This window comes from Diadema antillarum, unplaced genomic scaffold (genome assembly GCF_040938485.1).
Source record: "Diadema antillarum isolate AM-2024a unplaced genomic scaffold, OU_Dant_1.0 seq00000085_RagTag, whole genome shotgun sequence".
Lineage (NCBI taxonomy): Eukaryota > Metazoa > Echinodermata > Echinoidea > Diadematoida > Diadematidae > Diadema > Diadema antillarum.
Window position 1 is genome coordinate 512,939 of NW_027271177.1, and position 72,089 is coordinate 585,027.

General features: G+C 38.4%; 2 protein-coding genes across 2 annotated transcripts in view; one reads left to right on the plus strand and one right to left on the minus strand.

Moving 5' to 3' along the window:
- The window catches only part of LOC139726463 (putative ammonium transporter 3), a 10,039-nt gene extending 2,865 nt beyond the window's left edge, over nucleotides 1-7,174 (minus strand). Inside the window, exons 1-4 of the mRNA XM_071637418.1 lie at nucleotides 6,474-7,174; nucleotides 5,034-5,105; nucleotides 4,253-4,312; nucleotides 3,739-3,815 (exon numbers count right to left, since the gene is read on the minus strand). Coding sequence (XP_071493519.1) covers nucleotides 3,739-3,815; nucleotides 4,253-4,312; nucleotides 5,034-5,105; nucleotides 6,474-7,174 — 910 coding nt within the window. The remainder of the gene's footprint in view (nucleotides 1-3,738; nucleotides 3,816-4,252; nucleotides 4,313-5,033; nucleotides 5,106-6,473) is intronic.
- A 6,007-nt stretch (nucleotides 7,175-13,181) lies between these two features.
- On the plus strand, nucleotides 13,182-54,488 carry LOC139726464 (putative ammonium transporter 2). The gene is made up of 11 exons (XM_071637419.1): nucleotides 13,182-13,368; nucleotides 27,126-27,281; nucleotides 27,909-28,019; nucleotides 41,907-42,050; nucleotides 45,964-46,174; nucleotides 46,917-47,059; nucleotides 49,522-49,734; nucleotides 50,060-50,186; nucleotides 50,794-51,072; nucleotides 51,974-52,169; nucleotides 54,444-54,488. Exons 1-11 carry the CDS (start codon nucleotides 13,182-13,184, stop codon nucleotides 54,486-54,488), a joined length of 1,812 nt encoding a protein of 603 aa, XP_071493520.1.
- Nucleotides 54,489-72,089: the final 17,601 nt, after the last annotated feature.

Genomic DNA, 72,089 nt, shown 5'->3' on the forward strand with positions numbered 1-72,089 from the left:
CAACAAACTTGAACAGAATAAAGAAATACAAAATAGAAAAGGAACTTAACGTAAATTCATCAGAACAGCAATTTGACGTAAAAGAACATGCACGGAGGTGTTTGCAATAAAACAGCAATATATCATAATAATTTATATATATATATATATATATATATATATATATATATATCAATAGATAGATAAATATATATGTGTATACATATATATATATATATATATATATATACATAGAGAGAGAGAGAGAGAGAGGAAGAGAAACAGACATAATCAATATGTAGATCAGTGTTATTGTAACGCAGAAAGTGAGTCTGTATCGGTGTAGATGTAGATGATGCTTGTCATAAATGAGATACTTGGGAAGTGATGTTACCGTTTTAACCAAAACATTCTGCTCATCATCGGAACCTCACTCCGAAGACATTATTTTGAAAACTTCAAGTGAAAGTGAGAAAAATTGCGTCGTTGTTGCGATGGACTTGAAGCACCAAATATAGAATAACTCAAGATGGCAATGATCTCATTTTGGGCAATTTTAACAAAACTTCTTGTTAGTATGAATTTGATTATTGAACCGTTTGCAGGACAGTGTTAAAGGGATATAGTAAAATATCGGTTTAGGCGAGAATTCAACTTTTAACTTTTTTTTGCAAGATATTTAAAAATCACTTCATGACAATTCAAAATTCTCCAAATTTAGGAGGAATTCAAAGTTTTCTGCATGATGATCTTTTTTAAATGACTGAGATATCAACAAAGAAAAGTAAAACAAAGCGATCTTATTAAAAGGTGGGTCCCGCCTTTTATTAGCATCACTTTGCTTGGGATATTTCAGCCATTTCAAAAACCAACAAACTTTGAATTCATCTAGAATTATACATTCTCTCATTATTACATAAAAGGTTTCTTATCATTTCAAAAATCAGCATTAAAAAAGGTTAGGAAACCCGAATCCCCATCTCAACCGAAACTGCACCATCCCTTTTAAAACCATTCACCAACATAATATGCCAAAGTTTTGCATTAGCATTCAGGTAATTCCTCCGAACTTGACCTAGTTGTAAAGGTAGCAAGCCTAGTCACGTGCGGATACCATGGTTATGTACCTCGATCCTACCCATGGTACCGGAAGGCCGTGACAACATGTTGGGAATTAGTGGGATTAGGTAATCTGTATAAAAGGACAATACATTAGGTTTCTCGACATGCGCCAAATGCCGAAAAAAGGGCCATTATGCATATCAAGGGTTTAGGGCGCTTCAAAAATTGACGACACGAATTCACCAATGGAAAATTTCAGTGCAATTAAGTTTAATTACAATTTCATTGTTAATTTTCAACAAAACAAAATGACACTTCGCTCCTTGTAGACTATATGTGACCCTGCACCTCAAAACAAACAAAAAGTCGCCAGACATGAATTTTTAGTTAAGACAATATTCTGAAAGAGAAGACTTTAAGCTTTAAATTGATGTATAACTCAAATCAAATGGACTCTCCTAACCTATCTAAATATTGGAAAGAAAGCACAAACTCAGGAAAAGTGTGAACTGAGAAAAGAGGCTCTGATGTACAGTGTCTATTCAAGCGCTTAATCTTCACCAAACCGTGCTGGCTGTGCGATGAATGGGACAAAAAACAAAACAAAACAGGAAGTAAACCACCAGAGTAACAACAATGAAGGAATTATCGGATTAAACTGAAATTAAGCATGCCTCATTAGCACATTCTGTCCATAATGAATGTCAACTTTCAAAGCAGTAGCATTATCCTTTCAAAAGTTATTAGAGTTGAAAGTGAAGAGTGTGGACAAGCTTTTTCAGAAATGAAAAAGGGATTCCAAAGACACACCTAGTCACACTATTCTACCAAAAATGTTCGAGATAAACTGCTAAAAAAACACACTTTCCTGCCCGTTTTATGATACCAAATTGTAGCATAATGTAAAAGAAGACCCGCTCTTTCAGAAAATATGAAAAAGTCAAGTTCGGCTAGGTTGACCCATTTCACTTATTTTCAGTCCTCACGCAAAATCAGTGTGTGCGACTTTATGTTCGTTTTGAGGTGCACGGTCACATATGCACTGTATGATAAACGGAGTCTAGGTCTTATACATTAGCATATATATATATATATATATATATATATATATATATATATGACAATGAATCATTGCAAGAATTCATCAAAATGAGTCAAAATAAATTGAGACAATCTCTGAAGAGATAATTCTTGTTATGTGTTGGCCCCTCCGAAGAAGAAAATCAGTAAAGAAATAAGCTTGGATGCCCACTTAGGAGACACGTAGTACGACAGTGTAGAGACAAGCTGAAGAACAACAACATGAAACAAGACTGATACCACAACAAGACTTCTTGAAACAAAACTGACATGACAATGATGACAACGAGACAATAATCATGAGACAAGACTAACGTGACAACAAGACCAGAGAACTGCAGAAAAGACGAGTATACTATTCGAAGACAGCGACCTGCAGAAATATATCGAGAAGTGATTGTACAGCGTGAAAAGGAAAGGAAGTGGATGAACTGCGGATATGACTTGAAGAGAGACTATAAAGCTTGACAAAAACCGTAATATCTGCACTCGTGTATATACAATCGACGCAATAAAATATGCGGAAATTCATGTGGATTTTGCAAATAAGTAACAAAGTAGGCCTACAGGCCAATTTGATTCTGCATGTCATGTGGAATGACGAGATTAAAAAACAAACAAGCTTCTTATTCTTTTGGGAAAAAGATATAAGATAGTTGACAGGGACATACACGGATATCATGTACGATAAGGAAGAAAGGGCTTCAGAACGCGTGCCATTTCCAGTCAGCCCGACTTTTAATACCCATGCTACATGACTTTATGGCATTCAAAACAACAAAGCGGAGCAGGTAGATAATAAAAAAATCACCCTCCATCAAGAAATATGCAATACATTATCGACAAACTGAAAAACTGAACGGGAATAATAGAGGTCATGTTTAATGTATGGTGCTTGTCAAGGCTCAATTTTGTCCAGAAAGGCAAACGTTGACGGCCTAGTTTTGTTAATCCTGGCGTCAATGGTACACGTCGTAAATAATGTGTTTTTTTCACTCTCAAGAAATGGCATTTGGGGCGTTCTTATTTTCAGAACCTCTTAGATGTAGAAGCGGTAGCTCTTCTTTCTTTTAGATTCGTGTCCTTCTATCCAGCAACTGAAAAAAGGAAACTCGAATGAAGATAGCGCACTCCTACACAATGGAGGAAAAATTGCGAGGTCGAAAGTGACATGCCATCTCTTCCTGAGTATCCTACATTGTCATATCATTCTTTTTTTAATGCTAAAAGGTTTGGATAGTCTATATCATCTAACATTGAACTTTAGTGACTAATTTTAGACAATGAAAGAGAGAGAGAGAGAGAGAGAGAGAGAGGGAGAGAGAGAGAGAGAGAGAAAATTGCTTTTCAATAGGAGAAAACAAACAAACAAGTATACCGATGAGTTCACAATGGAGAAAATTTTCCAGCCTGTACATTCGTTATTGCTTATTCTGATAATAAAGTACATTTACTGTGGTAGGAACGTCCTTGCTTTGTATTGTAGAGAATTTAATCAGTTAATGCAACCTCCGAAATTTGAATTCATGCCATCAGCAAAGAATCGTACTGAAAAAAAAAAATGCGGCATGTCATGTTGGTTGCTAATCTGGTGTGACAACTCGATGCAATAATTACCCGTTATAGAAACCAGCGATGCAAGGACAGAGTTGATCAACCAGCCGATGTTGAATTTCCGACCAAGGGTAAGATAACTACACGGGTAAAGATGGAAGACAATACTCTATGCTAACAATGTACATTAAGATTAATTTCTAGCATTGAAATGACGAAACAAGATGCATGGTATAGTGCTGCTTTCAGAAGAAAACAAGCAAGCAGACAAACAAACAAACAACCTTGTTGCAATTATTTATCGAAAGAAAATGATTGTACACTGTACTTGTTTTTCTTTCCAGCATTTTCATTTCGACATGTTGTATCTAGCGGTCAATACAGTGAATTTACAGTTGTTATGTCTGTATATGTACATCCATTAAATGTGATGTTCGACGAAAAATGCGTAGGCCTACACATGAATCATACCGGAGAATATATCTTTTAATGTTTTTTTTTTCGAAGATTGCAGTCACGATTTACTGTTGACAGTTGAAAACCGTACATAAGGAGGGAAAAAAGGAAGCGTAATTACCTAAGAGCTATTCCTGTTATCCCTCCAGAAATGGATGCAAGGATAGTAGAAACTGCCGATCTGGGAATTCAAAATAGGATTTAAATATGATGAAACCGATATTATACAAAAGTGGTTATCACGTAACAGTGCACCATGCCCTGATTTTTGTCATTACATTTTGATCGTGGTAAAAGTAGGGAGAAAGCTCGGGTGTCTGGAATGAATTCCTCTGTCTTATGACCATGCTTCGTCAATATAAGTTTGCCCTTTGGTATTAAAGCACGCAGTCCAGTTTTGCTGTCTTATCAAGCTCAAATTTGTCTGAAGGTATAGCATTGGAATTAATCAAATAGGAATGCATTAAACTTTATAACGGAAAACTATATATATATATATATATATATATATATATATATATAGCTGTGTAATTATAAACATGTATAATATACGTGAAGTATGAATACATTATGTTATATCTATAACTATTTGTTTGAAAGCAAGTGTAAAACTAAAGGACACAACCTTACTGAAGTTAAATCCGTCTCCCGAAATTAGATAAAACTGATATGATAGGAGCACTTCAGGGCAGGACAAAATGAATAATTTTGAATGCACGAATGAACAACAAACACCTAGAAATGGTTGCATGTGGAATCGTCTACGGAAAGAGAAACCTCTCCCCTTATGCTGCGCACTATCTATCAATCTACATAATGAACAACTAAAGTAATGTGCTTCATGAACGCGTCTTTGTTCCATTTGCGGCGCAAGCAAAAAATAAGCACTAAAGCATACTTACTTTATTGTTAGGATCCATTTCTGACCGGCTACGCCGTACGTGCTGCCGCAGTTGAAACCAAGCCATCCCCACCTTAGCATAAAAGTGAAATGAATTGCTAATGAAATGACGGTTTGCAGAGAGGTATTAGCTCAATGACTGATTTGCATATCTTTCTTGTTGTTTCTGTGATTATTTGATCAAATCATTCTTGCTAAACAGCTCCTTTGTAGTTTATCAATTTAAATCGGTTTTTAGTATCAACGAATAATACAAGTCAACGCTGCATTTACCGAAATACTTGTATATGTAATTTACTAAAATCGCTATTCCCCAAAAGCCGCTTTTAAGTTGTTTATCTATTTTTTGTCATCTATATCAACACATAACAGAAATGGAGGCTGAAGTTACCAAATCTAAGCGCAATTATTTACAAACTAAGCCTATAAACAAATCTTAGGAAATACAATATAGTGTAAGGATTGTCATTTAATCACAGAACATAGGACAGCATACCTGAAGAGCGAAAAAAAGTATGTAAATGGATTTCATTAGTCTCTTTATTACTATACAGGCATGGAAAGTAATTTTTCCTCAGAATTTGTTTTCATGCACTGACATAAATATACATATATACGATCAATCAGAACCAACACAGTGCCTCAAGTGATCTCATATTGCTCTGAATTCTGATAACATCAGTATTCAGCACATTCCAAATATCTTGAAATCCAGCCATTTTCCGAAACCCCAGGAACTGAGAAGAATTTATGTGGGAAATAATAATAAGGTCAGGCAAACGTCGAAATGAAAATTTTCGATTTTATGGATTTTTTTAAACAATACCAAATCATCATTTACCTTGAGGAGAGAATATATGTTGTGGCATGAAAGTAATTAAACGTCATGGGTTTGACCTACTGCATTGCATTGCTAACAAAATTCCCTTATAACGTCTTACGGGAAAAAAAATCAAAATTCTTAGTGATGACATAAAGCGCGTTGAAGAAAGAACCTCTCTATCTAGTTGGTATTGTGCATTATCATAAGTTTCAAGTTTTCTTTAATATTCATATCCCCTCCCGGGAAGTAACAATTGTCATCATCGTCATTATCATCATCGGCATCATTATTGTTAGTATCGTTATTATTATCATCATTACTCCTACTATAATTGATGCTGTTGTCGTTATTGCTATCATCATTGACACCAACATCATGAGTAGCAGCAACATCATTCCAACGTCACTTCGGTTACCACAATTATAATAAAAATTGCTACCGCCATTGAATGTCACACTTATCATGTGGTACTCGCATCAACTTTAAAGAACGTATTGATTCTAAGAAGGGTTAAGATATGATAAGCGGGAATTAGAAGTTAGATACTAGTCTGTAAACATTATGTAATGAAAGGCCTAAATGAATAAATTGTTTCAAAATCGTATGTTCTAAACTCACCACAACATGAAGAGACCAAGGAGTGTGTTGATAGGACTGCCTTGAACTGGCTTATCCTCCTGGGGTCCAAACCGACCGTGTCGAGGCCCCAACATGATGATAGCCACCAGACCAGTTACCCCTCCTAACAGGTGTACCGGCCCCGCCCCTGAAATATCGACCACACCCATGGTGTGTAGCCATCCATTGGGAGCCCAGATCCAATGGGCTGGGACGGCGTACACGAAGGTGTTGAGAAAGGAGAAGATGATGTAGGCTTCGAGCTTTGTCCGCTCCGCCATCGCGCCACTCACAATTGTCGTGGCCGTGGTTGCGAAGGAAGCGTGGAAGAAAAAATGAGCGAAGAGGTGACCGAGCTCGGCGTCGACTCGCATACTGTCTACAAAAAAGTCACCGATGCCAATGTATGGGTTCGAGCCTTCATTGACGCCGAAGCTGAGGCCGTAGCCGAACATCCAAAACGATATGCCACCGAAGAGGACGTCGACGGCGTTCTTGACCATGATGTTGACCTCGTTTTTCAGCGTCACGCTCCCGGACTCGAGAAGGCCGAAACCGGACTGCATGGTGAAGATGAGAAAGGCGCTGGTCAAGATCCACGTAGCATCGTCCCACGTCGCCGCGCGATATGCAGTCGGACTTCTCTCCGTTGAATTCGTCACCAGTCCGGCACTAGTCGAAGGCGCTGCCATCGTAGTCATGATCGCTTATACACGAACTGTCCACTGCTCGACGTCGTTTTGACACGTTTTCCTTAAATAAAAATCCCAGCCGTCTCACTGGATATACAGTTCGAGCAGCAAATGTAGGTCGGCGAGTTACACATCCGTGATTTTCAGGGAGAAATTATTTCGCGGGTCCATATAGCGCCACAGATGCTGTGTTATTGCCATGCATCACGTATATCATAATTTAGACAGCTACACAATTGGTGTGTGAAAAGACACACCGTACCAGTGGGGAGCGGTGAGAGTATGAATTATGTTCCTTGCGTCAAACATCCTGAAAAGCAAACTACTTGATTTTTGTCTTTGATAGTCATTATCTATTACCTTAAGTCAAAGTTTTTGCGAGAACACAGTGTGTCAAACTAGCACTGTTTACGTTTTCACTTAATCACAAGAAACTGAATATACTTTCGTCCACGTGCCTTCACAGGTTTTACGTTGATTTTTTTTTTCTGTCCAGTAATGAAATGTTCACGGGTATGACGTCAACAAGATACGCGATTCCGTTCTGATATTTTTACAAGCATCCAGTTACAATTCATCGAGCCTGGGTTGATTCATACCTTTTAGTTATTGATCGTGACTGTTAAAATATACACAATGAATAATGACCTTTTCAATATGCTCCCCAAGAATGTAAGGTTAAGTGTGATGCTATTCCTCGTTTCATCTTTTTGAGTTTGTCGGTTTTGGATGGTCATATCACGATCTCGACACCCACGAGCAAGAAAGAAAAAAAAAAACCCAACTCTTTGACTGATACAACCCCAATTCACCTTTTTTTGCTGCGTGTCTAAGTCTTGGACCGTATAGCTCGTCGCTGCTCGTGAGCCTATGTCGAGCTCGTGAGCCTTGACTGTTCACTAGTGTCTATCTCCTTGGCTGTATGACTCGTGAGCGTCGAGCTCGTGATGTGTCGAGTTCGTGACGTGCTTTGGTGCTTTTTACTTTCATACTAGTCACCACTTCTCCATCCGGAGGTACGTGGTTTAGATGGCTTTGCTGAAAGCAACTGTGCTGGCCTATGGCGGCTCTCTCGACAATATGTACTCCATAAACTCATTGATTCTATCATGCTGTTCGAGCGCAGTTGGGCCAACAAAGTACCCAAAGGCTTTACACAGTCCAGTTGTTGTTGGGTTTTTTTGTGTGTGTTCGTTCGTTTGTTTGTTTGTTTGTTTGTTTGTTTGTTTGTTTGTTTGTTTGTTTTTTTTTTTGGGGGGGGGGGTAATTTGAAAGAATTACAGGACTACTTACTAACTGCTTGTAATATTATGCATTTTGCCAGATTGTAAGAATTTTCAAGTGATGGTCCATCGACTATGTAAACGTAGATTAATGTAGCATGGTAATGATGGAATCCTATTCTACATTCAAATTTATCTCTGAAACTATTTTAAACATAATACATGGTAAAACCATTACCAGAGACCCAACTTTCAAACATCATAAAGATTAATGTTCATCATATATTGCACAAGTGTTCGATTTTAGAATTCTCATCGAACGGAAACGTACAATTTCCAGGACTGTTTTCTTTTAATCTAGTTTCGGTCAATATAATTTTGTGTCTTTGTCCGACAAAGTAGGCCTAGTGGCCTGATTCAAGCCGCCTGTGAACGCATTTCCGTAATTGCGTAGATTGCATGCAAAAAGAATATAACTGCGGTTCTGGGATCGATGGGAGGAAGATTGCCACTGCAGGGAAATGAGCTTGAAATGAAATGGACAATTTCATTTTGAATTTTGTCTCGTCGTTGGGCAGGAATGCCGTTTCATACCATCATTCTTTGTTCTGTATATTCGCCTCGTTCAACGATAAGTAGACTTCAGACAATAAGAAGGCACCGAATGAATGGAATTACATATGTATTTCGGTCTCTCCTGTTGGGGAATGATGTGTGTTAGTGGCTACATGAGGGGAGGGGATGGCAATTGACACTAATGCATTCACTTTCTCGTGAAATTCTGAATTAGTGTAGGTTTTTCTTGATCGCGTTTTCCGAAACCAAAAATACTAGCGCTATACATTTCTAAGAAATTTGAGCTGGAAATGTCAATGAAAAGAATGGCGTAACTCTAATCTCTCATCTTCTTATACGAAGGGAGTGTGTCTTTTTTCATTGACAAAGATGCGAATGAATACCCTCCACATTAACTAAATGACTCTAGCGAACCGTTTTGTGATGACGAAGTGAAATGAGTCAAAGACAATGTGAATTTTCTTGCAGTAATCTGATGTTTGTTGCGCTAACTTAATGCAGCACTTACCATTTTTGGCAAATCAAGTTTGGAAACCATTAGCGTGGTTAAAAAATTAAGAAAACAGAACCCAAACTAATCTGCAAAGTACTGCTTTAGTTTAAGTAGTGACGCATTAGGAAAATTTCACCAGAAAGGAAAAACCTACAGGGAAAAAGTTTAGATAATTGTCTCTATGAAGCATCTAACAGTGAAACCCAGAACAAATTTCGGTTGTGCCCACTTTTCATGTTCCTGGGCTTAAATGCATAATATTTTGTCTCGTCTAATCAACTTGTAGCTTGGTGTTTCCTTTGATTTTTTTCCGTCATCGAAGGATGTTTAGAATACCTACGCCATGTCATCTCAAGAAATGGAACATTAATGATGCTACAATGACTAAAACTGGAAATATAACGTCTCCGAAAACTTCTGATACTGAAACATCTGATAGTGACATTTATGTGTATACAGATTTTCCGACCCTGGATCTTTTTTTTTATAGTTACAAACGTGATTATAATATTATATCTCATGTTCATAATGTTTATGATAAAATATATCATGAATCATTAAATTTGTAAGGATTATACGAATGAAAATCGAAATGAAAAGATAAGACATTAATGAAAGCAAGGAAATAGAGTGAGACAAATAAAAAAAAAAATCAAACCTCAAGATAAGGTATTGTTCATAAAATGGAGTATGAGAGGCGTGAAGGAGATTCAAAGAAAAGGAGAAAATAAAGGATGCATGCTGCGTACACTATCAACATACTCAGACCAAACCGTCGTAAGATGGCAGGAAAAAAAAGAATACTGTAATTTTGTTTGGTTGTTGGTCCTAGTGTTTGAGTTTCTTTGTATTAGTTCGTGTATGTGTGTGTGTGTGTGTTGTGTGTGTGTGTGTGTGTGTGTGTGTGTGTGCGTGTGGGCGTGTGTGTGTGTGTGTGTGTGCGCGCGCGTGTGTGTGTATGTATGTGTGTGTGTGTGTGTGTGTGTGTGTGTGTGTGCGTGTGCGTGTGTGTTCGTGAGCGCGTGGGTTCGTGTCGATGTGTTAGATACTACATTATGCAGAATTCGCAGGCAAATTACATCTTGCACCGCATGATGTAAGGATAAACAGGAGTGTCTGCATGCTGCCGCTTTCTTATCAAAACCTTTACGCAAGGGACGTATCAGGTTAGCTGCTCTTTCATTAAGTATACTGCACGTGCGGTGTGAATATGTACATTGAACTTATTACAAACCACTGATTACTCCAAGAAATTGTACGTGATCGCAACAATGAAAACTTGATTTTGTGTGTGTATGTGTGTGTGTGTTTCTGTAACTGGAGAAAAAAGGGAGGGAAAGAAAGAATAATAAAGCGAAGGTGAAACCGATGGACGTGGTTGGGGCAAGTCTTTCATTAGAGCTTACATTTTAATCCGTGATCTAAAGACTCACCTTAAGACGAAATGTTTGCCGTGTTTCCTAACAGTTCGCACGAGCAGAGGGTAAATTGATTAATACTGAAGCTATTTTGTCCTACAAAAGACGTTCCGGACTTTGGCGTGTTTTGTCGCCACTATACACCCATGAAACGCAAAGGCTACCTGCTCTGTCAAACTGCGGTACAAATTACACCCCGTAGTCTAACCGCCCTTAACAAATATATAAATTCACCACGAGCCCTTTCAGATTTTAATCAAATAATCGTCCTTAGAACAAGAATAAAGGCGTGTTTCCCCTTTTTCCTCCTGTTGTTATCAAACACATGTAAGGAAAATACTTTTGTATATCGACATTTATGTAAATCATTCTTTCTATTATGGATAGTTGGCATAAAATAAACGTGTATAACACTCAGCCATCAGCTGAGGTTGTTCCTAATAAGAGGCGGGGTCACCTGTTCTCACCATGAGAAAAAGCACTTTGAGAAGTTAAAGTGTTTTAGAGGGTTTTTTTTTTTCAATCTATTGTTGTGTGCTTCTTCCTAACTCTACAACAGGGCGACACAGCAAACTCTCAATTCATCACCAATCCACTTTATTTTCATGACGTGAAGAAAGCTGCGGGTGTTGCCTACAGCTTGGAGATTAAACACTCTGTTCGTTCTCTTATTTCTCCACTGAAAATACTAGCATCTGGGTAACATGAGGCTAATGAGTGATAAAGTGTATATCATCATGATCATGTGTCTTGCACTTTATTTATTAGTCACCGTGAAGTTGTTTTTGTCTCTCTTTCAAGATATAATAAAAGAGTAACAAAAGCTTAAACTTTGCTTTTCTTCTTTTTTAGAAACTGAATAAAGTAAAAAAAAAAAATCAATTTGTACTAGAATTGAAAATGTCAGTCACAAAACAAACCTTGGTACTAATCAAAACAGTAAACCAATCAATTCAATTCAATTCAAACTGGGAGTGTGTACCAAACGCGAGCTACAACGATAATCGCGATGTAACACGATTATTACTGAGGATTATGCGAACGGAAACAACAGCTGGCGCCCTAACTATCAATCCATTGCTTATAATAGCTCTCGCGAGAAATGATCGCATTCAGAACTTATCGAAAAACACTCGGAGAGCTTAGTCGAGTCATCGGCCAAGCAGCTAATTTCCACCCATATTGCCATTTCTTGCAATTAGATTATAGTTCAAGATTCATGTCATCAACATTATCATATTCCTTGACAATCAAAACATTTCGGTAACATTTGGAACATGTTGATATCAATTTTAGTCAAATAGCTACTAAAAAATGATCCTATTTCCCAATAGATACAGATTCCGTCAAAAGAAAGAAAGAAAAAAAAAAACAAGAGGAAAAAAAATCCTGGACCCAGACGGATCACTCAACCAAAATGCAATTATTTCTTGTTGATGTCATTACCAACATTCTCTCAAAATTTCATGCAAATCCGTTAATAATTATTGAGTTATTTTGCAATTAAACAAACAAAAAGCAAATAACAGACAAACAAACAGACAAACAAACAAAATAAATAAATGCCGTCAAAAAATAACATCTTTGTTGGACGTAACTGTGGAGAGGCTGACAAGTTATTTGCAAGGTACAAAATTACACCTAAACGAACCAGCACACAACACACACACACACACACACACACGAACACACACACACAAACACACAGATAAACATGCATAATGTATGTACACGCCTGGGAAAATGTGTGTATTCGTACTCTTACTCTCGATTGGTTCAGCAAGTTCAGCGACGAATTACAATATCCCTCAACTACCGAATTTCCCTCATATCTTAGCGCATGCGCTTCTAACTACCGGGCCAGGCGGGCAATCAGTTGCCATCTAACGAAGATAGCCGTACGTATTGTAAAGCTTCAGTGGCACATTCTAGCTCGCAGCGCCAATGGAGTTAAGCAGGTTGAAAATTTAAAAAAGCTTAAACAAACATTTACAGTAACGTTGATTTCCTTCTATCCCTCGTGAATGTTCAGCTGTTTTTGTAACCATGACTATAAATACTGAGGTGCTGGTCATTTCAAGGTCAGCAGAATCTGTGGAAAGAGTGGGAAAACTTGGCTCTGACTAGCATCGAGTCAGCCAACTTCATTTATTCATACTCATGTCGGACTATCACGTGTTTTCTGACCGTTGCCAGGTTGTGCTGGATCTTCTGGTGAACAAAGAGACAGTTTATTCATCCTTCGTTACCTCAAGAACTTTATAGCAAGATTACTCATTGATAACAATCGCCTGAAAAGAGTGATAATGGGAACGCCTACCCCAGTTCCGAATGCCACGAACATTTCGTGCCATGGCTATGAGAACGAAACTGACTGCTACTGGAACACCACGCTGAACAGTACGGCAGAACCCGACCGGACACCGGGCACTAGCTGGGACGACGCCACGTGGATTTTGACCAGTGCCTTTGTCATTTTTACCATGCAGTCAGGTAGGCCATTCACATTCCTTACCCCCGAAAACTCGTCTAAAAGCACTGAATTGATGCCTTTGTTTATTAACAAGCATGAAGAGAATCAAGAAGAAAGAAATAAAACTAAGAAAAGCACAGTCACAGGCACGCACGTAAAGAGACAGAATGCAAGTTTTGCTGTGTTTCACGATATGTACGGAAAGACAAAAATCTAACAATATGTTTGGCAGAGATATAAGAGAAAAGCAATTCATATAAACACGAGCATCTCCCTGCATGTTTCTTTTTCTATGTCTGTCTGTCTGTCAGTCTGTTTGTCTGCCTGTTTGTATGTGTGTCTGTCTATCCGTCTGTCCGTCCGTCTGTCTGCCTGTCTGTCTGTCTGTCTGTGTCTCATCTCCCCTTTCTCTCTTCATCTCTGCACGTCTACCACTCATGTATAGCTCCTAAAAGTCGTTCTACTCAAACACCCTGACACTGTCTTATTAATCAGATTCCTGTAAACGCGTAAAAATAATTATGTTAATTTGTCGAGTTGTAGTCGAGTGGTAGATACACTGTTATTTCAAAATCCAAGGAAACGCACTGCGTGGTCGGATGAAGGTCGTACCATTGGCAATTCAAGCTAGAATGTAAATGACAGTGAAGCATGGGTTTTGTTTTTAGTGCATCCAAGCAGACTAAACTAAAAAAAAAAGGGATGTGAGGGATACAAAGTTGAACGTAAGGCTGACGCATTCTGATTTTACTTACAATGTTTGATGCGTTTTCCTGTTTTCTTTGTTTTTCCTTTGTTAATTTCTTCCAAAGGAAAGAAAAACGGATAAAGAGATATACTTTCAGTAATTAGCTGGTAAAGGGAACTCTTTTGAATAATAATATTATTATCCCACCTGCTGACAGAATTGCTCTTTCAAGGCCGCTTGTGTTATTAATTTTTTTTTCTGTCATTTATCTTTCGAAACGTTTCGCACGCAATTCAAATTGTTTCCTTGTTTTTTACTTTTCTACTCATTTCTCCTCTTTCTGCTCCTCTCTCTTTTTGCTTTTGTCTTGTTTTCACACAGGGTTACCCATCACGCACACACTAAAATACACATAAAGCCTTTCGTCAATATGTATCTGATTATCTAATATTTCTATTGTTCGTATTGTATCTATCCCTTTTGATGTATACTTTACAACTTATACTGTATCAGGAGCACATACAACGTTGGTTGCCGGAGTTATGATGTAGGCGGCCCTTTTAGCGCATAAAGCATTACTCTTTAAACCGTGTTTTATACAGGCGTTGCAGCTTGTGCATCTTGCAAAATAATACGGTATGTCCTTGAGTTTGAGTAATGGGACATTGTGTCCGTCCCAGGTTTTCATTTGATGGATCTAGTAATGGAAAACAGAAGATGCTTCTAGGCCGATAATCAATCCCAACGAATGAATTAATCACCATGGGTCTTGCGACAATATATATATATTTTTTAATATGGTTATATGTATTCTATAGAAGGTTTTGTCGGGGAACCTCTATACAAAATAACAACAAAAAGAATAAGAATAATCACCATTATTACTTCATTTAGACTGCTACTACTTGTACTACTACTGCTACTACTGCTACCTACTGCTGCTACTGGTGCTGCTACTACTACTATACTACTGCTTCTACTTTTACTGCTGATGCTACTACTACTACTTCTACTATACTACTACTACTGTAACTACTACTGCCAATACTTCACTTCCAACGTTTAAAAGATAGTTATAACCAAGTGTAATTATTGCCCGTTGTAGACACAAATTACTTCGACCATGAAGGACCAACACATTTATTTTCATTTCGGCTGCGTGAGTAACAATTTTCTGTAAGTAATGCATCTAATCAATGGCTGCCTTCTGAAGAATAATGTACACGTCTTAATGGATTCTAATCAGTTTATAGGAAGACAACTACGTCGACTTAATATAGACAATTTTGGTATTCACTTTCATTTTCATTTATTTCATTTCCACCAATGCAAAACACATCATACACAAAATAACAAAATATCAATACAATTGAAAAGAATTCAAATATGTATACATATTTCAAGTCTGCTTTTAGCAATCAAAAGGTGACTCTTACAATTACCCATTTTAATTCAAACTATCTCTGAAGATATAGAAGCCTTTTCAAAGTAAGAAAAGATTAGAAGCCCATGTTCTGTCTCTCTCTTTTCACACACACACACACACACACACACACACACACACACACACGCGCACACATACACATGCGAGCATACATGCACTGCATAAACACATGTATATACTCACACACACACACACATACACACATTTATCAATGTACATATATGATTTAAGAGTCGTATTGCAAAATGAGCTAAGCGCCATTTAAAACATTAATTCCATCATAAGATAGAGCAAAATTAAACTTTTCCAGTAATCCCTCACCTAAGACATAACAAGGAATATTCTAGAAGTTATGATTAAAAACATTCTGTATTTTCTTATCATTTTCTTTGTTCTTTAGGAACTTCAGTCGGAATATCTCAACTTAAAAGGAATGGATTTAGCTCGTTTTGTGATAAAACTCTTCATATATGTATAGGGCTATCCTTCTGTCTCTATTTGCTTGCATCCACGCTGCTTTTAACCTGCGCTTAGTCGGCCGATCTTTTAAGATTCAAGCTTGACTTAACTGACTGTTGGAGGTGACATGGACACGTTTGAATGGGTCGGCGATTTTACGCACAACATGTCAACCGAGTCTGTGGGGTGACAAATCGAAGAGACGAGTGTCGCATTCAGCTTGTCTCTCCGTAGCCTAAAACCTGAATTGAAATAAAAACATAATTGAACCTTAGGGCAAGAACGAAAGGGGAAAAAATCTAAAACAAGGGAGCTCTTTCAATTTGATGACGCATTTTGAATAGTGACATTGTCAGTGCGTCATCGAACAGTTTTCCGGATGCTATAGAAGGTAAAACCAGGGAGATGAGACACCTCCCTGGTAAAAGTCACAGGGGAAAATATACCAAGTGTATCTTCTTGTTCTTGCGCAACAATGCAAGCCCTTTAAAGGTTCTCTTTCTGAAGTATTTTCTGCGTCCATTTCGTTCTTTTAAACAACATTTCTTCCATTCATTCCTCTGTCATCCTGTTATTCCCCGACGTCTAATTGCCTCTAATTCTCTCTCCCTCCCACATTCTCCCCTTCTCTGTCCGATATGACTAGATATTTCTTACTCTTTCTCATCCCAGCCATAGCCCTTTCCGTCCGCAGTTTCCTTTCTCAAAGATTGAATGGATGATGGAGTGGAGTGAGACTGTTGCCTGTCCGTAATGGCTGACATGACAAATGTGAACAAAACGTCTCTTCGTTCCTTTTTTTTTAAAATGCAAGTTCTGTTTTTATATCATCTGTATCATGTGTAATGACGCACATAGAGGGCCCTACAGGGTCCCCGGTGATTTATTTCTTTTTTTATTCTTTATTTTGTAACTTTCTTATTTGCAAAGTATTCCGGAAAGAATATGACAAGATGTCACAATCATAATCGCATTCATAATCATAACAAGATACGGTCCAAGGTGCAGAGGAATATTTTCCATGGAGAAGTTTGATTTTGATAAGCTCTACGAGAAAGCGAAAAGATAAAATAGTGAAACTTTTCAAATTGAGGTGCCAAATTAAATTAGATTCTTTAAAGGGGTGGTATAGTTCTGGTTGAGATGGGGATTCGGATTTTATTATTTTGCGAGATGATAAGAAACCACTTTATATAAAATATGAAAGAGCACACAATTCAAAGAGGAATTCAAATTTTATGTGGTCAGCTTTGGTTTTGAAATGGCTGAGATATCCGAAAACAAACAGGTTCTGATAAAAGATGGGTCCCGCTTTTCATTCGGAACATTTTGTTTTATTATGTTTTTAGATATCTAGGCCATTTTCAAAACTGATTTTCTTTTTTTGGTAATAAACCTTGAATTCTTCTTTGAATTGCATGCCCTGCCATATTTCATATAAGTAGTTTTTTATCATCTCGCAAAATGTTAAAACCTGTGTCCCCATCTCAACCAAAACTACACCATCCTTATATGTCCTACAATGCCTCCTCATGTATCTTGGTTTCTTAAGTTCTGAGAAGGAATAAAGCAAAAAGAAAAAAAAAACACGATGAGATGCACTTCGGTCATTTTGTATTTCTCTGAATATAGGCTTTTCCCGATAAACGTTGAAATTTGCTTCGGCCATTAGACAAAACACATAACGAGCCCATGAATTCCACACTCTATGAAATTAAACAAAACGTGTTTATAGTCCATCAACCCTAGAATATAATTACCACAAGTATGACATGTTAGATCTTCCTTTTTATTCAGTTCAATTAAAACTAATCTTTCATAGAAAATGTTTAGATATGTGATTATAATGATTTTGAAATGATCTGTTCCTGCTGGTTATACTATAAATGAAATAATTACAAATGATAGAATGAACGTTTTGTGTTAATTGAAGCGTTGAACATTACCTGATATTAAATGGGTTAGTCAAATACCGGTAAGTGATTGGCTGAACACAGTCACGTGATGGAGGTACATTCGTTATGTTCGCCCATGGGCGAACACTCTTGTGAATGTTCTCCCATGGGAAAACATTTTCACGTAACAAATGACAGAAGGCTTAGGACCGCGCGCGCACAGTGAATTTGGCTCTGCGCGATCGAGCGCAGCGATGCGAGCGATCGAGTGCGTTGTGCTGGTGGTTGACGTTGACGTATTTGACGTATTTGACTAACCCATATAATATAACAGATGATGACTTTTGTTGTCGGGAACATGTACCAAACGTTCCATCCTCAGGGTTTGAAATGCTATTTCAGGAGGCTATAAGACCCTCGACTTCGCCTCGGGACTCATAACCTCCCTCAATAGCATTTCAAACCCTTCGGGTGGAACATTCGGTATGTTCCCTCCCCCGCCAGTCATCATCTATATATCAAAACCAGAAATGTAAAAGCTACATAACCTCACAATCGAAAGCATAAGATACAGGGGCAGATGGAATAGTTGGCAAAAGATTTTCGTTGCCATGGTTATATGCCATTTCAGACACTTAAAAAACTATTATCGTAAACACACCCCCCTCCCTCAAGAGGAAAAAAACCAACAACAAACAAACCTCAAGTCCAGGTGAATCTTCCCTACATGTAGGTGTCAAACAATTTCCCCCGTTTGGACTGAATGCAACTGACTATACAGCAGATGGTCGAACAACAAAACCAGGTGAAACAAACAAACAAACAAACAAACAAACAAACAAACAAACAAACAAACAAACAAACTGTCTGTTATTGCTAAGTGCTGCTAATGCCTGATGTTTGACCTTGACGTTGGAAAGGGCATATAGCGTTTGCCAATAGAAGACTGGAAAATGTGGCAAGATGTGTTGAGTGAGTGATCAGGTCTGTGAGAAACCAGGTAAACCAAGTAAAACAATCCACCTGCGATCATCCCATGTCCATTGATTGGAGTTGAGTGCAGACGAAAGAATCAGATTTAAACAACCATGCCCCATATGAATCAACTTTACATGAACACTGGAAATTCACCCATTAGGATTATATTGATTTGGTTATGGTCTGTGGATCGTATTTTCGAGATCAGGCGCGCTTGTGAAGGCGATATACGGCGCTGTTTAGTTCGCATCATCGTGATCATGCTAGACAAACGGTTAAAACAATTAGGAATAAAAGTTTGGAGCTTAACGATTTGTCTTGCTTAAAGCTGAACTGGTTATGAGGTCGTGAATAAAGGGTATAGAAATACTATTTACCGTAATAGCATTTAAATGTAGGTATAATACAGGAGAAATCGAAGTAAGAATATTATTACAGTATTCGTGTGACATTTCTTTTCTTTCTTTCTTTCTTTTTTGCAATTGTTAAAGTTGAATTGGAATGAACGAATGTTTTTATAGATAAGAAAATATTAGTACCGTATGATTACGTTACAAAATACATGAGCGGTCAAAAAAAAAAAGAAGGTAACGAAACGAAGATGCATTTCAGAGAAGACAAATATGTCTTCACCGAGACATCTGTACGCCTTCCTCTTTGTTCTTTTATGTTTTTATTTTCTTATGTACGGATGTTAAAACCTATGCGACAGAAGGTTTCTGGATACCTTTTCAAAAATATACTAACAGTGTTGGATATCATTATAATTATCATCTACCGAAAATGCCACTGTTTGTTTCCTTCCTAATGCAGAATTTTTGCTTGCACAAAAGCATGACCACTTATTTGAAATCATTTATTTCCGATAAAAAAAAGAATAAAATTGTGTGCCTTGCTACCAATTTGACAGCTACGATTTAATTGTCAACAAAATTAAATGGTTGTGTAAAACCATGCAGTCGGAATTTTACTAGCTCGGCTTAGAAATCATCATCTACACAGCTGACTACTAGTAACTGCACAGTTTTGATACATCATCACGCACACTCGCGCGCACACACACAACTTACGTGCACAGACCTATTTTTGTCTGCATCTTTGTGAATGATGTGTAACCGGGCGCCTTTTTTTTAATAATGACGCTTTACGAATGCTGTTCATCATCATCATCATCATCATCATCGTCATTATCATCATCATCATCATCATCATCACCATCATCATCATCATCACCATCATCACCATCATCATCATCATCATCTTCATCATCACCACACACGCTCACACACCCACACACACCATCACACATTTACACACACAGATACCCACATACGTCCACGATGTGATCATACAGATGAACGTGCTGCTTCAACTCAGCTTCACACCCATGATTACGACTGTTCTATTACACCATATAAATACACAGTCTACATAGAAAAGGAATGCAACTGTATACTTAATCAGGACGTCATAACTATTAATCCAGGACACGAGTAGTGAATAATTTGATTTTGGTGCATCTATTCAGTTTTTTTTGATCCATCACCCTCTCCTCCCCTCCCCCACAAAACACACACACACACACACACACACACACACACACACACACACACACACACACACACACAAGACACAGACGCGCGCACACACACCACAAACTAGCAATAGGTATCTATAGGCCTACTTGACAATGCTTGACGGGAGTACCGCGCACACGCACACATGCACACTAAAAAGGTAGTCGACGTACTGTGTCTTTGATGTTGTTGTTTCTTGTATCTGTCCACGCTGCTGTCCTTGCAAGTCGAATGCCGCGAGGCGACTCATGCTCGCTAATTAGTGTAAGAGTTTAATGCATGATTTGACTTTATGACGCCTTGGAAACTATAGCATGTAACAGAAGCTTTATTATACGCACACGCATACGACCAAGCAAGGAGTCCTACTTCAAGTTCATCTTATACAAGGCCGTTTTAGCGTGAAGGTTCGTTTTAAGCCAAAATACCATTGAATACTACTTTCCTTAATATGAAACCTACGCGTGCGAGCACACATGCACACAAACTCACAAGGACACGGACATACACAAACGCACACACATACGCACAAAACAAATGACATCATACAACTATAGAAATGTCGCTATGGCGACAGGGATGCCTCCGCCATTATGCATGATTCTCCCAATAGGTCCATAGTACATCTTGACGATGTGTGACGACACTTTGACATAACTAGCAAAATATCAAAATGACATGTCAGTAACGTGTTTAATGTTCACTTTTCTTGAACTAGGTTTACTTGGCTATATATAGTGTTCAAGAGAGCAGGTATTTGGGGATTCGAGGATTTTTACTCGATTTTTGACTCTTTTATAAGTTTATGCATTGAGTAATTTCCAAAGTATGGAGAAAAGGTGTCATTTAAGCATCAAATAGTAAAATTTTAGCATTTTATCAAGTGTGAAGCAACATGAAACTAATATATGGTGAGGAGAACGATTTTGAGTTGTTTTTTGAACGTCCTGTTAAATTGTGAATTTCGAATACTGGGCGGTAGTGAATTCCAAATGACCTTACTCCTGGGAATAAACCTATCAGGATATCAATATACACGTATTTGAGTTTACCTGACTCTTATACCAAGAGAGCCAGTCTTTGTGTCAGGTTGTATCGTGCATAAGCTCCGCTATATAAAATACAGTTTTTTGTTTCTTTGTTTTCATCGTTTAGGCTTTATCATTGTGTCTCATGCACTTGCAAAAATGTTTAATGTAGATTTGAGAGTTACCAAAAAAAAAAAAAAAAGAAAAGAAAGTGAACCAAACCAAAACCAGCAAGTCCCTAAATTTAGAAATATCACCATGTCTATCTTCAGCATAAGTATATATATTAAGAGTTTGCTAGTTTTTTTTAAAAAAAAGCTGGCTTGTTGAAGTGCAATGGTTCTTGTATCCTAATAATTTCAACTCATTCAGTCCACTTTGTTTATCCATGAAATACACGTTATCTGTTGCAATGTGGAAAACATGTTCGTTATGTGCAAGAAAAGTTCGGACACGTATCGGAAAGGTCCACCAACGAGGAAAGATTTATCACGTGATAATGCGTCTGTTCTAAGTTAGGCGTACACTGTAGCTGGCTTATTGAACAGACAAGCTCAATTAGTTAATTGACCCGTATTCTGTCCTATTACTATTTTTGCTCTACTGCAAATGACGTTGATGGTCAAAAAGCACAAATTCAAAACGTATGACCTTCAAAAGACAGCGTGCATGTAGGCCTATATGACTATGTGTTTTCGAAAGTATCGCTACAAAAAAAAAAACATGTGAAATTGAATATATCATGGGGTACCCATTAATTCTCTACACACCACACCGAGATGGAATCGACTTCTTCAGTATGATACTCAGTAAGTAATGTAAGAGGTCTTTACTTGAGTGCACATGCAAACTAATTAATCATTCATTTACCGTGCGAAATTCTCGTCGTTGACAAGTCAAATTAGTTCGTCACACTCGCGGCACACGTAACAGTAAAAGCATTTTCGTCTTTCAGCGATCATTTCCGTCAAATTTTCCTTGAAATTCATCTCATATCTTTGTCTGTTGTGATTTCTTGGTCATTTCATTTTTTCTGCAACCGTTCCCTTTTTCCATATTTAGGGTTAACATACGCACACGTGTGCCCACACCATACAAACAAAAAACACAGACACAAACACACACAGACACAGACACAGACACAGACACAGACACACACAGACATGCACACATACAAACACACCCTAATCAGAGTACACATGGAGACAAACATATACGTCTGTCACACAAACGAAAACAATGATCCACGATTTTCAAGCACATTATGATTAAAGACAATTTTACATTTGTAGGGCTACAGAGTTTAAGCCCGTTTTAACGTTAAAAAAAAGACATTATAATTTGTGCCGTTTACCATGTTGAATAAAGTTTGTTTCACACACAAGATGCAATAACATAAGATCAGGAAATAATTAAATTCCAAATGTTGTCATGACATATTTAAAGATTATCTTTAATGTTTTTAATGTTTTCTGACTGCCGAATACGTAGAGCAAGTGAGATAATGCCGACTTAGAATTGGTTCGCCCTCACGATAAAAGACCAATACAATTTGACTAATTCATTTTTAAAAATTCATGAAATTGTGCGAACAGAGACGAACTAGATCCTTACACTTTCGAGTCGATGGGCGGCGGGGATAAATATCAATGACAATTGACGGTTTTGTATGCTATGTCTTTGAAAATGGTTGACGAAAAACAAATTACAATGACAATTGACTAAATTGAAGTTAGGATTTGCATTCTGTGTGCTTCTCGGCACAAATTCGAATAAGAGATCACTGAAATTGACTTTTAAAATGGCGAAAGAGGACGAAAACCCCATACTTCAGGTAAGAAAAAAAGAGGGAAAGACGAGTATAAAAGAAAAGAGGGCGTGTGTATAAAAGCCTTAGATATGAAACTATTGTACACTACATTGCGCTGCTTTCATTTTGAAGAACAAGGAATGACGTCATCCTATTGGTAACGTCAACAGGTGTTAAAGGGACTGTACAGTACTGGTTGAGATGGGGATTCAGGTTTATAACATTCCTATAGGTGAGATAATGAGAAACCTCTTATGAAATATGAAAGAGCATGTAATTTTAAGGATTCAATATTTATTTGATGAAAATTGGTTTTCAAATGGCTGAGATATCCAAAAGTGATAATAATAAAAGGCGACAGGCCACGCCTTTTATTAGGATCTCTTTGTTTCACCTTGTTTTTGGATATCTCAGCAATTTCAAAACCGATTTTCATCAAACAAACGTTTGATACCCCTTAGAATTGCATGCTGTTTGACATCTCATAGAGTGATTTCTGAATATCTCGCAAAACGTTAAAAGCTAAATCCTCACCTCAACCAGAACTGTACAGTCCCTTTAAACAACAACAACAAACAAACACATGCGTCTTTCCTGAAGCGTTAGCAACGGAATGGCCCAGGTGTGAAAACATTCCATTTTTACTCGAACAATATCGAACGTGATCAAAACGGGGTGATAGTCACACAGGAACAAATACTGAATGGGGAACAACACCCCATTTTGTATTTAGCTCATTCGCACACTAGTACAATATTAATCATCTTGGGGTTTTTTTCTCATTTGGTTAGGCGCTCCATGCGTTTTAAAAGCGACATAAGACATATCAAAAATCTACAGATGAGCAACTTGGGCAATTCAATTCAACAGTGTTCAAAGAAAGAATGAACTTGCATAGACCAGATGAGAGAAAGGCCAGTCAATTAAGAAGCAGCGATTCTATTGTTTTGCATGGAATGCATTAGCAAACTGTTTCCTTTTTTTCCTATTGATGTTAGTTGCAAAATACCAAGCATGGAGCTGTGGTGGCAGGTGAATGATTACACAGACAGTCCTTACGTCACAGGTGCTAATATGAATGAGTAATCCCACTTGCCTGTTGAACACAATAATGACCACCACCACCACCAACAACAACAACAACATCAACATCAGTAACAATGGCGACGACGACAACAACAAAAAGAAGAGTATTCACAATGATAGAGTACAACAGATGATGGAACGTACTCCGATACAACTAACAACTTAAAACACGCGCATTACTAAATTAAAAATTGTCTGGCTGTCGTAAGTGTCATCAAAGTAATCTGATTAGTTGCAACGAATAATTAATCTTCAAATATTTTCAATATGATATCTCGCTTAAAGATGTAGATTAAGGGACGACATCTTAAGCTAAAAAGTCATCTAACTTCCAAGAAAGGCATCAAGAGTCATTTTCGCTTGTCTGTCGCCAATTCTCAGAGAGTGGTTTGCGATAATTTAGAAGAAAATTGAATAATAAAGAAGTTTACCAAGAAGCTGTGGCCACAAGAATAGTCACGTGAACGTTTTCTTTTATCACATGATCCCGACCGTAAACTGCGAGATCTCGTCACCATGGTAACACAGCATACCAATGAAGTTGTGGTCATGCGATATTTCCACTTTGTTGCATGTCCAATGCATTTAGAATTCTCGAATGACACTAATTACTTTAGAATAAGATAGAGAGAGAAAGAGATAACAATTGCAAAAAAAAAAAGAAGTCAAATTAGGGTGTCACTGCATAGTTCTTAGGTTTCGTTGTTTTGTATGAGTGTCTCGCCAATAATACTATAAACGACGGATAACTATTGTTTAACTACAGTTTTCAGCAACCGTCTTATCTGGTGGAAAGAGATACATTGGATACTTTACGAATAGTGTACTGGTTATGTGCGATGCAACTTACGGAATAGGTTTAGGCGATATCTGACGGATATGGAAATGTTTAAAGATTTTTTTTTTTTGTATACCTATGCTACTGTGTCCGTAATCCCATTTTTGCTGGGAGCACAAATCCTTTCCCTTATCTTGTCCGATTTAAGCTGAAAGGAATCAGGACTGTGAATCAATAACTAATGTTAATAGCACGTTACGTACGTGACAACATATCATAACCAGGGGCGGATCCAGGAATTCTGTAAAGGGGGGGGGGGCGTGACTAATATTTCTGGTTTCATTTCATTTTTTCCTTTTTATTTCTTTTGTTTTTAACGAAAAATAAAGGGGGGGGGGCGTGCGCCGGTTGCGCCCCCCCCCCCTGGATCCGCCACTGATAACGAAACAAAAGAAAAAAAGATAGATTCGATTCAACATAGGACAAAATGTATACTCTTTATGATGAGATTAAAATACATATCATTTTAGTTCTTAAAATCAAGTGGAGAACAATGCAACATAGGGCCTTTCCTTTCACACTGTTGCAATGTACATACTAGAGATTTCCCCCGGAGAAGGGGAAAAACAGCAAATGAAAGGCTAGATGAAATTAATTTCCTCTTTCATAAATGACATCATGGACTAGCTATACGTTGATCTACTTGACTAGACATCTTTGACGTCGATATCACTATATGATGGCCTTCATAACCTAATGGCACCTCCTTTCATCCGCCACCAACTGCTAGTAGAATAGGTCAAACCCTGTTAGGAGTGTGCACATGCACATCAAATGATTGCTTTCATGCAATTATTTTTGTTCCTATAAGTTGGATCGCGAGGTAGGTATTTTCTTGGCCATGGCCTGCTTTGTAGCTATCCTTCATGTGCGAGGGCAGACCATGTTCAATTAGAAGAAAAATATCTGATGATTTTATGACAAGCAATCAACATCAAAACGCCATCAGTGAAAGTGATTGCCATCCCTGAGTTCCCGGTATACAACATGACAAACAAATTTCCAGGTTCATACACACAAACCATATCCTAATCACTAACATCCTTATAAAAACAACAACAACAACATGCAGTAGAAACCAGAGATAAATCAATCACATCAACAGCAGTCACAGCAACAAGAATAACACTCACTACCACTGGCACTGCTACCCCAGCTAATGCCACCACAAGTACGACAATTAATACAAACAGAAATAACTTTTGCCAATGTATCTACCGACGATATTCTCGATTTACATTATTTTGTCTATGATGACAACCACTACCTCCATGAAAACACTACCACTACCACAACCACTACCATCATCACCAGATCACTACTACTACAACTACCACTACCAATGCTAGACTACGACTACCATTACTACTGCTACAATCATTGTGGCATTTTCTTCCCTTTCACTTGTAATACCAGTACCACAAACTCCTACTCCTGTTCCTCCTCCTACGAGGTCCTACTTCCACTACTTTATTATTATTATTATTATTATTATTATTATTATTATTATTATTATTATTATTATTATTATTATTATTATTATCATCATTACCACTACTACTACTGCTGCTGCTACTACTACTACTACTACTACCACTACTACTACTATTACTATTACTACTACTACTACTACTACTACTACTACTACTACTACTACTACTACTACTACTACTACTACTACTACCAAACCTACCGGCACAACTACCGTTATCACCGACACTACTGCTACTACCACTCTTTCTCGAACTATCAAATCTACGCCTGCTGCTGCAGGTGCTGCGAGAACTGTATTTTCTACTTATATTACAGTTGTTTTCTTGCATGTTTACTTCTTATTTTCAATGTGATGCGCTGTGGATTGTTATTGTTATCCATGTAAAAACTTATTTGATGAAAGTCAGCTATGATAGTGAGCACCTTGTAAGCCTTTCGTAATTGAGCCTTTATTTCTTTTCTGTGCACCTATGTGAACAGGGTTTGGGCTTCTCGAGTCCGGAATGGTGTCTCGGAAGAACGAGGTCAACATCATGGTCAAGAACGCTGTCGATGTCATTTTCGGAGGCCTGACCTACTGGATGTTCGGCTACGGCTTCAGCTTCGGCGTCGACGAGGGCACGAATAAATTTTGTGGTAAGACGCCCTGATGGGGTGAAAGGAAAGCTTGATATTACGTTCCTAGTCCATGATATGCTTGGTAATCTTTATTTCATGCAGTCAACAGGTAGTTATAAAATCATATATATATATATACATATATATATATATATATATATATATATATATATATATATATTCTTGTTCAGTCCTAATACGCATAAGAATTTAATAATGATAATGAGTTTAGTCCTTTTTTGGTACTCTTTCTAAATTCATTAACATCAGGTGTTTTATGTTGAACTACGGTTCATTCGTGTAGAATTCCTTTGTGCTCAAGGATCAGTACCTTGCTAGAGGATATATTCAGTGGAATAAGGTATACAGGATTTGCGTTAGGTTTGCTCATAAATCATATTCGAATGTATCCTTTTCCGCTTTTTTTCTGCCAGTCAAATGTTCCGAATGTTGTTTCAACTAAGCAACATGGTATACAGGTAATGTAATCAGCCTAGTCGATGAATAATAAACACCTCTTTTGCTATATCTGTCTACTGTCTCGCAAATCTCAAGTTGATAGAATCACACGTCTTTATCAAAGCAATCTGGATAGTCTGTACTGATATCATAGTTTGTTTGTATGACTTGTGGATTGCTGTATAGGTGTTGGACACTTCTTCACCGATTCCGTCAACGAGGACGAGCTCGGTTGGATCTTCGCTCAGTTTGTATTCCAGGCCTCTTTTGCTACAACGGCTACCACCATTGTTTCCGGTAAGAGGACCACTTTGAATCGGAATTCATTTCATCTTCTAAGTGCCGCCGTCTTCTGGATGGTTGTTATTAGCCTCCGAACTAGGATGCTTCTGCTAACACTACTTAGGTAGAGTAGAAGGGTTATGTGTGGAGAAGGCTATCGCTATCTTTCACCCGTTCCCGCTATGCAATTCATTTTTCACATATCTCTAATCAATTGTATCACTGATACGGTTGAAGTGAAACCCTGTTTTAACAGGTCCTTTCAAACCAGTGTTACCGAGACAACGTCCGACATTTTTTTTTTTTTTTGTATTTACCCGGTAAAAAGTTGCTCAGACGTTGTCACTGTAACTCTTGCATTCGATTCTAGTCAGCTAGGGTAATTATCCCGACGTTACCCTGACATTATACCGACAACCCTTCTGTTAACACGCATGCGCCACAGTCCATACAGAATGGTTCGCCGCTCGTTGATCACATGCATGAATTGTTAAACCATACCCTCTTTGCGCATGAACGGGTAAGTTGTTATAAAAACCTACCCGGAGAAGGCTAATCGATCGGTGTGTTGGTTTAAAACTGTACTCCTCCCTCCTGCGGTTTTATTGTGCAACGCGAGGAATTTTGTTCTCCGGACGTTTTCCCGACGTTGTTGGGGGTAAGGGCTGTTTTAGTAATGGATGGATGAGCAAGGGTGTCTTCAATTGACGCCCATTCTCTTTGCTGACACCACGCCCTCATGCGTTCGTACTTGCCACGCCTTTCTACATCATCACATGCTGGCTTTGAAGGGGTCCTTTGCATGGTGCGGATTATAAAATCCTGAGAAATGAATCCTTAATGAACGGCTAGTTTTCAGTGTGGCATTTAGAGAGAATAACGGTTGAGTGAGCAAACTGGGGGCAGTATCACGTACATGTGATCGCCAATCGTTTTTACTCATCCATTCGAACTTGCCTTGGATTACACGCAGTCAATCCTTACATCAGTCACAAAAAATTCATTTGGGATACACACTTATTTCCTCATTTCAAGTCACCCCTTTTCACTTTTGATTTGGTAGGCTTACATGTTTTCTCTTTAATTTGATTAGAATACGAAAATACTGGAAAGAGAAGGCAACAACTGAGGGAGAGATAGATAGACAGATAGACAGACTGATAGACAGAGAGGGAGGAATTAGAGGCAGATCGAGTTACAGAAAGTAATATGTTTCATTTTCACAAAGGACACACACATATAGTGTCAGCATCCTATGCCCATACGCTATATGAATTTGAATTACTGAAACTGCACTGATCTTATACTTAAGATACAGGGAACAGTTCAGCACGTTTATTTTCATATTTCACTTGACATCTCTCTGTCTATACATGTTCTAAGGACCAAAAAAAAAAAGAGAAGAAGAAAAAAGGATAGCTAATATTATCATATAAAGCGGAACCACAAAAGCAGAGCTTGTATCCGCGGGTTCCAAAAAAAAACAAAAAACAAAAAACAGAATAACAATGTAGACAGGGAGATAGGACACAAAGTACTATTGACAATACTATATCACTATGAAAGGTTAAATAGCAAGGGACAAAGGGCAGAGAGGAGGTAAAAGAAAGGAGAATATCAGTACAAAGAGAAGGATAAAAAAAGTAAAACCAAGAAAATACTATCGATAAACAAGGCATGTTAACAATTTAGGTCCCTTTATTGTTTATCATACTCTGTCTTCAGTAGTTATCAGGGTAATATGTATTTCTTAAGACTGATCGCCCTCCCCCCCCCCCACACACACAGACACACACACAGGGTACAGCAGTTGTTCAATTTACCTTTTTAGTACTTTGTTACCTTTTTATGTCAGCTTGCGCAATTGTCCTTCATTTTTAATCCTCATAAAAAGCAATTTCTCATCAAACAATAAATACTCCTATCACGTTGCGACCTTATAGCGATAGGTAATTTTATGATAGCTGGGATCAACCTTCAGCGTGTAAATTAAACGGTAAAAAACACAGAATAACAGCAATACAGTATTACGCAGTACATGCGATATTTTCGATGCATTGAGGTTGTGTGTTTGTTTTTTCGCCACAGCCTTCCTTGAGCTTGTATTGAACGCTTGGATAGTCGCGACCTCGTTCAGACGTTAAGTCCACTTGACTTTAATAAATAAAACAACCTAACAACAACAAGGAAAACAAAACATGGTTATTTGAGAAAGAAAAAAAAAGACTAAGGTCTACAGGCATTATTGCGTTGAGAAACATATACGGCTATACTTTTTGTTCAATACTGAGCTGATTGTATTGCAAATACTTCATTTTAAAAGAAATACGAGTCACGTTACCCATGTTACCAGGGCGAAGTCGATATTCGCATCAGTAACACCATTTTCACTGTACTATACCTATTCAATACGGTCTGACGGTCGCTTTTGAACATTAAGACTGGGCAAGCAATTTAAGTTGCTATACTATTCTTTAATGAATAGAAACATTGCATGCGGCTTACGTTGTTATTCAGGGTATATACAAAAAGCAACATTTGCTATCCTGTTTTTTTTTTTACACAGTTTATACGATATATTTCTGTATACCCTTGAAATTAAGTGCACATGTCTGACTCTTTCGGGTAGTAGTATGGCAATTGACACAGCTTGTCCGTATGTGTGATAGAAACTTTGCTATAATGTTAACTTTTAGGCAATGCCTAAAACCCTGGTGCACGAGAAAACCTTTGTTCGTTGAAGGTTTAATATAATGGTACATTTGGCATTGTTTAATTTGATACACATCAATTTCCCCATTAGTGTCATGTACAGCCTATGAATCTTATTCTCACCATGTAATCAAATACAATGACAAACCTCTGGCGTCATTGCCGCTAGATACGGAGGAAATTTGATTTGAAAGGTTAATGCGTTCCTCCAACTAGCAAACAGATTAATTTATTTGTGTCTCGGACACAGCGCTCTGGCTAAGGTTGCGTTTATCGAACGCTTTGCTTGTTAACTTTCGAATGACAGTCGCAGCTACGTTATATTCCTTTGTTTCCAATAAATAGCAATCTGTACAAGTTGGAGCTTCTATTGTTTTGGGTTGTCTATAGAAGAACCTTGGTCTTTTGACAATTTTGCAGCAGGAAAGTTACGACAATGCGCAAGGCCTAATTAAACGATTTTGGCCCTTTCTAGATACGATCTGTAGCGTCATGGGACCTTATGATTATGAGTAGTTGAACATTCTGAGGCAGTCTGCGTTGGTTGTAGAAGAGCAAATCGCCAAATCGCTGCCCTGATAACATGGATAATAAGGACGTTGTCGTTGTGTGTGTGTGTGTGTGTGTGTGTGTGTGTGTGTGTGTGTGTTTATGTACTGCCCTAGATATTCAAGTATTCGCTCAGTTATTCGTATTTTTATTATTTTTTTGTTACTGCTTTATTGTACACGTACACGCCTACTCCCCTCGGCTCTCTCATATATCCAAAAATGGACCTCTTCTTATTAGTAGTGAAATAATTACATCTTACAAATAGAACTTAGGGAATATGTTTGCAAACATTCATAGCTATCTTACATACACTACGCATATCTCTCACTCAAAAAAGTCCCAAACAAAACAAAAACAAAAAGAACGTAGTATAAAATGCTTGAAAGATTCCATGGTCGTGTTATACAATCCCCTTCACCACCAGCACTTAAATTATAAAGTTTTAATTCATTTTTCCTTTTTGCCCATATGCGTTTTTAATGAGCATCTGAGTTAATTTCAAATTGACGTGTGAAGACAACAGCTATTTATCGTTTACATCGTCCTTGGCATTTAGTAAATTTGATGAAATCACACTTTGAGAATATCACCGAGGTCATACCTCGGATTGATTCGGAAGACAGACCCAATCACGGCTTTGAGTCAGCGGTGTTACCTTCGTAGGTGGCGCCTTACCCTCCTTCCTTCGATATTGTGCTCTCGGAAAGGAGCTAAATGACCTACATAGCCCCTTTTATCATTCCAACAAGTGCATCGTCTAGCTCTGAAGCGATTCCTGCCCATCAGCAATATTGAACTGCTGGAATGAAGATATCTGAATTACAATAATGAATAGACTTGTTTTCTTTCTTACATCAGGTTTGTTTGATAAAAAGCGTTTCACATGTTTGAGTTCAATAGCAATAAGTTATTATCAAGTAACTTTGATTAAAGTGTTATCTGTGATCGAAAGATTTTATGAAACGATTTACAATTCTATACACACACACACACACAAACACACACACACACACACATGCCTATGTATATATATGTATATACGTATATACTTTTTCATCATTACAGCCTATAAATCTTATTCTTGTATAATATTATAAGGCTATGCCATATATATATATATATATATATATATATATATATATATATATATATATATATATATGTATATACATATATGTATATAAGTGTTACCAAGGAGATGGTGGAAATATTTTATTATTGTATTTGCAAAACTTCATGCACGTTGTATCCCACACTGCAAAATACGGTTCGTTTTTGCTGAATTTCGATTTGACAGTTAGATTTAAGCAAGATTTGAAATAATCAAAAAGGATTCTCTTATTTTACGTTTTCATTTTGTATTTTTGTGGTCAATTCTTTTCTCTCTGATAACATGCACCAGTCTATAGTGAAAAGGACCTCGAGCTATAGAGAATTTGTGGATTACGCCTTATATGTCAATGAGTACTGCTTGCCTGCAAACAGATCTAATGTCATGATAGGTTAGGAAACAACCGTCAGCATGTTCAGATGAATTTTGTCTGATGATTGATGACTGTTAAAGCCGCCCAGGATAAGCTATCAGACTGGGGCACGTGTTTGACATCGCACGAATAGCTGCAGGTTTACATAATTATATATAAATGAATGCTATCATTGTCGACATTTTATTTTATATAGACTTCCAACCATTTATTTCGCAAAGTGGAAAAAAGTGTTTGAAGTCTGTTTGGACAATAATATCAAGGCCAAAAACCACGCTCACGCACACATACACCACATAGATGCACGCACACTCATCACCTGTTCACATACTCGCGTTGAAAAGGTTATGACTTGTGCGTGAAAGGTGCTGTCATTGCCTATTTGACAATTTGTCTGATGCAGAATGTTGTCATCAATGATGGGCTATACGGTGTAGCTGTTTTTTAACCAAATCGTCGCCGCTGTCACTACACTCTTGATAGAATCACGGAGCGATCGAGTAGCTACATGATACTCATAATCTTCTCATGCTTCCCACAACAGGAATAGAGCCAAAGAATGATGCTCATCCTACAAATCTTGTTTATTTTTTACATCTTCTTCACACAAAGAAAGACATGCATTCTGTGATCATGTCCTAATACCCATTCATCGCCTCCACAAAATATTAATTTCCCGTTTATCCACATTGCTTGGCAACCCTCATCACTCTGATTATGATTATAGAATTTTGTTAGATGCATCACAGCTGCCTTGGAGGTCAATTTTATTTCGTTCAGCCTTTTCGGAATGCCATATCTATTTGATAGGCTACCCATTTCATACACTTGTTATTTGTCAAGCTAATAGATAGTGGGTGGGGGACGTAATTGCTTAAATAAATTATTGTCATTGACCTATATTTTTAGCCAGGCTGTCGAAACAAGGAAATTTCCGCTATTTCATTTCTTTTTCCCCCATTACTATCAAAATCGGTGTCTTTGATTTTACCTCACCGCTCACGCTTTCATTTAGCACCAAGTTGTGTTGATGAATAGCATGAACAAAATATGAATAGCATTATATATAACAATTTATTCAAATAAAAACGGGATATCTTTAGAGGCTACTGAATAAAAGGGAAAAAGAAGAGCAGAGATATAATAATTGTGCGAGAAGTTATCAACTACAAGTAGGTAAAAACAATTTTGTCTGCGCTTGCATTGGTGAGGTTTCATAAAGAAGAAACAAAATCTTGCCTGAAAGAGATCGTCATCATCATCATCATCATCGTCATCATCATCGTCATCATCATCGTCATCATGTCATCATCGTCATCATCACCATCATCACCATCATTACCATCACCATCTTTACCATCTCCATCATTACCATCACCGTCATCATCATCCTTATCATTATCATCATCTTTATCATCTTCATCGTCACCATCAAGGTATCATCATCGATGACGTAATCATGAATATAGCCGTTGTTATGAGAACCCTGGAAGTAGGTGTAGATGTTCTATAATCATTGTGAGTACGTTATTCTTGATCAAGGGTGATTGGTCCTTTCTTTTCGAAAGGGGATCACGTGACTTACTTTATGATGTAGTGTTTGGTCTCCATGGTCTACATGGTATTAGAATATTTAGAGGTAGACACTTTTATCGTACACTATGCATTTTTTTTCTTGAATTTAAGTGTGGTCCTGAAGTCTGAAACCTGACAGTAAGTACCCTAAAACCTTATCTTTAAGCTAGTGCTGTGATGGATATTCTCTTTCATAAATGTATGACATTCTAAGCATGTTGCTAACAATATGTCACTCTGTAAGTGTTGTGGCAGACACACTAATACGTGTCAGGGTTAAAAAAAGAAAAGACAACAGGAAAAAAAAAAGAAAAACCTGAAATAAATGCGAATCGTATTCTATTTATTTAGATTTGCACCACTGCAAGTGTTGATTGCTGGTGATTCGACCTACTATCAGACTATACAGCAGGATGATGTCTTCTGTAGGCCAGTTCACTCTATCAACGTCAAACTCAGAGAGATTGCTACGACGTCATCTTAAATACAGCAGTGCCATCGAACCTTTCCTCTTCAAGGCGACAAAACATTTCACACTCTCTTTCCCCCTCCCTCCATCTCCCCCTTGATTATTTTCAATCTACAGCCATCTTTTTGACAATCTCAATATTCTTTCTACACCTCTCCCTCTTTCTCTTTCTCCCCGCCTCGCTTCCTCCATTTCGGTTCCACGACACATTTGCTCCTGCGACAATTGCTGCCATTAAATATCTGCACACTAAGCCAGACATAATATCTACCCCAAAACATAACACCAACCCTAATCCTAATCCTGACAACAAGCTAAACCTGAAACACTTTCACACCCCTAATCCTAAGTCCTTAGAGGAAATTTCATAATAGTATATCTCCCTCTCTAATCACGTCTCTTTAACCATCTCTCTTACCGCTTCTCTTTCAGCATCTCTCCCCCACCCAACCCAGCTCAATCTCATTTTCCAGCCTTTTGATTTATTCGATAGTATGGGTTTACTTATTTTATATGTTACATCAGTCTACAGTGAAGACAGAGTCAGAAGCATACAACACAAGGTGCTGCAGTACCAAATCTATGTTACCTGATACCTCAGTGGAGTCAATCCTTTGTCATTTAATTTTCATTTCAAATAATGTGACATTTAAGACTAAATCAACTTTCTATACATACAACAGCATCGTCCCTATCATTAACCCTTCTCCTGCCATAGCTAGGCTTCACCCTGACAATGACGATTCCATCCTACCCAGGTTGTAATAGCATAGGCAAATCATTCTACCCTGTACATACAAACTATCGCTGACACTTCTATAGAAACGAGAGTGAAACAGAAAACGACATTGGAAAACTTATTGAATGAAGTGTAGACAAACGTTGAATTTAAACACCTTCAAATGACGCAAAAACGGTGGAAGTCTACCGAGACAGGCTGCACCTAAAGATATTAATTCCACTATATAAATCCTATGGCTCCTAAAATGGCATCATGTAACGTTTACAGGAAATGAGCAATTCTTTGGAACATCTCACTTCTTTCCCTCTGAGGTTCCCTTGGTTGTCATGACAACGTAGACATCCAAGATTTCTCACGCTTGAAATGGTAGAGAAACAAAAAAAAATGCCATGTTCTACGCTTCAGCTCCGCGTTTCGTACTCTTTGCTAAAATTTGCATCTGCACCGTCGCCAAAAGATTGTGCTTCCATGTCTACCACAATGCTGTACAGTGCTGTATGGGCCATCGAAAGCATTCAGAGAGTTTTTGGAGGGTAAGAATTGGATTAATTTTAGTTGAGCCACAGTTTCCTCAAACGATATTGCAGTATGTGATATGTGGTAAGATCAATGCATTGTATAGAATAGTCAGGGAATTTTGAGAAATGAAGTTTTTCAGTCGATATAAAATTCCTACAGTTCTTGAGACAGACGTGTGGATATTATGAATGTGATCGTTCCAAGTTAAACTCGAGTCAATTGTGATTCCTAAAAATTTAGTAGATCTTACTTCAGTTAAGGATAATCCATCAATATTAATATTATAACTGCTGTTAATGTTCTGTGAAGCAGTAGGTTTGAAACGTATAAAATTCGTTTTAGAGACATTAAGGGATAATTTATTACATATAAACCATTGGGAGACTTTGTCTATTTCCGTGTTCAGAGTATTAAACAGTGTTTCGAGGTTCTCATGGGAGTAAAAAATATTAGTATCATCCGCAAAAAGTATAAATTTAAGAGTTTTTGATGTATTTATTATATCATTGATATATACAAGGAACAGTAGGGGGCCAAGAATTGATCCCTGGGGAACACCACATACAATATTAGAATTCGGAGATTTAGATGACTTAAATAGTACATATTGCTTTCTTTTGGATAAATAATCAATAATCCAAGAAAGTGCTAAACCACGAATACCATATCTTTTTAATTTGTAAATTAATATATCATGATCTATGGTATCAAAAGCCTTTGATAAATCCATGAAAATTCCTATAAAGTGTTTTTTATTTGCAAAAGATTCAGTGATCTTATCTAACAATTGAATTATAGCTAAATCGGTGGAATGGCCCTTTCTAAATCCAAACTGATTAGGTATAAGTAGGTCATTTACATGAAGAAAAATGTACAGGCGTTTATGAATAATTTTTTTCCAGAATTTTAGAAATACTAGGTAATAACGATATTGGTCTATAATTTGTTAAAAGAGTGTTGTGTTGGAATCATGGAGCGAATACCCCACTCATGTTATGGAGATTAGAGATGAACTTAATGGAGCTTAGATGATACTGCTGCGATGGCCTTCATGAATAATACCTTGAAAGTCAAGGACGTCAATCCAACTTGTCGATTCCAAATCACCACTCAGCGGATGTTCCCTGTCAGATTCTGCCTGCTTCGGGGATTGATCATCAGGAAAACACTGCATCAAGTTGATATATGACACTTCACTCATCCCCGAATGTGGGTTTAATATTCATTTCTGTATGGAGAAAAGAGAATGATCCATCTCCTCCCTCGGTGATTTACTACCCCTTCGACAATGTTCCATCTGTCAGTATCCAGTGATACTAGTTTGCAAGATTAGGGTGGAGTTATAGGAAGGATATGTTTGATAGTTGTTGTTTCTTTGTTACATCTGGGAAAAAGACTGCCATCATGCTTGATATTCATTCACTTGGCGGGTAGAACTGACAAAATGAGAAAGTATGATAAACGTCCTATACATTGATGTCGATAGAAAACTTTCATCAGTTGGGGAGTTCATACAATACACCAAGGGGTCTGCCTGCTTATCATCCCTTAAAATATATCTTGCATGATTAAAGCGCGAAGTGCAATCTGCCTATTTCCTGTTGTTCTTACACAATCCCAGATAATTACAAAAATACATCGTATAAAAAAGTAAAATAGAAATGTCAAAAGCTGTCAACGTAATCCTTAAAGAAATTGACTGTGACATGCACATTTTCCGTCAGATATTATTAACATCCCAAATACACATCCAGTTAATATAACAAAAGTATGGCGATGCTCTGGAAATCACATTTCTGTCACAATTTTCACCACTCTTGGGGAAATCAAATTTGCGCTGCGGAGGTTCTTCATACAAATGTATGAACATTTTCTTTTTTCATCCGCATGGCTGGGCATCACACGTTATAGGTAGGTGACCATGAGGCTACCAGGTATCTACGCAGTCCTTCAAGGCTTCTGGCTGAAGGATAAATCTGACACACACTTCTGTGTATTATCATACATACCAGACTTAAAACCATTTGTCTGTGCAGCTGCTTATTTGTTTTTCTTATCCTGTGGTGACAGTTATTTGAAGGCTGCGATATTGTTGACACAAGCTATGGCATTTTCGTATTTTTTTTTTGGATAATCGCATCAAGAGAACAACAACAATGACTGGTGTTTCACCTCTTCTTTAAGTTGTTTGTTGGATTCAAGAACAATTTCAGTGCTTATTTCTTTTATCATCATGTTTATCATTTTTATTGTTATGCGACTACAATTACGGATGTTTTATCGATATCATTCTATTATTGTTTTATCATTACATTACATGTATTACAATTCCTATTGATATTATCAAGTTTAACATCATCTTCATTATTACGATGTCTTTCTTTCAAGGATTAGTCCTAAATATAGTTGGTTAAAAGATTGGTTTGTCCGACGAATTCGGCAGAGGGCATCAAATTCTTTATGATGTCTTTTGCACCTATTCCAGCTTTGTTCTTTTCTTTTCAAAATCATAGACTAAAAGATACAAATAATGAAAAACATTCCAAGCCAAGTCAATGTTCCATCAACTATAATACCCGAGTAAACACATTGTTAGAGTGACAAGAACAAGGCGGAGCTCCTGAAGATCTGATATGGTGATTTGATATACTTTCAATTCCTTTTCTCCATTATTGTAAGAAAATCAAATTCGACACCAGAATTTTGTCTCACAAGCACGTAAGCATGTAAGTAAACAGTTTAGTTTGCACCAATAACCCATGCTGTTGTACTGGAAATGGCAGTTGACGCATCATTGAACCCGTTCGAATGTTGTTATGAACGTCACCCGATAGTGGGAAAAAATAGACTGCTAAAAGGTTGCGAGGTGTTATCATGCATCAAAATTGATTATAACTCGAGCAGCAAAGTTTAAATGAGAGTGCTGAAAAGAGCTTTGGAACTTTAAACAATAGGTTTTACATTCAAATCCTGCTTACTGATAATGAACCATTATTTTGGCATGTGCAAATATGGGTACCTTTGAAGATATACAAGTGAGAGATAATAGTATATTAAGCACCTCCAAGAGAATCGTGCTAGTAGTATCATTGATAACGTTGTACACTCCCGCTCTATATCGAGAAGATTTAGATGATTTTGATTCTCTTTACCAACTTTTAATCCATTTTTCGCAGTGGTAGGGAAATACGCTGATCATCCTTACAGAGCCTGCCGACCTAGGCGCAGCATAAGTATGCTTCCAAATACATGTAGTTCGTAGTCAGTAAGCACTTTTTAAGACAAAAAGGGAATGTGTTAGTCCAAGTCCTGTAAGGTAGTGTTCATCAAATGATGTATGAGTATGAGGGCTAGCGATGGCTTGACCGCCTCTTTTTGAAGCTACGTGTATGATTACTGGCCTTGTCACAAACTCATTTCGAGGTATCTCGTTCTTCGAGCTCAAGCTCTATAGGTTTATACATCATGGGTTCCTGAGGCAAAATACGAAAACAGCAACAACAAAACAGTTGAGAGCATACTGTATATGCTTGCTGGCATTGAAATACTGTTAGCAGTCGAAAACTATGGATTGCACATCCATATACAGCACGTATGTTTACACACAGATTCCAAGTATACCATGTTAATCAGGGCAAACTTTTGATAAGCCAAATGATTTTATCATTCCATGTTTCCTCAATTTGATTTACTTACTTGCTCTGTGTGAGAGCGCATCTTTTTAAAAACATCTTGTTGTTGTTGTTGTTGTTGATGATGATGTTGTTGTCTCTTTCGAACACAACGATTGCTCTGTCTGTTTATATCATGCAGACCTATGTCGCAAATTGTAGTAACACTATACTATGAGCTATGCGCTGTTCGAGATGAAATTGATAGCGTTAGAAGTCGAGGCATTCGATTATTGTATAGTGATAGTCAGTCATGTGTCCTTCGTCTTGTCATTGTGTTTGATGATGCAGAAACTCCGTTTCTTTTTTGACCCTCCGTTTCAATCCATTTCCTTTTCTTTCCACTGTTATACATTACCTGTAAGTGACAATATCCTTGTCTGTCTAATCACGAAGAAAGCTAGTACTGGCAGTATCCTCTCAACGCAAAGGCACATACACAAAATATCGAAACAACAATATCCGAATTCCTGAAGAGAAAACATGTACGCACATACATACACTTGCGCACAGAACTCTATGCATATTCAAATATATATATATATATATATATATATATATATATAAATATATATATATATATACAATCAACGATACTGACATCCTTTTCCCCTCTCGCTGTGTCACGTATCTTTATCATTTTAATATTGACTGCTGTTACCAATAGTGGTTAGATACAAAAATTGCATTCAAGGTTATAATGTTTTCGATATGCCAGTACCGAAATGTTTTGACAACAATGAAGGAATACAAGCAAATAACGCATGATTGTTGTAACCTCGTCGGCATGCATTACATTCAAATGCGAACATTTATTCACTTTCAGCCTTGACAAAATTAATGAAACAATTTTATCAATTGTATACCGTCGTCATATTAATGGAAATCTATTTAAAATGAATAATAAAGGAAATATTCCCGATAATTGGTCTTTTGACAGGGATGCAAGCAATTATCTTTCCGATATCCCAGTGAGAGTGAGAAGAATGACATCATTATTATATGGAGAGTGTTTTGTTCTTGCTTCCATGTAGGGTTACCTCTGCTTAGCTATAGGCTGCACAAAATGGCTTCAGCATTTTTCTCTTTCGAGCTTCATGCAGAATACCGAAAGAGTGCTGGAATGTCTCTCCGGAATACATGAACTGCTTGATGCTCTGGCTCGTCAACAAATTGAATATCATTTTAATCTAAATGCAAAAATGCTCACCCACTCAGTCACAGCACGAGTATGAACGAGTATGAACAAGCAGGCTTTTAATAGTGACTGGCAAAATATGGTTAAAGATTTTTCACCGAATTGGAAATCTTGTTCCATGGCACGAACGAACGAACGCCCTCAACTATTTGTTTGAATATTCAACACCACCGATATTTACAGTCGTGGTCAAGACAATGACCTTAGTAAGCAAATAACTGTTTCCTCGAGGCAGGGCGAATGATAAACTACGAAACTGATAAACAGCCTATTGAGTAATATACATGGTTGGTGATGTCATCGTGCAATATTAAACTTGCAGCTGTTCTTCTTAGGAAATGTCATGTGATGAGCAGTCGAACAATCGGATGGAGTATATAGCATCATCAGTTAGTTGTAAAAACTGAAATCTTGAATTGCATTGGTATATAGTAGGAAAAATTGGGATGATTCGTTTTACCCCGCTATCGAAGGGTAACTCTATTTACCTGTAATCTCTTACTTCTTACGTATCGTTACCGGATAAAATTACGATGAAATTCAAAATGGAACCTACATCGACAACGGCAACCCATCAGCTTTTTTATGTTTATGAATTCAAGTTGCTGTTATTAAAGAGTTAAAAAAACTAGCCGATCATGCTTGTGTCTGGGTTTCATTGTTTTATGTCTTTGTCATTATTATTTTACCCGTGTCAACGGTGTTCACATGTAAATCGGGAAGTGGCAATTGTTGAAGAATCAATGCCGATCGATATTTTTCATCGACGCGCCATGATTATAATGGGGCAGTTTAGCAATGATGCGGTAACGAAAAGATCATCAACAGAGTAGCCATGGTTACCTATAGTGCAGTAACTAACAGGCAGGACAGGTGGAAAATATCCCCCTTGTCACTTTCTTCCAGCGGTCAAGGGTAGTCAATGCCTATGAATTTATTTTTTTCCTCATTTTCTTTCCATGTGGCGTCATTTTTGGCAGGTGCCATGGCGGAAAGGACAAAGCTCGAGGCTTACTGCGTGTTCTCCATGGTGAATACCCTAGTCTACTGCTTCCCAGCGCACTGGGTGTGGGCAGAAACGGGACTGTTCCGTGAGATGGGTGCCGTTGACATAGCAGGAGCAGGTGAGTGCAATGATGATGAAGTAATGGTATGATTATGTTGGTGATATGATTAATAAAACGAATGGCAGTGATGCTAAGAATGAAAAATAAGAAATGGCACCGACTGCAATGGTTGCGGTTATGATGAAGATTATCCAAAATCGCTCTTCATGATCGTGACTTTTAATGTTGATAGTAAAAGGAAAAGATACGTCAGTAACAATGGTAATAAGAAATGGCGAAGTACAAGAGGAGGACACAAGATGATGATGAAGAAGAAGAAGAAAAGGAGGAGGAAACGAAGAGTGGAATGAGGAAGGTTGATGTGTGCTTGTGTGGTATAGAATTACGAATCATTGTATCTGTTTTAATTATTGTTTATAATAATACACATTGCTTTTAGCTCTTATTATTGGTAGCAGCGCCTTCTATGCCCAAATCAGTTTTTGTAGGATTTTGTCTGCAATTTCTTTACTGGTTTATTGTGTAAAGTGGCCAAGGTTGTAACAATGATCTAGTGTAATGTTTGCATACTGCTCGTGTGCATTTCACCTATACCAAGAGAAAAACTAATACAGAAGTTAAACCATAAGAATTCAAATACAGTAAATCGTCGGCCTCATGCCAAAAGGGCCTTAACACCATAGACTTTGTACACTATTAGTGCCCTTTTGCCACGAGGCCGACGAAATGATAATTACATTTATTCCTTCAAAAACAATTAAGTTTCTTTGACATGTTAATGACATCTGTGTCATTAACATTAAGCCTATTTAGCATATCATATCCTCTCTCACAGCTGTATCCATACTGGGACTTTCCCTTTATTTTTTTTTTTCAATCTTTCCTCCATAGGATGTTCTTCACATATTGAATTCTGCCAGTCACTGCTGACATCAGTGGCGAGAATACGAGACCAGTTACTGTCAGAGCCGTTTATATCGACGTCCGAACACCTGTACACCAAAGTATCGGCCTCGAATTATGATTAGAAACAAATTGATTGGAATGACTATTATTGCTACGATAAAAATTTAATGATATTAGTTCGTGGAAATTAGCCAGAATGGCTGGCAATTTATAAACACGCGACAAATAGCTTGACCACCTCGTTAGTCACAACTGATGAAATGAAATGAAACCCTTCCGATGGAAATAAATAACGACATCAACGACTGAAAAGATATCAAAACGAGACAAGTAGGCTAATGGTGATGGGATGTATTGCAACTAATGCACTGACTGAGTAGTTGACTCAAACCATTTATGGAACTGCGCTGCGGACAGATATGCAGAAATTCATGAACACGTGAATGTCAGTCATGCAGCAAAAAGGCGAAGCCGTACTGACTGGATCACGTGACCGGGTCTTCACTCTAGTAACCCCCTATACCCATATTATGTCTTGACTTTTCCCGAGATCAGATCAACGGGGTGGTGTGGAATTTTTACGCGTAGCTGATAAGAGCAAATCCGATTTCGATCTCCCCTTGGACAAAGCCAAAGAGGAACTTCGAAACAAGTGACGTCAACATCACGTGGTTTATGTGGCCATTTAGAAGTACCCTGTGGAAACCATGCCAGTTGCCTATATAAGACATTCAGTTTTGTTGGAATTGTCGTGAAATTTATAATGAAGCGCTTAGATGACTGATATGAGGCTTTGAATCATTAAATTTAATCCCACAACGACCCATAGTGTGTATTTACGAATTAAGATGCGTATTAGATTTCGTGGAAAGAACAGTTCAACTTTTTCCATGGCATGGTAGTGACAGTTTGTCATATTGAATTTACTAAATGCATTGCTGTATCAGAAATGGCCTTTTTATCGTTTCTAATCAAATTGGTAAACTAATTGGCACAATCATATTGGATCGCCCTCGTACGGCTTCCAAGAAACATCTTGCGAGTATGGCCTTTGGTATCTCTTGTTTTATTTCATCCTGTATGGTATTTGGAGATTGCTAATTGAATGCGAACGAACGGACCTCCGTTGCATATTGAAATACGTCAAATAGTTTATTTCTTTTTCCCCCATCAGCTCACAAAGGCGAGCTACAGTGTGTTTGTGTGTGTGTGTTTTTGTACACGTTTCCATTCTATTCTGCTTATTTTTTTTAATTTGTCACTAATGGGACAAATTGCTATCAAGTTTATATTGTCAGGTTCTAATAGAAAACAATGTGTACGTAGGAAAGATACTCTCTCATTATCCGTGCCCAAATTACGTTACTTTGATACAGCACACCCAGTTTACAATGTTATCCTTGTTTTAAACTCCTCAAAAAAAGTCTTGCTATTCCAATTTGATATATCATATTCTCTTCAAACTACATCATATTCAAATGCGACATCATTAGAAAGCCTGATTATTATTATCATTATTATTATCATTATTTTTTTTTACAATGACAACTCATTTGTTTACATTATGCATTCCTGGAATGCACAGTATGACTGAGTATGAGGAAAGGTCAAATGTGAAATGTTGCAAAATAGAGCAAACGTGTTATGTCAAGCAGTATAATTCTGCTTTGCCGTTTCAGGGAAGGAATGTGCTTTGATGAGATTATCATTAGATACCAGGCTTCATCCATGAATTAAAACTGCAGGAGTATTTTGCAGATTAAAACTAAACATAAAGGTTGACCAAACAGTCATCTAATGTCTAGGAAATTGGAGTTTTTGAAAGTGCTCTCATTTCAGTATTGCTTATTCCAGCGGCCTTTTTTCATCAAAACTGTACATTATCAATAGCAGAATTGTTGCGACTTTTCACTTTTGATCTGTCCCCATACTCAGCTCTTTTGCACATTCCAAGAACACCCAATCATAACAAGTGAGGTGTCATTTTAAAGATAATTAATCAGGCTTTCTAATGATGCCATATCTAATGAAGATATTGTGGGTATAAGAGAAATATGATCTATCAAACTTCAATTGCAAAACTTATTTTGAGGAGTTTATTTGAGTTGAAAGGAATGTGTATGTGTGTCTGTGTGTGTGTGTGTGTGTGTGTGTGTGTCTGTGGTGTCATAGACTTATGCAGAATTTATATCACTTTTGTATACTGATATGGTTTGCACAACATATGTTTAAAAATTTGATTCAGCAGCACAAGTGAAAAGAATACTGCTGCTTATTTTTGTTCATACCCGTTTCATTGTGAAAATGATGGCAAAATTGAATGATATTCAAATAAAGAATATCATAGAAAAATCACTGGGGAATACGTTCATGTTTTACTGGCACGTGCATTGTAATCTAATCGCATAGATTTTATCATGCATTTTGCAACCTGTGTTCTAGCCAATGGTGTCAGACTTTGACTGTGTTTACATTTGTATTACTTTGCATCTAATAAGCCATGTGCCCATTATTTTCTTGTCCTCAATTGGTTAGGCACTTTACTCGTTTTCAAATCGATATATCGATTGGCCCGACGTAACAGTGCATGGAATTTGTTGTTGTCAAACAAAGAATGAACAGGTGATCAGAATGCCCCATTGTTGTCAGACAAAGAATGAACAGGTGATCAGAATGGCTCGTCAATTAACATGTCGGGAAGAGTCCATTCCATTACCTCAATTGAATGCATAAACACGTATCATCTATTATCATTATTGACAAATATAAGCTTTAATTAACTATTTGTTGTTGTCAGGTGGATACGTTATTATTATTATTATCATCATTTATTCGGCTTTTGACAAGCAATACTATTCTATAAGAATTAGACTACAATAATCATTACATCACAGATGCTCAATATCCAAGTTGGATATTACCACAAAAAAAAAAAAAAAAACTCCCCTTTTCTGCTCATGCGCAAAGTGGAACTACGAACTGGCTTCCTGTATGGTTTCTCTGTGCATATTCTGTGGAAGGGTATCAAGTGAGTGACATTTTGTCTCTGACTGCCCCATCCCAGGCGCCGTCCATCTCGTCGGGGGCCTAACGGGACTCACCGCTACCTTGATGCTGAAGCCGCGCCGTGGTCGCTTCGAGAACGGACGTCCTTGCGAGATGAGCAACCCGACCAACGCTCTGCTGGGCATGTTCATGCTCTGGTGGGGGTGGCTTGGATTCAACTGCGGCAGCACGTTCGGCATTTCAGGCGGGAAGTGGAAACTGGCAACACGGTTGGTTGCATGTGGTGAATGTAAACGGGGGGGGGGGGGTAGAGCAGAGAAGAGGGGGGGGGGGGGCAAGAGAGGGAGAGTGTAATGGGGAAAGGGATTTAGCTGCGAAATAGTGAGATGTTCATGATGACGGTGGTATAGCTCATTATTAAAATTACTATCAGCAGGTACTCGAACATCAGGGAAACAAAACTGTTGTTCAAAGGTGATGTAATTAGATAGAGTTCTGAGTGCATTTTAGTGCAAAGTAATCTGCAGGTTGTTGTTGTTGTTTTTTTTTTATCGTTCTTGTGTACAAATCAAATTGCTCTGAGACCAACAACCTGCACTAAACGTGACGAATCGATAAAGGATCTTGGAGAAATATCGGGCGTCCTGGAAAGTGTTAAATGTAATGGCATTATTACTATACAAAATAAAAGCATTAGGGAGAAAAAAAATGACTCGTTACGTCAATTTTGTTGAGGGTTTACGATCAAAACTTCGAGAATTGGGGCGCTGATGTTACGCATTGATGGTTTTTCTGTCTCCTAGTACTATGATAATACGTGTTTAATGTCTAGCGAGTTCTTAGTGATAATGATCATAGATTTGAATAATGATCATAGATTTCTGAGATAACGTCTAGATCGTGTAAAACAGGTCTAATATTGCCTATCCACCTGGTTACAATTCTAGGGAAGTAAGTAAGTAACTGACGCAAAGCTGTTTTTGTATGTAACGTTCATTCTTGTCTGAACAGGTCAGCCATCATTACGCTGTTGTCATCCGTAGGGGGCGGTATAGTCGGTATGACCATCAGCTTCTTCTTGAGACCGAATGGATGCAAATTCGAACTGGGCTATCTCATGAATGGCGTGCTAGGGGGTCTCGTGGGCGCCACAGGTACATGGATAACCCGTTCATTGCACGCAATTTACATGTTTCCATAGTGACACATCCTCGTATCGTTTCTCCACGTTTTTCTATTGTTGATTTCACATCAGGTCTGCTGGGAATACCATCATGTCCTCTGTGGGGGGTGGATCTGTCGGGCTGTTCGGAAGCTGGCTGACAAAAAAACGTCAGTTTGATATTTCAGATCTTATCAACGGTGTTCTTGGCGGGCTTGTCGCTGGGACAGGTGATTTATCAGCCTTGCCCTTGTAATAGAACTCGTCTAGCATTGCATGCTCCTTCTTTGCCGAGAAAATGTTTCCTATAAGGCCAAAAGAGTATTTCATGTTTTGAAATATTTGGCACTAATCCCGACGTGTATGTATCTATTCACTTTTGATTTGTACATTTTATTCCTTCTTTTTGCCGTTGTCTTCCGTGTTATCGTGTGTTTCATGTTTTGCATTTTTAGTACACATTAAGTAATCACGTATGATATCCATCAATAAACAGCCTTGCATATACATGCATCCAATTTCGTCCCGTTTGATGCTATTCATAAATTATGTTGTCATATGGCTCGCTAACACATATTGAGTGACGCATGGATGTTCTTCAGCACTGCGATCAATGCAGAACTTTTACATTACTGCATGGAAGACTAACAGAATAGAAAAATAGTTCCGTTATTCTTATGAATTTGTTTCTTCACTACCTAGAAATAGAATTCAGCATGCCGATAAACTCTGTTTTTGCACAAACATTCATTCCTGTCCTTTTTTTGGACTTATAATTTGTCTTAAAAGAGTAGATATCAGCTCGTTTTTTTTTTCTTGAAAACATAGTAACGAATTCAAGTGCTTATCGTGTATCACCATAATCTCCATGCAAACAGTGCCCAAACCTTACGAAAATCAAGGAGACAGTCGATATCATCGCAGATAATTCATCTCAAGATTCAGATCACGAAAGAAATCGCCTCGAACAAAAATCTGATGTATTCCGTTTTTACATAATATGTTATTCGTGTTTAAAAAAAAATGATCTTTTGACTTTACCTTCCCCTGCTATTTTGTAACCCTCCAGGCTTTGAATCAGTTAAGAAGGCCCGAGGCCAAGCTTCATTTTTCCTTCTTGATTATCATGCTTTTAACCCTTTGTATATGAATGGAAAATTTAAATTCAAGGCCTATTATCATTTTGTTCTATCGCTGCGAGTCTCTGACATTATCATCTTCTTTTTTTTTTTGCGAATCGGAAACGTAATTATACATATAAATATTGGTTTTCCTCCAACCATTGTTTGCTCGTGGATTATATCGAGGCGGATAGAGATGTCATTCATACAACGGATAAAGTGCGTTGTATTCCTCCCAATTTGTCATTGGTAGATAATGAACATTTGGTTAGAGAGATGATAGGGAGAATGTCATTACCATTGAACTGATAATGAATGCAAAGTCATTGTGCGTGAGTGGATGTTTTTCTGTTATGAATCATAAGGGCATTGTTGTTTCGACATTGTGTATGCGCTTTGAGCTGAGAGAGTAATAGCCTTCCTCGTTATTAGACATATTTGCAGACAAGGATATCTATTCTCATCTTAACTCATAAAAACAGAAGAAAAAAGTAAATGGATTGGAATGGAGGGTCAAAAAGGAACGGAGTTTACGCATCATCAAACACAGTCAGACAGTAGCGAGCTTTAGTTAGACCTGCATGCGACGCGAACGCTAAGACGATGCAGCCTCCCGGGATCTCAGGGATGGACAATGGAAACAGCTGCATGGTGCATCTGCAGAACGCCATTTTTTTGCCTAATTAGCGTCGTCTTAGCGTTCGAGTCGCAGATCTACAGCTCGCTAATGACAACATGAAGGACGTAGAACAAACTATCACTACGGTAATCCAATGATCCGACTTCTGTCTACTTTTCAAATTATTTTAGATCGTTAGCTTACAGTCATAAAAGGATTTACTAGTGTATCCCCCTCCCCGATCTGCTTTGGGTATATAGTTTTCGCATCTATAGTTTCGCATCACTATGTATACAGTTTTTGCATCATCATATTATATTGTATATAAGTATACAAAAAGCTGCATCACTCAGATAACCCTTCGCATTTATCCGCAAGTTGATTTCTATCCTTCGGATCCATGCCAGGTTTGTAACAGCTTCTGTTGACTCGAGCAATGAAAATGAGGCGTTTCAGCGACAAAAAACCCTAACAACAACAAACAAACCTGAACGATAAGGTTTCCCACAGCCCAGTCGGTTAAAGCACCAGCCTAACTAACAATCGGGCCAGTCTCCGGTTCGAATCACAGTAGAATCCCATTTCCTTTTCTGATTTTCATTCATATAATTTCTGTCCAGTTTCCCTACATGTATGTTAAGATTCATTTCAAATTTCTCGAGACGAGGCGATTTAAATCATCCCATACATAAAGAACTTCCTTTTTCGTCGCAGCACTTTGCGCCCTTGCCCGTCCCTGGGAAGGGTTACTCATAGGAGCCATTGGTGGAGTTATAGCGGTGTTCACACCCCACTTGCTGGAGAAGATGAAGATCGACGACCCGGTAGGGGTGATTGGGGTACACGCCTTGGCCGCCGCATGGGCCATCCTGTCTGTTGGTATCTTCGCGCAGCCCGACAACATTGAGAATCTAAACAACCGACCAGGTAAGTTTAGTTTCTTCCCTCACCATTTATGTTCCTCTCCCCCTCTTTCTCCTCCTCCTCCTCCTCCTATACTCCTCCTCCTATACTCCCCCTCCCCTAATTCCTCCTCCTCTTCCCCTTCCTCCTCCTCCTCCTTCTTCTTCTCCTTCTCCTCCTCCTCCTCCTCGTCGTCATCCTAATATCCTCCTCTGGCCTCATGGTTACAAACATGAACTTAACGCATATATCAAGTATCGCTTCAGGAAGTGAGGTATTTTGGAAGTTCTGGCTTTTGACAATGTGTTTGTTTTGTTTTGCTCTTTTCATTCTCAATGTGTGCTGCCAGGCCTGCTGTATGGAGGAGGCTGGGAGCTGCTGGGCATCCAGGCCCTCATGCTGGTTGCCATGACAATCTGGACGCTGGTGGTATCGTTCATCCTGCTATATACCATCAATATCACGATGGGCCTACGGTGAGTGAACATCATTTTCCTTGATCCACATCGGTCTTTCAGACAGGGAAATAGATACTGTAACTGAAAAACATCACGATACATATGCTTTTTATGCTTAGAATTTCAATAGGCTCAGTTGTAGTGTAAATTAAGAGAATGATAATCAGTGTAAATTAGTGTAAAGTGTTTATGTATGTGTATATGTGTATGTGGAATGTATTTGTATTTTGTATTTATTTATTTACCACTTGTGGGATGGATAGCCCTTTCAGCAAATTGCTGTTTTTCGAAGGGGTCCAACCAAAATAAAAACAACATAACAATACACAAAACATTCAATAGGGGAGAGTAGTAAAAAACAACAACAAATGAAAAATGACTGTACAAGAAATACACAAATTTAGCTGAAACAGTAAACAAATATAAGTATACGCGAGGTACATATAAGGAAAAAAAAACTCAAACAATAAGGAGCAAAAAAAATCAGAGGTAGGAGGGGGAAAAAAAGAAGAGAGAGAGAGAAAAAAAAAGAGCTAAACAAAAATAATATCTCATACATTATACCATATGTGTGCCATATGGGACAGGATTTATTCCCTCGTCAAATCAACTTGTCAAACTGCAGTTGCTCCGAGGTCGACGAAATTCTAGGCGCCGACATCGTTGAGCACGGCATTGACCAGCTAAGCCCCGAGGACCGTGTCCGCATCATTTACGAGCTCAGAGCTCTCGGCCACGAGGCGCCGGACTTCTTATTGCAGCACAGTGGGCAGGGCTGGCGGGGTAGCGCCCGGTCCCTAGCCTCCCCATCGGCGTGTGATGTACGCGACGTCGAGGGAAGGACTAATATAATATACAACCTGTCAGCTGGGTTACAGAACGATAACGACGTCGCTTACCCGAGGTATATAGTATGATTCTCAGAGAAAGAGGAACTGGATCATTGATATCAATTTCATTTCGATTTCATTTTTATGTGTCATCAAAGAATTTCATAAGTATGTCAGATCCTGAAAGCACCGGGCAACCGGGAGTCATTGGGAGTAGGTAATCATAATGTATCACTAAGCGCTAAATATGATAATTCCAACTAATCTTAGAGACAATTTTAGGATCAATCAGTACTTAGAAGTAATGAAGTGTTTCACTGATCCATAGGAAAGATATCGTGCCCCAACCTTTTTGCCATGTTCAATAAAATCTACATTCGAGGTATCTATGCCCTTCAAACTATAGATATTACCCAAATTGGGTTTATTGTTTGGCTTGATATGTTCCCGTGTTACTGAAACAGGGGTCTGATTCCCTGAGACTAAATAAGGCCAGGCAATAAACTGGTTGTATTTTTGACAGTTGTAATTGACGACTTACTAACAGAAGGATTAAGAATATGTAAAAACTTGCGGCATGGCAGGAAGATGGCGTTTTGAAAGACACCTTTACATCTCATACCCTATGATGTTGTCAGTCAATGGCATTTATATTGGCATACACTATTCATGTTATTGTATTTATCTTTCTATAACAGAAGACATTCCGCCTAAAATGTTTTATGCAAACAACTTTACACTTTCTCCGTTCACTCTCAATTATGGACATAACAATGATTATATTAATATTCAAACTTCTTCTTGAGAATGTGGCTGAAATTAATCTCTCTTTGTTTTCCTATACCATTAGTGTGTTATCTATCTATCTATCCATCTAGCTATCTATCCATCTATCCATCTATCCATGCATGAACTCTGTCTGCAATGTAAATGTATTTATGTTTGTTTTTCCATTTAAATCCTAACACTAATTAGGCAGACAACTTCTGTGGATCTCCTTGAAATGAGTCGAACTACGCCCTCAACGAATGGCGCTTCAAGCAGAGTAAACGGCGGCTCAGCGCGAAGAGGAGTCAAACGATATCGAGCCAAAAAGAAGTTTAACCCGTTCACAAAGAGGAAACCGAACGGGTACTTTGCCAGAAATGGAGAGGCGCAGAGGCCCCGGGAGGTAAGGGCCGTTTTCATCCTTGCCCTCATTTTGAAAAGTTCTGATAAATGTGAAACTTACGCACATGTCACCATTTATGGATCTCGTCTTCTTGACTATATAAAATAAGAACCCGCTGGCATTTATGCCTTCCTCTGTCAATTCCTCTTTTCCTTCCGTATGAAGAAGTAAGATCAAAGTTATCAAATTGATGACACTCGTAAAAAATATGAAATACAGAGTCAGAATATCAAAACAAATGTAAATGTAAATAGAGAAAGGCAGAATACGCATATGATTTAAGCTACGCATAATGCGATACCAGTAGATATAGGCCTACTTAGTATTATTCCAGAAAACTTTAAAACAAGTAACTCCTAGTAGTTCAGCAAATGTCTGAGTAACCTAGTAAAAACAAAATGTTGTGAATCAACACGATCAATCTGGCTTTCACTGGGTGTGATCATCCAAAATGGATTGTCGAGGACACTTGGAAAAAACAGTTTGGGTCTAGAATAGCAGGCAAGCAATTTTAATCGTTATAGATCTGATGACCTTAGTTTGAAAGAATTTCTTTTTGTCACATGCGAGGTTCCTTGCCAAATAACAATTTTTTGTCCACACGGCAGCGTTTCCGTTAATTACGCCACTTCCGGTCACGATCACGGACAAATTCATTGTGCATGAAACACTAGGAAAGCCTGAGTAGCAATATCGATTCATTCAACTATCTACCCCCCCCCCCCCCAAAAAAAAAGAAGAAAAACTGGAAACAAACATCAAACAACAGAAGGAGAAATCAAGTACCTTTGTTCGGTTTGAAAGCACTAAATGACAACAAATCTTCGTTTCGTATTAATTGGTATTGATGTCGCTACGCGCAAAGCACTGATAGACAATGGACAGGGAAGTTAACGTTGTAAACGCTGATGGTTGGGGAAAGTGAAAAAAAAAATGAGTAGGTGAGGTGGACGTGGACAAACCTTGATAAAAATACGCATTAATTGAAGGAGATAAAAGGTATTGCGATATGATTCTGACCTTGACGTTGATTCGCATACTTGCTTGGTTCGGAGTGATTGATATAGGTCTAGGCATGGTAGCCAATGTCACTCACTGCTGCATAATGCAATGTTTTAAGCAGACTACTATTCTTAACAAGAGAGGTTTAGAAGGGAAATTGGAAACTGACATGTACAGTGAGTGAAATCAGTAACTGGTTTACTGTTGCTTTTTTTTTTCACGTTCACCATGTCCTTATGTGTGCATTTACAGCCATACAATTTAGAGCAAACAAGCGTATGTGTGTGTGTGTGTTTTTAATTCTGTTTACCATCAAATGTCATAAATTTCTAGACATTCTGAGGGTTGAGAAATGTTGAAAACGGTCTGTATCCTTCCGTAAGCTTGAAAAGAAAAGTTCATCATAGACGTGACACTTACATTGTATAATAGTTGATCTCGGGGTCAATTGGCCCGCGAGAAGTACTTGTCAAAGAAAATGACAAAGAAAGCGACTGCTGGAGGATAATTAAGTTTCTCGACGTTTGATTACATTTGCGTTGCAATTCACTAATGTTCTATCGCAAATTTCCTGTAGAAATACTTCCCTTCTCCTCCCCCCTCTCAATCTCTTTCGATTTTTTTTTTTTTTTTTTTTTGGGGGGGGGTTAAAATTTTGCTCGTTAAGCCAATCTAATTACTTAGGTTTCGCGTTTATTCATGATTAACGACAGTTGGAAAGTGGAAGGCGATTGGGACAAGAACATTATCTGAAACGGTGAACTAATGAATGAGAAACACTAGTTGTTATTGATAAAGAGAAAAGTGCATTGAAATGGTAACTCAAACAGAAGACAGGAAAAACTCCATCGCTCATTGCATCATATTTTTTTTTCAAATTTCATTTCTAGATAGTGATAGAAAGTACACAAGCATCAAAATTAGCATCAGTAGGATGTGTATCATTAATCAAAGGTTATCAAACGTTTGTTTCGATTTCAAGGTTTTTCTTTATACTTCAATATCTTATCACTACCTGTATGTGTTATGAAAATATGCATTGACAAGTTTCTTCTTAGCACCATAATTATACCAGTGACATAATTTCACAATGTTTTTGGAAAACAGAAAATGCATGACACTTACATTAAGTTCTCATGCAGTTTATGTGATGGTAGAAGAGGGTGAAGAAGTTTAATAAAAAACGGTTTGCTTATTGTAACTCAATCTTGTCCAACAAACACAGATTATTTTTCTCTTACCAACCGATATCCCTTCCTTCATGTGTAACAGATATTTCCCCCTCCACCAGATGGGAGCAAAGAATGCCAGTTGTAGGTGTTTGTTTGCCCCCGTTGCATTTATGTGTCAAAGGAAACCAAAACCCAAAGAGAAATGTGGACTGAGTGAAAGCAGCAACATTAGTAGAGCACATCGGTGAGGGTTTGCGGAAAAGACCAATCGTTCAGCCAAAGATCAATGGCGTATGTGGAAAGAAGCTTTTTTGAATATATGTAATAAGCATGCCCCATTGAAACAATCTAGAGTAAAAGACAGGTTATCACCATGGATGACTACAGATATTATTGAAATGATCCATAAACGAGATTATCTTAAAAGAGTTGCTATGAGATCGAAATGTAAATCTGATTTAGTGAAATATCGTGAATTAAGAAATGAGATAACAAAGTGTATTAGGAAGAAAAAGCAAAGTTATTTTGATGATATTTCAAAGAATCACATAAACAACCCCAAAGTACTTTGGGAAGAACTTCATAAAGTTACTGGTATTACAAAATCTGTTAATACTTTGCCTAGTGAAATAAGTGCAGATGAAATGAATGATTATTTCATGAATATTAGCAGAATCATAGCCAATTCATTCCAAAGAAAATCCCCGGTATGGCATAATCCACCTAGCCTGTATAAATTTTCTTTCAGTGGTGTTGAAATAGATTATGTATGCAGACAGCTTACAAATCTGAATGAATATAGTAAACTCGATGTACTTTCATTTGATACTAAGCTGTTGCGTATGTCAGCTGCGCTTATATCTGAGTCATTATAGTCCATGAGCCAAGGCCTGAAAATTGCATTTTCGTAGCACCCCCAGGGGGCCCAAGATATCTTGGTACCGTTGGATAGGTACAAGTCTCTACTTTTCGGAAATGATGATCTTAAGTTCCAACTCTTGATCGTTACCATGGCAACGCAGTTGATATATCACAACCTCTTAAAACATGTGCTGATTCAATGTCATTTCTAGAGAATGAAACAATATATTAAAGGCAAAAATTTTCTGTAAATAATCGAATTAGTAGGATAGTCTTGTCTTGGAATAGAGGCTTAAGTAACGTACTAAAGACTTTTGCAATAAATATGAACATGGCTCATTCTTCGAGGATATGAAGGTCACTTCAAGGTCAAATTATTGAATATCACAAAATTGATACAAATTCAGGACTAATTTTTATGATAAAGTTTTTTGTCAAATCCTTCAAGGAACTGTACATGCTGCTATGAGTTTGCTACACAAACTAGGAAGCAAGCTGACTCTAACTCTACCACATGACCTCAGTCTGCTAAGTTGTTACCATGGAAACGGAAGTTGAGTCTCTTGTGCAAAGGAGAGCTTTTGGCTCTGTAACAGGCCCACGTAATAGAAATTTGTTTTTGAAATGTGAAACAATGTAAAATAATGATCATTCAACTAATTATTTCTCATTATTTATTGTAATTAAGCATTTGAAGTGTTTTCAATAGAGGGTATCGGTTAGTTTACCCTCTAAATCCTTCTCAAGGTCATTCTCAAGGTCAAAGCACTATATTATAGATCTGTGTCAGTTCCTTTGCGAGAATCCCTAATGATCAAATCATTAAAGCTCACAATCTACAGAGTGTGTTGGTTTTTTTTTTCTAAATAAATGAAAAGATTGCTCCTTTTTGTTACCATGGCAACAACAGTATTTAGTGCAAATGATTCATGATAGCTTTCCGGCCCTATAGCAGGCTACATATATATGACAGTGAAGTGCTTTATGTGCAAAAATGATCTATAACCAAAACTGAATAAAACAGTATCACACACAGGTCATTCTCAAGGTCATTGTCCCCGCCGAACGAGTTCGAGCAGGGGAGTATGAAACGGGCTCCGTACGTGTGTGTGTCCGTGTGTCCGTGTGTCCGTCCGTCCGTCTGTGCGTCCGTCCGTCCGTCCGTCCGTCTGTGCGTCCTTGTGTGATCAAAATGTTCAATTTGCTACTTCTCTGTCATTTATGAGCCAATTTTGATTCTGTTTGCTTTATATGATAGCACTACATGGGAGCTTTGAAACTTCTACACAAAATTTCAGTTGTGACCTTTGACCTTGACCTTTGACGTATATTGTACATTTTGCTTCAAAATGCTACTCCTTCGCCATTTCTAACCCGATTTTCATTCCGTTTGCTTTATGTGATGGCACTAAGTGTGGGCTTCAAAACTTCTGCACAGAATTTTGACCTTTGACCTTGATTTTTGACCTATATTGTACATTGGCTACAAAATGCTACTCCTTCGCCATTTCTAACCCGATTTTGATTCCGTTTGCTTTATGTGATGGCACTAGATGAGGGCGTCAAAACTTCTACACAGAATTTTGACCTTTGACTTCTTTGACCTTTGACCTTGATTTTTTACCTATATTGTACATTTTGCTACAAAATGCTACTCCTTCGCCATTTTTAACCCGATTTCGATTCCGTTTGCTTTATGTGATGGCACTAGGTGAGGGCTTCAAAATTTCTACACAGAATTTTGACCTTTGACTTCTTTGACCTTTGACCTTGATTTTTTACCTGTATTGTACATTTTGCTACAAAATGCTACTCCTTCGCCGTTTCTAACCCGATTTCACTTCCGTTTGCTTTATGTGATGGCACTAGGTGAGGGCTTCAAAACTTCTACACAGAATTTTGACCTTTGACTTCTTTGACCTTTGACCTTGATTTTTTACCTATATTGTACATTGGCTACAAAATGCTACTCCCTCGCCATTTCTAACCCGATTTAGATTCCGTTTGCTTAATGTGATGGCACTAGGTGAGGGCTTCAAAACTTCTACACAGAATTTTGACCTTTGACTTTTTTTACCTTTGACCTCGATTTTTTACCTATATTGTACATTTTGCCACTAAATGCTACTTCCGGCGGGGACATATGTTACGCACCACGTAATTTCTACTTTTCCTTGTTTTCAAGGTCATGGCGTTTATAACATTTTATCTTGTAATTTTGTACGTGAAAACTTAAAGTTTTCCACTGCCTCCTCTAACGCTGTACAAATACATGGGTGTATAATAACATCATTTTAATTCATCATAGATCTGCAACATTTGCCCTTTCACCAAACTGACAACAACACATAGAACAGAATAGAATAATATGGAATAGCATACTTTTATTAACAAATGTTCCTTGGATTCTTCTTCTTGGATAGTTTACATACATGTCTAATTCAATATGGATAATCCACTCAATCCATTCAAAATATTCAATGAGGATGAAATGCAGGATGTTTCTTTACCGTAAGGTGAAAGTCTGTTTCTAAATTATCTTAGTACCTGAAAATGAAGATGGAGGGGCACAAAATAATAGAGATCTTACAAAATATATAATGTATTATCATTCTTGATTTTAATACACATGAACTTGAGAGGATAAATATACTTTGAATGTTTCATTGCCCTGATGATGGATATGGTTTGTTCTGTAAAATTATAAAAAGTATTCACAACTATGACTCCAATTAAAGACATAACATACCTTTTGAATGAAATTTTTTGAAAATAGATGAGAACACTAGATGAGTAAATTGCTCTTTGCTATCAATGTCCGATTGTTCAAATCAAGCAACAATCACACTAAGTCCAATGGAGGCTGCAAAAGGAAAAAGATATATCAAGTAATAAAAATAATTATCTATGCCGCCAAAGTCTTTCGGAGCAACAAAACGTGGATACCAGAAAGACTGAATAACAAGGAACTGAGCAACAAGTAAAAGAGTCAACTGAAGTCCAACGCGCAAAAAGTTAACTAGATGAAAGAACAATGACAAGTCTGATCAGTAATGGAGATGAGCCGATGGAGCCTTCCGTCGTGTAGAGTGCCGGAGCGTGGGAGAAGAGGGGTCAGCGTCTGGTGCTGCAGGGAGAGGCTCCTCCTTACGTCCCGGGGCATTGAATGGAAGGAGAACACGGACGGAGCAGGGCAGGTGGCAGCGTGGTTCCAGGCCCACAGGCGACAGCGAGGTAGGGGCGTGGTCCGGTGAGCCGGAGGAGACGGGCTGATCACTTGGGCTGTCCCGCACTGATGGGGAATCGTGGGACGGCAGTGCCAGTTGGGGGAGTGTGCTCTCTGTGGTGGGGAAGTGCGGCTTCATGGCCCGTCGTGGTGGGGTGAATGGCACGAGGTGGAGGCGAGACCGTGGAGGGCCCTGGGTATGTGGTGAGGGTCGCCAGAGGGATAACTGGCTGGTACTTGCGGAGGAACTTCCTGTTACAGAGTGTGACACGTCCTGAGCCGTCCACCCTGATGACATACTGGTCGAACTGGTGCACTTCAACCATTATTCCAGTCTAATTGTCCCACTTTGTCAGGTGGGGGCCTGTTTGGTTCTGGATGCGGACGCAGTCACCAATGGAAAGTGGGGGGAGTACCTGTGTGTGGGCAGAGAGACGTTCGGCAGCACGCATGTGCCTATTCTGCAAGGCCTCCTCCCGCGATGAAAGAGTGTCCCGCCATGTCGAGTGGGGACTATACTTGCCCGGGTGGATGGGGATGAAATCCCGGATAGGCCGACCGAAGACACACTGAGCAGGGGATAGGCAAGTGTCACGGTCGGCAGTGTTCCGATACTGCAGGATGGCACGCTTGAATTCATCAGTGTTGAGGGAGCCATCAGCAGTGGTGTTCCCGGCGATGAGATGCTTGACCGCCTTGCACGGCAATTACTGTGTGGAAACGCGACAGAGTAGATGCGATGGTGGACCCCCCAGGCCCGTAGAAATATCCTGGTCTTGTTGGACGTGAACTCAGGCCCACCGTCAGAGATGAGCTCATCGCTAATGCCGTAGGTGATGAATATGCTTCTAAGGGCGGCAATCAGCCCGGCGGCCCCGTTGGCAGCCTCCTCCACGATCGGCCAATTGCTGTATCTGTCCACCACCACAACGAGGAAGAACCGACCATGATAGTGAAAGTAATCGTCCACGAGGCACTGGAATGGATATGCTGGGCTGATGGAAGGGGTTGGGGGGGGGGGGGCACGGCTGAGAGGGAGCCATGCGGTTGCATGTTGAACATCGTGCCTGCAGGTCCGTTATGTCAGATGACATCCCACGCCAGAAGTAGCAGGATTCAGCCCTGGAACACATTTGAGAGACCCCTTGGTTGGCCGAGTGGAGGGCTTGAAGGACCTTCTCTCGCAGAGTGGAGGGAATCACGATACGATCGTTGTAGAGCACTATCCCATCATAACTGGATAGACCATCGCGAAATTGGTGATACCGGTGAAGAGCAACAGGCAAGTCATCGCGGCAGTCTGGGAAGCCATTCTCCACCAAGTTGAGTAAGAAGGGGAAGGGGGGGGTCGCTGGAGGTGGCTAAGAGGATGTCATCCAAAGCGACCGACTCAACGATGGCATTGTCATCGGGGGTACCCTGGGCGCAAACCTGTGGAGTGTCCGCCATGCCCTCCACACAACTCCGGGTGGCAGCTAGGATGGCACGTGGGAGTTCGACGTGGCCAGACTCACTAGTGGGTCCCTGGAGATTGGCGATGTCATCCGGGAGGTGTAGCGGCTGGGACTCACTAACTGGATGGCATGAGAGAGCATGAGCCGCAGTGTGATGAAGGCCCGGGATGTGCACCACACGGAATCGATATCGCAGGGTCCTCTCCTTGAGGGTGTGAAGACGGGGGTTGGGGCTGGTGTCAAGAGAGCGATCACAACATATCTTCAACAGAGGCTTGTGATCCACAGCGTCAGTCAAGTCTGAGCACCTAAGGACAAAGTAATGCGCCTTATCGAGGGCGTCCACAACAGCGAGGGCTTCCCCTTCAATTGGGGCATAGCGAGATTCCGACCCAGATGTGAACCGCCTGCCGACGATGGTGACCCGCCAACCAGACTTGCAGCAGATGGGCTTGGTGCTCCGGCACGGGCAGTGCTTCTGTAGCAGCCAAACACTGATCCCATCCTTTCACCAATCCGTGGCCAGGCAGATGGGTCTTCCCTTGTCGAAGTAAAGTGACACCTTCCTGGATCTCCCCGATGATCAGGGACTTGCCTTCATCAAAGAGCTCTTGCAGGGTGTCTGTCTATTGAACATGGCTGCCTGGCTTGAGGAATCTTCTGAAGGGAAGCATCTGGTCTGCAGAGGCAAAGGCGTAGGATACCTGGTTCACCAGGCCGAACCAGCTGCGGACATCGGTGACGTCGCTGGGGTTATCTCGAATCTGGCAAACTCGACGGTCTGCTGTGCAAAGAAGAACTTGGATGGGCTCTAGGTGATGCCGTTGCGGCAACATACGTCAAGCCGCCTGGAAGAAGGCATCCTGAATACTATCCAACCACATGAGTGTGTCGTCCACAAATGCGGGCAGGGCGGACAGTCACTGGGGTTATCTCAAATCTGGCAAACTCGATGGTCTGCTGTGCAAAGACGAACTTGGATGGGCTCTAGGTGATGCTGTTGCGGCCACATACGTCAAGCCGCCTGCTGGAAGAAGGCATCCTAAATACTATACGAGCACATGAGTGTGTCATCCACACACTTCGTCTTCGCTGGGAAGTCTGCCACGATGTCATCAAACCGGCGGCTATAGCAGTCCCCCGAGGCGATGTACCCCTGTGGGGCCACGAGGTACCAATAGCGACCCCATGGGGTGATAAAGGTGGTGAGATGGTGGTCCCGCACATCAAGGGGAATGTTGTGATATCCATTCCATGCATCAGACAGAGTTTTGTACGTGTTAGATGGAACCACACGGGCCTGGTGGAACGGGGATTGCGTATGGTGGGTCTCGCGGGTAGCATGGCGATTGAGTGCCTGGAAGTCAACCGTACGCCTGGGCTTACTCGATTTCTTTGCACAGATGACCATGCGGTGGCACCGTGTGACAGGGGTGCCTACTGGGACAGGTTCGAGAACGCCGGGTCGGACATCCTGATCAAGGTCCTTCTTCATGTCATCCTGCCAACGGATGGGGATGGGTATGGGGGTATGGTGAGCCTCTGGTGTGGCGCCCGGTTCCACGAGTATGCGCATAGGGGGACCAGACATCATCGGTAGGGGCTGGTGATCACACACATTGAAAGTGCTAGCTGGACCGGTAGTACGCAAGTAGCCAGTCTCCAAGGCTTGCACAGTTCTCCTCGGTTGCCGGGAAGGGGAGGGAAGTGGGAAGTGGGAAGGGGCCTCATGTCGTGGGCATGGGAAAACAGGTATGGGGGTTGTGACGTGATAGGAGATGAATTCTCTTCATCAATGCGGCCACGCACACCCCCTACATCTCCGTCGGGCTGGCATCGATTGACGGGCAATAGCTGATAGTGCTCAGACTTGGTACGCTCTCCTGAATAAGCCTGTTAAAAGCAGTCCAGCTGGGGACATTCTGATGTTTGTCATCACATTCTTGGAACATCACTTCCTCAGGCGCCAACCTAGTCAAGAACCAAACAAAGTCATTTTCCTTGCTACAGCATTTTTAGAAGACGATGCTGTCAGAAGATCTTGATCAACTACTAGTTTCTCTAGCTGGTCCTTTCCTTGGAACTAATTGGTACGGCATCACTGCATTTAGCTGGGGCTTAATGGAACGCCTGCGCTTGTTAATGGCGCCGTCAGATTTCGTATTTTGAGCATTGGTGAAAGACTGTGACAGCCCTGTTTCTTGACGTCTAGTTCGTAGTACAATGCCACTAGTGCAGTGTGTGGTTCCACGTCCAGAGAGCGTCTCTTCTTGAAGGTCACTGTTATCCCAACAAAACGTCTCAAATACACCATTTTGTCAGTTGCTTGGCAAATTGGATTAAGTCTTTGAGACATTTTCTTCAAGCAAAGTTTCCATCTCTTCTACCTGTGTGTGAGACAAACCATGACCCATTCTCTTCAAGACAGTTATCATTTCTGAAGATCCAACTAGGGTTCTGACAAGGAAAGGAAGTGCCACATGCTTTGGAGATTTTACTCGCCCCGACTCACAGCATGTATGAGATCTTGACTGATAGAGAGGACTTGACGATGGATGGTAGCTGGTACAGAAACCCACTGATCTACCTGAAACTTGCATTTTCCGTGAATAATGCAGGCCAGCAAGTTATACACAGAATTCGGAATGTTGACATTGTTCTCATCTATATCTTCAGGCCTAATGGGTTGGGAGACCGCTGGATTCACATGAAGTAGAGCCTGTTGTACGATAACTGCCACGTGTTGCAAGCTTTTTTCCTCACTTTCATCATATATGATGATGTCGCTGCTCCATGCTTCTTCTTCCACAGAAGTAGATGAAGACTGCACACCTGCCTCAGCAATTTGGCCCTTTGGTACCTCTTCAAGGAATACCATCTCAGACTCGGAGCGATTCTTCAGATGCCAAAAAGACAACTGATTTCCATAGTGGCTCACTATTCTTCTTGTAAGTTTTTCTGATTGATAGTCAGATTCAGTGCCAGCATCAAAGAGGAGCTCTTTGAACTTCCTAAGAAGATCAGCCATCTGCATTACCTTCATATCCTTAATTATTTCAGTATTGATTTATTCCTTTAAAGCACCAAATGCAGCATCATATGAGCTTGTAATGTGAGCATCGTTCTTCTGAGCCAAGCATTCCAAGGATTTGCGCTGCGTGAAGCATTTGTGACAACTCTTGTGGTATCTGATGTGCCTGACTGTGAGATCTCTGATGGCTAGTAGGAGTTCTTCATCTTCTCTGACTTCTGCGGATCTTTGGATGTTTTCGGCAACCTCCTGAGATTGGCAAGTTATGAGAGTCTCCGCCACCCTACTACCAGGTCCTGAGTGTGACTTGACATAGGTCATTGCTTGGCAAAAGATACATTTCCTGAGATCTCTTGGAGCAATGCTAGCTCTAGTTGTTTGCTTTTCAGGTAGTGGTCCATCGTGAATAGATGGAGAAGTACTCTCACTCACAACTGACCGCTTGACCGGCTGGTGGGATACATTAAGTGAAAAGGCATCCATATCTGAAGAAAGAGTGCATACACAAACAAGTTTATAATATAAATTAAGCGTCTACTGGTGATATAAAACGCGACATAAAGTGCAAATTAAAAAAAAAATCTTTAAATGAAATATTCCCTGAGATTTTATGAAAGTGATTTAAAGGAAGAGCTTGTGGAAATAAAGGTTTTCGATGGAAATGAAAATCCTGTATATTTTTGTTTGACAGTTTTTTTTTGGCTAAAACAAATTTAAAAAAAATGTAAATCATTGTTATGGTCTACATTTTCACTACTTTAAGGCACGTTTTATGAAATAGCGCCTGCACGTGGCAACCTTCAGATAATGAATATCTAAAGGTCACCATATCACCATTGAAATTTCTTCCTAAACCAAATTTAGATCATGACTTGTTTTACATCTGCGCCAAATTTAAGAGCAATCGCTTGAAAAAGGACGAAAATACACGGAGGTGGCACAATGGGTCCTTTGCCAACCTTGTGCCATGGAATCTAGAAGTAGCTTGGACTAAGTAATGATCACTATGTCCATTGCGCCCTTGATCTAGATCTGGTCTTCCTTTTGGTGTAAATCATGCTGACTTTGTTCTTAAATATGAGAATGTTTTGCTTTATATCAAATTTTATCACCTTAATTCCGATATTTTCCCACTTTGTTCAGCGTTTATTTTGACCAACATTGACTTGGTTTTTGTTTTGTTTTGTTTAATTTGATCATGGCATTTCCATAATCTTGGTCCTGATATTTTATCTTAGACTCAGTCTAGGTCACTAAGTCTTATTCCTGATATTAATCTAATATGCGCCTGAGCCTTATGATGTTCTTAATCATATTCTAAATCTTAAAGGGTTTGTACAGTTCTGGTCGAGGTGAGGACTTAGCTTTTAACGTTTTGCGAGATATTCATAAACCACTCTATGAGATGTCAAAGAGCATGCAATTCTAAGGGGTATCAAAAGTTTTTAAAATCGGTTTTGAAATGGCTGAGATATATCCAAAAACAAGGTGAAACAAAGAGATCCTAATAAAGTTGTGGCCTGTCGCCTTTTATCATTATCACTATTTTGAATATCTCAGCCATTTGAAAACCAATTTTTATCAAATAAACGTTGAATCCTTCTTAAAATTACATGCTCTTTCATATTTCATAAGAGGTTTCGCATTATCTCACTTAACAATGTTCAAAACATGAATCCTTACCTCAACCAGTACTGTACAGCCCATATAATAATTATTAGGATAGGGTAAAAGGTTTTGTTCACTAGCAAAGACCAATAATCGTAGTATTGATAACATATTTATTCATCAGCTCATGACGTGATCGTGATCTCGGTCCTGATTTAACATTTTGGTCTAAATTATTAAAAAAAAAAGGTTTTGAACCTAGTTCTTGCATTGGTACATATTCTTGACCTAATCTTGATGATATACAGATATAATGATTTTACTCTGACTATCGTTAGCTATTTGTCACAATGCCAATGCTCCTAATCTGAACAAGTGATTTCCTCTTTGATAGCTTGGACAAACAGAGATTTGATAAAGACTACACTATATAGCCTTTAATGAAAGTTCATATAACTTACATGAAAATTAATATATGGGACTAATCTTTCAAGACCTTGGTTTTCTAGTTCTAAATATTGAGATCAAAGATTAGCACAAACTTTGTTAACACTTACCTATTGTAATCAATGCTCTCTGTTCGGGGTGTTTCAGCTGGTTAGCTTTCTCCCTTATGACAAAACGACTTTAAATACACCTGGATCATGCCATCAAAGAAATATTTCCGCCATTTTCGCCGTCTTTGTTTCCTTCAGATGTAGAAGTATTATTACCAAAAGTCACCAGACATGAATTTTTAGTTAAGACCATATTCTAAAAGAAAAGACTTTAAGCTTTAAAATGATGTATAACTCAAATCAGATGGACTCTCCTAACCTATTTAAACATTGGAAAGAAACCACAAACTCGGGAAAAGTGTGAACTGAGAAAAGAGGCTGTGAAGTGCAGGGTCTATTCAAGATCTTTACCAAGCCGTGCTGGCTGTGCGATGAATGGGACAAAAAGACAGAAAGTAAACCACCAGAGTAATAACAATGAAGGGATTATTAGATTGAATTGAAAATGAGCATGCCTCATTAACACCTTCTGTCCATAATTAATGCCAACTTTTAAGGCAGTAGCCCTATCCTTTCAAAAGTTATTAGAGTTGAAAGTGAAGAGTGTGTACAACGTTTTTCAGAAATGGAAAAGGGACTCTAAAGACACACCTAATCACACTATTCTACCAAAAATGTTCAAGATAAACTGCTAAAAAACACACTTTCCCGCCCGTTTTATACCAAATTTTAGCATAATGTAAAAGAAGACCTGTTCTTTCAGAAAATATGAAAAAATCAAGTTCGGCTAGGTTGACCCATTGCACTTATTTTCAGTCCTCAGGCAAAATCAGTGTGCGCGACTTTATGTTCGTTTTGTGGTGCACGGTCTCATATGACCTTGAGCATGATCGTGAGAATGACCTTGAGAATGACCTTGAGAATGACCTAGAAATGACACTGAACACTGACCTGACAAAAATCTTTAATTGTTCGTAGGTCAATCAATTTTGTCCTTTTAAGTTGGGACAGTCAATAATTTTTAATGAAATTTTGGTTTTAAGACTGTACACTTCACAGACATCATTGCCCTTACTGGAGCTTTGTGTAGGCAGAATCACGTTTTTATGCTCTTTACATGATTTCAGTTGCCATGGTAACAAACTGGTAGTTTGCCTCAATATGGGAAAATTGAAGTCATTAGACACTATTCTTCATGAATATGCTCCGTTATAACAAATTTTGTCCATTTTCATTGAATAATGCCAATATAAAATACATGTAACATTTACCAAAATTTTGACAATGAATTGATATGACTTACAATGAAAAGAGTCACATGACATTCAAACGGCATTAGTACCCATAATGCAACACTCATGTTCATTTAAACCAATTATTTTTCAAGAAATTTATTAAACCTACATTCTTACAAAATACTACTTATATGCTAAGAATATGTTCATAAAAAATAAAATTTGAACTATTTAACCCAATTTCTTGATTTGACACTGAAATGGCACACACTACCAAAGGTTGTGATAGATCAACTGCGTTGCCATGGTAACGATCAAGAGTTCAAGGTAAAAAATGTCATTTCCATGAACTACAGACTTGTACCTATCTTTTGGAGACAAGAAATCTTGGGCCCTCCGGGGGTGCAACCAAATCGAAAAATAAGGGCTTTTTCAGACTTGGCTCATGGACTATTAATGCAGATAATTAATATCAGTTTAAAAACAGGTGATGTTTCAACTGACTAGTTGCTTTCAAAAATTACACCAGTTTATAAGGGCACAGGTGATAAATCTGACAAATCTAATTACAGACCTATTGCTGTAGTGTGTCACAATGCCAAAATAATTGAGAAGGTAGTAAACTCCCAATTCTTATCTTATCTTCGAAAACATAATTTTATTACGATTGATCAGCATGCATTTTTACTTAATCATTCCACAAATACTTGCATTCATCCAGTAGCAGATGATTGGTACGAAGCGTTCAATGAGCCTGAAATGGTAGCAGCATGTTTTCTAGACATATCGAAATGTTTCGATTGTATTGACCATGATCTTTTATTATTCAAACTGTCTAAATATGGAGTTTCGGATACTGAATTGAAATGGTTTTTAAATTACCTATCGGGTCGAAAACAAGTAGTTTTTTGCAATGGTGTTTTATCAAGTATGAGAAAAATGAAAATAGGTATCCCCCAAGGGAGTACACTTGGCCCCACTATGTTTCTTGTATTCATTAATGATATTATAACAAGTTTGAAATCAGCTCGCTGTTGTATTTTTGCTGATGATGTTGTATTGTACGTTTCCCACAAAAATCTTGATCACGTTACTGTTACATTGCAAAATAGTTTAAATGAACTATGCAAGTGGTATGAAAATAATAGATTAAAAATTAATGTTGATAAGACTAAAGTTATGCTTTCGTCTGAAAAGCTTAATATATCGATTGAAAATCATCAGATTGAACAAGTAAAAAGTATAAGATATTTGGGTATTGAAGTCGACGAGAACCTGTCGTGGAAACAGCATGTCAACAAACTTTGTAAATCTCTTTCATTTAAGATTCATTCTCTTGGTATGTTACGTAAATTTCTGAATGCTCAATTGCTGAATATCCTTTACAAAACGATCATTCAGTCTTGTACTGATTATTGTTGCTCTGTACGGGGAAATTGTTGTGTTGGCTATAAATCCGGACTTGTTCGATTGCAAAAGAGAGCAGCCCGTTTTGTTACAGGGAATTTTGACTTTCTTACTACTCATGGTTTAGATTTAGTGAAAGAGCTTTTCTGGCAATCTTTTGAACAAAGACGGGATTATTTCTTGGCTACTTTGATGTTCAAGTGTATTCATGGTCTTGCCCCTAATCGACTTTGTCAAGACATTGAAATGGTGTTTGATCGACATGAACTGAACACTCGCTATGCAAATTCTTTAAAAGTGACGGTTCCAAAACCAAATCTGGAATGTTTTAAAAGATCTTTTAGATATGCAGGTGCACAAGTCTGGAACAATTTATCTGAAGATTTACAAAATGCTCAGTCGTTAACCAGTTTTAAAGTGTTATATAAAAAAAAAAAACCATTTTAATCTGTTGCCCAAACAAATTAGTGTTTTTAACTGACCATTCGGTGAATAGTCAGTTTACTGACTGTTACATTTAACTATCTCTGTATGGTCAGAATTATATATAATTTGACCATTTTTCTTTGACTGATTATATTTTTTGTGCGTGTAGTATTGTTTTGATTTGTTGTTATTCTCTATGTAAACATCTCAGCTACAGGGAATTACTCTTTTTGATCCTTGTTTTTAATTTATATGCCTTATTTATATCATTAATCATTGTTTGGTGATTATTTGAAAGGTTTCCCCTTTTTTTCAGTGAGTAACTTGTACTTATCATTGTATGTTGTGAGTGTGTGCCTGCATTGTAATGGTTATACTGTGCCGTAGTATGTTTTTCCATTTCAACTTTTTGTATGTAATGTGACTGATGTGTATGTATGTGTGTGCTGGATTTTATGTATCAATTTGTGTGTGTGTGTGTGTGTGTGTGTGTGTATGTGTGTGTGTGTTATGTCTGTGTGTGCGTATGTAGGTTGTGTGTGTGTTTGTGTGTATCTTGTGTCTGTGTGTGCGTATGTGTGTGCGTATGTGTGTGTTGTGTGTGTGTGTGTGTGTGTGTGTGTACATGCGTGCTCGTACGTGTGTTGTGTGTATGTATGTGTGGTATTTTTTTATCTCAACTGTAAAAAAGAGTTTCCCCTTTCAAGTGCAAAAATTTTTGATTTGTTTTTAATTGTAAATTAATAAAAGGAAATTTTTTTTATTATGTATTTAATTCGCATTTTCCTTATTCTGATGAAACTGTAGCTGACTTGGAACTTTTTCAGTATGTATCTGTATAATTATCGTAAATGATTTTATATAACATTTGTATCTCAGGACCTTGATGAAAATCAGTACATTTGCTGATCATGTAATCCTGAATAAATATGTTTTAATAAATAGATAAATAAAAAAATCGGACAATCGATGCAAAAGTTATGAATTTAAAAGTTTTAGTGTTGGAACCATTGCTATGGAGAAGGAGACTACTTGAGTTTATGACATTATGTGTGGACAACAATATAATGAAAATATAAAGAAAATTCAACATGCTGTCACTCTTATAGTGCAATGAAAGAGAACTTGACTATTAAACCGCTTTCAGAAAGCAGGGGAAATAATTATTACCCTTAACAGTATGTCACTATCAAGTTGATGGAATGTGCAATTTTCTTGAAAAATTAATTTGTGTGGAATTCTCTTTATATTGTTGTCCACACATGACGTCATGAACTCTAGTAGTCTCCTTATCCCGTCATTACAACATAACTTTCAAAATTAATAACCTTTGCTTCGATTGTCCGATTTTCCTCAAACTTTCACTGATGTGTTTTACTAATTTTGCTGCTTTAAGTCAATCCACATTTCTCTTTGGGTTATGGTTTCCTTTTATTTCCACTCTCATAAAGTTTATTGATCTTGACCACGCGACCATAAATTTCTCAATTTATTTCTATCCACGACGCTGGCGAAAAAGTAAAATGATCGTCAGATTTATCGATTGTCGGAGCCTCTCTTTCCAGCTCCAAATACTAAATCATTCATATACGCTCTTGACCTTTTCCGTGTCTGACGGGAGATGATAGCTGATAAGTCCGTTCTGCAGGTGAATGATAGGGGAAAATTTATTTGGATATTATAGCACTTAATTTCTCACATCTACTCTGTCAACTTGGCTGTCGGTTGGTCACGTGATAGACCCATCTCAAATCCATCTCACCAAATTGCTGGTCGACTACTGTGAGTTTCGACAGAAGAGTGATAAAGTGCTATGGCCGCATCGACATTATACAATATAAATGACTCTCAATCGGCCAATTTGTTAATTGCGCAGAGGGCATCAATCAGAAATGCTATTAACCATTTTTATTTGTTTTGCTTGCTTTGCTTTCTCTTTTAACTGTTCTTTTTGTATTGCGTGTGTCGATTTCTGTTCATTATATCTATCAATCTATGGCCCCCTCTTGTTCTCTTTGTCATTTGTTGTCACTCTTTCCCTCTCTTATCACATTTGTCTACAGCTTGACGCTTCAAGGCTCGAGACGCGAGAGAGGGGGATGTCGGATACTATGGAATCTGTTGTCATAGAAACGTCGAACAAGGTCCAATGAGACCATCCACCATCGCCTTCGTTATGCAATATCACCACACGGACACGCCCAGTTGGCAGAAAGCGACTGGTCCGAGTGTACGCCCTTGTAGGCGAAATTCACCAAACCTGTGGAAGTCAACTGCATCCCCCACAAAAAAACTTTTTAATCCACAGCAGCTTGTCTCCAGCGTGGCACGTTGTTACGTTGTGACACGTAGTAACAACTCGAAGCAAGTCAAGTCCGAAATCAAGACCAAAATTACAACAACAATATTTCCGTATGTTTATGTATTGTATTCATGTAAGAGTTTCTATATTATGCATACCCAAGTACGCCTACTGACAATAGACTTCTGTTCGTTTGTAATCCTTGGTTTGGCTTGGGTAAACTGTTAGACTCTACAATGTGAGTTCATTATTAGTCATGTGATCTCTTCGTCGAAGCTTGTATTATTCTCTTGTGTTCCTTTTTATAATTAGATTCTCATTTGCAGATGAAACATGCTGACTTCGGCATGCAAGTCATCGAAAAATTAGGAGTGAGGTTATCTGATGAAAACGAAATTAATCATTATTCTTAGTCTTGATGATTATTCTTAGTCTTGATGTCAAAGAGGAATCTTAAAAGCTCCGGTAAAGTAGACAGTAGAAGACTTAGTTACCTACAAGATTTTACTTTTTATCATAATGCTACACTAGCAATCCAGAAACTGTAATTCTTAATAGAATCAACACAGAGTATAATACTTTTATTGTTTAATTTGTTTGAACAACAATTAGAACACCAAACAAAGTCGCCTCAATTCAAGGCTTTTGTGAATGTTATAAAACAAGCAAAACAGAAGTACCCCTTCAAAAAAAAAAACAAAAAAAAAAAACATACACACAAGCAAGATGATATTTGCACTTTGAATGACATTATACTCTAAGGAACACGGAACCGGTTCTCAATATGGAAATTAACGCAATTCGTTGATCGTAATACACGTTAGCAACGTAATGCAACGTACTAAAAGTGTTTTGTTAGCACAAAAAAATAAACCCACAACAGAACAAAACAACAACACAAAAACGAATCAACGAAGGATGATCGAAGCTAACAACAACACTCTTTATCGTGGTATCTGAAGTTCCACGTAACACGTAGATCCCCACAGACACCACGCAAGTACTAACCTTGAAGATACACTTTGTTTGATTATAGTCAATTCAGTCAATTCAATTCAATTCAATTCAACTCAGTTCAACTCAATTCAACTCAATTCAACTCAATTCAATTCAATTCAATCCAATCTAATCTAATTCAGTTCAATTCAATTCAATTCATTTCATTTCATTTCATTTCAATTCAATTCAATTCAATTCAATTCAATTCAATTCAATTCAATTCTATTCAATTCAATTCAATTCAATTCAATTCAATTCAATTCAATTCAATTCCATTCCATTCCATTCCATTCCATTCCATTCCATTCAATTCAATTCAATTCAATTCAATTCAATTCAATTCAGTTCAATTCAATTCAATCTTTATTTTCCACTCATGGGGTGGAACACCCTCGTCAGCCAAAGGCTGGTTTTCATAGGGGTCCACACTGAGGGGTCCACCGTCACTTTTGTTAAACACAAAATTATAACTTCATGATGGTGACTTGCATATTGCGTAGATGTTTTACCACTTCATGGACATTACTTCTTCTACTTCTTTTTTCAAACATGGTTGAAAGGGATCGTACAGTTATGGTTGAGACCTAATTTCAGGTTTCTAAAATTTTTTGGTGAGATAACGAGAAACCTCTTATAAAATGTGAAAGAGCATGTAGTTTTACGAGGAATTCAACGTTTATTTGATGAAAATTGGTCTTGA

Coding starts and splice junctions, on each gene's coding strand:
- LOC139726464 (XM_071637419.1), top strand. CDS start 13,182: ATGGGAACGCCTACCCCAGTTCCGAATGCCACGAACATTTCGTGCCAT. Junction 28,020..41,906: donor GGCTACCACCATTGTTTCCG/GTAAGAGGACCA, acceptor CATTTTTGGCAG/GTGCCATGGCGGAAAGGACA. Junction 49,735..50,059: donor GAATCTAAACAACCGACCAG/GTAAGTTTAGTT, acceptor GTGTGCTGCCAG/GCCTGCTGTATGGAGGAGGC.